This window comes from Carex rostrata, chromosome 15 (assembly GCF_964058835.1).
Source record: "Carex rostrata chromosome 15, lpCarRost1.2, whole genome shotgun sequence".
Lineage (NCBI taxonomy): Eukaryota > Viridiplantae > Streptophyta > Magnoliopsida > Poales > Cyperaceae > Carex > Carex rostrata.
Window position 1 is genome coordinate 4,814,989 of NC_135932.1, and position 56,841 is coordinate 4,871,829.

The 56,841-nt window shown below is 30.7% G+C and overlaps 2 protein-coding genes, 1 long non-coding RNA gene and 1 other non-coding gene across 4 annotated transcripts; 3 read left to right on the forward strand and 1 right to left on the reverse strand.

Annotated features, from left to right (window-relative positions):
* Positions 1–26,375: 26,375 nt before the first annotated feature.
* On the forward strand, positions 26,376–33,598 carry LOC144566897 (MLO-like protein 1). Its single transcript, XM_078316940.1, has 14 exons — positions 26,376–26,648; positions 26,959–27,016; positions 27,265–27,482; positions 27,734–27,850; positions 27,986–28,049; positions 28,130–28,221; positions 28,864–28,938; positions 29,217–29,305; positions 29,600–29,649; positions 31,567–31,607; positions 31,801–32,010; positions 32,358–32,425; positions 32,632–32,692; positions 33,101–33,598. The coding sequence occupies exons 1-14, from the start codon at positions 26,508–26,510 to the stop codon at positions 33,314–33,316; spliced, it is 1,500 nt and encodes a 499-aa protein (XP_078173066.1). The 5' UTR covers positions 26,376–26,507; the 3' UTR covers positions 33,317–33,598.
* Positions 33,599–42,153: 8,555 nt separating this feature from the next.
* On the forward strand, positions 42,154–42,227 carry TRNAV-AAC (transfer RNA valine (anticodon AAC)). Its single transcript has one exon. It is a non-coding gene; the product is annotated as a tRNA-Val (tRNA).
* Positions 42,228–44,114: 1,887 nt separating this feature from the next.
* On the forward strand, positions 44,115–48,463 carry LOC144566300 (ankyrin repeat protein SKIP35-like). Its single transcript, XM_078316297.1, has 4 exons — positions 44,115–45,239; positions 45,696–46,152; positions 47,356–47,546; positions 47,654–48,463. The coding sequence occupies exons 1-4, from the start codon at positions 44,683–44,685 to the stop codon at positions 48,252–48,254; spliced, it is 1,806 nt and encodes a 601-aa protein (XP_078172423.1). The 5' UTR covers positions 44,115–44,682; the 3' UTR covers positions 48,255–48,463.
* A 6,225-nt stretch (positions 48,464–54,688) lies between these two features.
* On the reverse strand, positions 54,689–56,521 carry LOC144566417 (uncharacterized). Its single transcript, XR_013515192.1, has 2 exons — positions 56,347–56,521; positions 54,689–55,662 (listed from the first exon to the last, which is right to left on the reverse strand). It is a non-coding gene; the product is annotated as an uncharacterized LOC144566417 (long non-coding RNA).
* Between the last annotated feature and the right edge of the window lie 320 nt (positions 56,522–56,841).

The window sequence follows — 56,841 nt, forward strand, 5'->3', positions numbered from 1 at the left end:
TAGGGAAGCTTATTCCATGTAATTAGGCGAATAACATAAACTAGGGACACTTTAATACATTGTTTTTGTCGTGGAATTGTAAAAAACGACCTTTGCTGTTTCATGAAATTCTTTATTACCACAGTACCAATTTCATCATCGAAAAATCCTAATTTCTCTCAATTAAATTGTTGTGAATTATGTTGGAACTAATTTCAAAAAACTCAAAATTTGATTTTTAATTGAAAGAAGAAAAGTCAAATCTTCTTATTGTGACTAGTAACCAATTTATAAGACAAGAGAATGAATTGAGTTGTATATTAATTTTGAAGATCATGAAAACTTGTCACATATCTTTATTACATACATATCTTTAATTCAATTATTTCATAGATGACTGTCGACTTCTATGTATAACCGACTTTGTTTCATTTACAACTGGCATATCAAAGTCGGTAATAGAAATTGACTAGAAACTACTTATGATTAATATATGTATTATTTAAAACTTGTCAATCAATATTAGAGAACTATAAATAGAACTTAGAGGCTCATGTATTAGTAAGAGTGAGACTAGCATCAAAGTTTGTACTTGTAAACTTATCTCTTCTAATATTTCACAATTTGATTTTTATATCCAACAATTATATGAATCGATTAAATTCTCATCAACTGCTAGATATTATGGAGTTATCATCAGTCACTTCCAAAGTCGTGTCCCAAGAAGTTGACAACCCTAGATTATCTTGGTTGCGGTTCCATCTTATACAGTAGAGACGGAATTCGCTTAATTAAGGACAACGTTTCATACACGATCCGAGTATTATTGTTTCAGCCTTATTTATTTTAACAAATTTTTAATTATTATCCAATTCATTTTTGTTCTGTAGTTAAATATTCAACAAATTCAAGATCGCGACGCTCCACATTCGACAAAGTCGTAATGCATGTTGAATTGTTGCATCATTATTGATTGGTGAACCCCAAACATGCATCAGGTGGTGTTTAAATTGAAATTTTGTGAGAGACGACGAAATCAGGAGATGAAAAATTGAGAGATCTCAGAAGTTGCGACAATCCCAAGTCATCATTCCAGCAAAAAATCTCAGAAAAAAAAAATGCCCCAACAATGTCATCAACTGTTCTATGAGAGACGACTCCAAAGTCATCAACTGTGCTCTGCGTAAACCTGGGGACGAGCTAGGCTTGAACTGTCGACCTCGCGGTTACCCAAACTACACGGTGGACAACGCCACAACCCTACGTGTGACAAAACATACTCCTTTCATTTATCCAGCTCACACAATTGTTGAAAGGCCTCTGGAAGAGGAGAGCGGGGCATGTCCGATAGAGTGGAAAAAACGTGCCGTGTGGTGCCATGTTGTAACTAACAAACTGTGACTTTGGTCTCGTGCTGTGATCAAATTATTTTTTCATGTGCCGTGCTGTGACTAAAATATCAAGGGTGGTCATGGCACACGAATGATCATGCCACGTGAGTCATGCCGCGATCAGACGTGCCATAACCAAACGTGCTTTGTGTGACTACGTGTCGTGCCAAAGTTTCAAAAGATGGTTACGGCACGCGAATGGTCATAACATGAGACACATGAGTGACGACACGTAACTGACACACGTGACGTGCCGTAACCATGTCGTTCCGTGACGGAGCCGACTCTGCCGTGCCATTTTTCCCACTCTAATGTCCGATAAGAATTAGACTCAAATCAGTTCGATGCTAGTTTGAAATCATCTAATTCGTTTCATGATCCAAGTGTGTTTGATCCGCACGAATATTGAAGTGCTGCATGAATCACGAAGCGAATCGGATGGTTTTGAATGAGCATCTGACCAATTTGAATATAATACCCATGGGCACGTCCTGCTCTATGAAAGAGAATGATTAAAATGCCTTGTGTCTTTCATATTTCATTGTCTCAAATTTTTTTTATCTTTATTTTCAAAATTCAAATAGTCTATTTGAACCGCCTAATATAATCTTTATATTAAAATTTATATTAAAATGTACTTGAATGCCTTGTGTCTTTCATATTTCATTGTCTCATTTTTTTTTTATCTTTGTTTTCAAAATTCAAATAGTCTATCTGAACCGCTTAACATAATCTTTATATTAAAATTTATATTAAAATGTACTTGAAAATCAAATTTTATAATTTATTTACTATCTTATTAGATAGTTACAAAATCACTACTTTTGAACCAACCACAATCATTGATTTTATACCTATGTAAAAAATGATAAAAAGATTTCAAAAAATATAAAATTTAATTTACTAACATATTTTAATACACAAATTGTGTTAAGCACTTCGAATCCACTATTTATATTTTAAAAATTAAAATAAAAAAATATATATATATGAGACATTTGAACGCTCATCTATATAGAATACATGACGCGTATTTTTTATTGGACACAGTAAAAGTGAAAACTAGTCATGAAAAGAAAACTACTGTCATTATATTCGAATGGATTGATTATATTATCACTGTTTGCAAAAGAAAACTACTGTCATTATATCTCAAATAATTATTTTTAATTGCTAATAGATCAAATTATCACTGTTTGCAAAAGCATAAAATGAAGACAAAGTAAAAAATAGAAGAAAGAAGGAGGCTGATAATTAACCCCGCACCTCCCACCCCGCAATTAACCCCGCACAAAATGCCAAAAAACTCCAGCTGTCATTTTTTTTTCATAAGGTATTAATACTTACGTACAGAAGTATTTATCTCTAAGAACGAAAGTATTTATCTCTAAGTACGAAAGTATTTAAGGGACCATGCACATTTTTTTCATGGAGGGTGGGGGGAATCTCAAATCACATGGGGGGACCATGCACGTTTTAGAGGTGGGTTTTTTTATCTCATTTCAATCTCGTCCACATTTCTCACAATCTATGAAAAATTTTGCGAATCTAAAACCACGAACGTTTTCTACGTAATTTTCTCTTTCAAATGAGATCCATGATGACATACTTTCGAGCAAGTCGTTATAGAAGTATTTATCCCTCATCGTGTAAGTATTTATATCTATACTTGAAAGTATTTTTTTGCATATAATACTTATAATACATGATATTAATACTTTCATATTTCAGTATAAAAACTTATAAGACATGATATTAATACTTTCATATGTCAGTATAAATACTTATAATAATTGATATTAATACTTTCATATATGTCAGTATAAATACTTATAATAATTGATAGTAATACTTTCATATGTCAGTATAAATACTTATAATACATGATAGTAATACTTTCATATGTCAGTATAAATACTTATAATACATGATATTAATACTTTCATATGTCAGTATAAATACTTATAATAATTGATAGTAATATTTTCATATGTCTGTATAGATATAAATACTTGCATGATGAGGGATAAATACTTCTGTAACGAGTTGTCCGAAAGTATGTCATCATGGATCTCATTTGAAAGAGAAAATTACGTAGAAAACGTTTGTGATTTTAGATTCGCAAAATTTTTCATAAATCGTGAGAAATACGAACGAGATCGAAATGAGATCAAACTAATTTGGAGAGAGATAGAGTGGGGGGATGGTGGGGGGATGGAATGGGGGGGAGTAATATAATTGTTCAAGAAAGAATAGCGTCTCCTTTGTGGGAAAAAAATTAACTCCTAACTTAATATTTTCTCTCATAATTTACACTAGAATGAAAAAGTAAAATAGAAAGGAAAAAAAAAAAAACCATCCCATTTCATACAAAATTCCATCTGAACAAATCATAGGAATTCTATTCCAATTAACCCAAAATCAAATTAATTCCCATAGAAATTAGATCATCCGAACGGGCCTTAATTAATTACACCAATGACTACAAGTCCTAATATACAAGTCTCAAAAAATTTAAATTTGTACAGGTCCATCCTAGTCAAAATAAAATGGGACTTTATCTGTGAGTACAATAGTACAAAAAATTCAGCAAAAAGTTCGTAGACTAATCAACATCAAAATATGGAATTTTTTTAGAAACCATAAATAAAAAAAATAAAATTTACTAAATCAACTTGATTACTTTGTTTTTTACAAAAACTATAAGAACCGAGATGTCATTTCAATCTCTGTTTTTTTTTAGGAACCTAATTGTCATTTCGGTTCAGGAAAAAAAAAATTCGAATCGAAATAGCATTTCAGTTCTTATGATTTTTGTAAAAAAAAAAAAAGTAATTATGTTGATTTCATAATTTTTTTTTAATTAGGGTTTATAAAAAAAAAATTCCAAAATATGGATATAATAATGATGGTCTCAATCGTCGGCAGAGGAAAAGATATTTTGGTTCATTTCGTGTGGATTACGGATTACCTTTGCAAGAAATAAAAAATGAGTGAGTCTATGGTACTATGCATACCAGCGGATTGAGAAAACTATAAAGGAAAAATAATTCATTATGGTGGACTTTTCTGATGCGAATTGATTTTCTATTTAATAATGCGAAGAAAGCTTGAATGCGAAACTTCAGATTACTAAAAGTTAGACTACGATTTGGCCCGTGCTACGGTTCAATATTTGAGTTTTCAAAATCCTAATAGTCGATCCGAACCGTTCATCTTGTTATCCATATTAATATGTGTTTGGAGACCAAATTTTACATTTTTTGAAATTTTTTTACTATTTTTTTAGATTTATCGAAAATCACTGTTTTTGGATGGTCCAGAATTTTCAGATCAAGTAATTTTCTAAATATCTAAAAAATTAGTAAAAAAAATTTCAAAAATTGTAAAATTTGGTCTCCAAACATATATTAATATGGAGAACAAGATGAACGGTTCGGATCGACCATTAGAATTTTGAAAACTCAAATATTGAGCCGTAGCACGGACCAACCCGTAATATGCATAGTACCATAGACTCACTCATAAAAAATTATATTGTAAGATAACATTTTTATTATGGGATGAAAATTTAGTTCAGATCAAATTGGGCCCATTATCATTACCAGAAGTCCATAACTATAGTGGAAATAAATCTGCTACGATCCTAAAAGGGATTGCAGGGTCCTACGATTCCAAATCCAACCTTTTATTGGTTTTGAGATTCGTGCATAAAAAACAACTTTTTGAAATCGTAGGACCCTACAATCCCTTAGGATCATAGCAGATTTATTTCAAACTATAGTTAGTCAATCCTAGGTTGATGTCTAAATGGATTGAATTGAGCTTAAGGTCAAGTCTATCTGGCCTAACCTGACCTTAGCTAATACATTATCTCCTCGTTTTCTTTTATTTGACTTGTCTTTTTCCCCTACTACATGTTTCAAGCTGTTTTGAGAAGCTTTCTTTATTTTGAGTTTTTGTTACAACACTGATACACTGATGTAACTTCATATCAATATAAATCAAATAAGAGCATGACCCTTATTTTTTTTTCAAAAAAAAAAAAAATCTACAACAAAATGTTCAGCTATTCACTTGATTGTTTGGTCAATTGCATATTGACTGCAGTTCTCTGAAAATTTTGCATTATAAGAAATAAAGTTATAAGTCTTCTAACTTACAAACTCCTTGTAACCGCAATTATCAATCAAATACGGACTAGATCCATATTTTTCCTAAAAAAAAAAGTCTTCTGACTTACTAATAATATCTTTTGAAGGGATAAAAAACACCAGTGTTGTAAAAAACGTCTGTTTAAGCTGATTAATTGGTTGATTAATCGTTGGCAGTGACCAAATCATTATGAATTTTTTTGACTAATCAGATGATTATTTTCGAATATAGCCGATTATTCCCTATCAATCTCTTTGCGGTATCTTGTCCATCCGACGACCGCATACCATTATTTGAAAAATACTAATTTGAAAGGAAAATATTTTATAAGCAAAAGTGAAGTTTGATCGACATTATTGGAAAAATTGTACTATATAGTATATACTTTTCTTCTTCTTGTAAGATAGGGGTCAAGCCTCTAATTTATATTTTATTCATAAATTAAAAATACAATACAATCAAAAGAGCACAGAAAATCTTGTCGGCTCAATATCTACTGATAAGAGCACAGAAAATTTTGGTTCTGCTTTTTTTTCTGATTTTTTTTGTCTACTATTGTAAAGGGGTTTCAGTTGTAATATTTAATTTATTGGTATAGATGTTATATGTACTGATACAAAACTATATGTAATTAGTTTGTCCTGATTAATGAAAATACCTACGGGTTTTAAATAAATAAAAAAGAACATGAAATTGCTCAATTTGAATGTAATTATGAGAAATTAATTTAGGGAATTTGATTCACTAAATTTTGGCATGCATTCACAATATAAGCACTTGATTTTTTTTTTTATTGGCATAATCATTTATGAAAAATTTGAGGATGTTGTAACTTCTCTCTCTCATAAAATCTCTCTGCTTAAAATATATTTTCCATACCCAATTATTATCAAACTGGATTGTTCAGTTGAGAACCACATGCCACAAAGACTTACTATTGCCTGATTGTTGTGGCATAAAATTCTACATTGGAAAAGTCAATCATAAACCAAACAGATTCCAAGTATAAAATGCAACATATATAAGATCATATAAAAACAGTTCAGACTAGCAAAAGGGCCCAACAAATGAAATTTCTGAATTGGTCAATCATAACCTAATCAACTTCCTAATAAAAAGAGAGAAATTTTCAAATAGAAAATGTCTTTTTAGGGTTTTACTTGATCCACTCTCAAGTATAATGTTCTTTGTTGAATAACTATTATAAAATTTCTTATTCAATTTGAATGTGAACAAGCGGCCGGTAGGGTCGCCTAATGTACCTCCCCTGCTTAGCAACCTCTGACAAATTTAAAAAAAAAAAAAAAATGGACAGTTGATTTGATCAAATCCTCACCATTACAAACAGCTAGATAAATTCTCTATTCATATAATAATTCATTTATACTAATTAGCACTTTTAATAAAATTCTGCCATTAAAAGTTCTTAGTAGAATAAATATGACCCAATAACAACTATATGTTGTAAACTTCTAATTATGACACTATTATAGGAGCAGGTATAAATTCCTGTAGCTAATTATCAACATGTATCTAGATAAAAACAGTTTAAAAACTAATTTGCTCCAGTTTGATTTGTTGAACCGCACAAATAGTCCTGGGTGCTTGAGCAAGCACACGCCGCCAGCACAAGCTGTAGTTTTAAAAGAAGTATTCAATGTTAATATAGCCGATTTTTTTATTTATATCCAAAATAAAATATAAATTTAAAAAACTAACCAACTAGCTAATGAAATTGCAAAACTATCCAAACCGGTTAACCATTAACCGGACTCAAATCAAATTTCCGGTTATTGGTTTCCCGGATCCATTGAAATAGTCCGGTTAACCATTAACCGGAAATTTGATTTGAGTCCGGTTAATGGTTAACCGGAATTGTGAATTTTCCTTTTCCTTTTCCTTTTCCTTTTTTTTTTTTTTTTTTGAAAACAGAAATTTTTTATTTTATTTTATTTTTGTATTAAAATATTAGAAATGTTGAATATATTTCTTTGAAAATAAATGGAATACAATATAATTTGATTTATTAGAAAGACTGCAACTAATAACCCGGATCAATATTTTTCAGGCCGGATTTTTCGCGGCTGTACGAAAAATTAATATATTTCTTTATGTTCTATTGGAAAAAAATAAAAATGCTTAGATTCTGAGTTATTGATCCCGGTTCAAAAGTCACTTCTATGCAATCTAGAAAATATTGTGATCCTTCTAGGACATTTAATTTATGAAAAGTTGTTTCTATTTTTGAAAAAAAAACAAAAAACTTTAATTTATTTAATAATTGTTTTTAAAAAGAATTCTCAAAATAGATACAACTTTTTATAAATTAAATGTCCTAGAAGGATCACAATATTTTCTAAATTGCATAGAAGTGACTTTTGAACCGGGATCAATAACTCAGAATCTAAGCATTTTTATTTTTTTCCAATAGAACATAAAGATATATATTAATTTTTCGTACAGCCGCGAAAAATCCGGCCTGAAAAATATTGATCCGGGTTATTAGTTGCAGTCTTTCTAATAAATCAAATTATATTGTATTCCATTTATTTTCAAAGAAATATATTCAACATTTCTAATATTTTAATACAAAAATAAAATAAAATAAAAAATTTCTGTTTTCAAAAAAAAAAAAAAAAAAGGAAAATTCACAAATCCGGTTAACCATTAACCGGACTCAAATCAAATTTCCGGTTAATGGTTAACCGGACTATTTCAATGGATCCGGGAAACCAATAACCGGAAATTTGATTTGAGTCTGGTTAATGGTTAACCGGTTTGGATAGTTTTGCAATTTCATTAGCTAGTTGGTTAGTTTTTTAAATTTATATTTTATTTTGGATATAAATAAAAAAATCGGTTAATATAGTATACAGAATGTCCCAATAATATAACACCAATTAATTAAATTTGAGGATAACACTAATTAATTCTGAGGATAATTTTAGCTGGTATTTTAATTTTTATGTATGTCATTCTTTGATGTATTAGAATAATAATTGTTGACCCATAGAAGGCAGATATTTAATTTTCAATAATATTATCAATTGACCTATTTTATTGTGCAATCAGTTATATCTCATTATAAGTTGATGGACAAAAATATCCTTTTCAGAATAGATAAAAAAAGATTAAATTTCTGAAGTTTTGATTTAAATAAATATACATAAGAATTTAGATGCAATTTAGAAATATTATTTTGAATAAGATCTTAAGGCCCATAAAATGAACAAACCTAGTTAATTTATATAAATTACTTTTGAGTGCAATAATTTCTTTGTCTCTTAATCAGATATAAAATGAACTACAAAAATTATAAAATTGTATATAAATGGATCCCTTTTTTTGGTCAACCTGGTACAAATCACTTATTTGTTAAATGTTCTTATATGAACAAATTTGAGATTGGATCTATGCTTATAATGGCTTTACGTTTTCATCTACTATTAGTGACTTATGGTTTTTAGATTGTGCTATTTCTTTTAAAAATAAATTATTGGTGGAACTTATTAGAGGGGCAGTTATTTGGACTGTCTAGCTCGAACATAATCAGGTGTGTTTCTGTTTCAAAGGGACTAATCATGCATCTGCTAAGTCATTAGGAACCAAAATAATTTCTCTTACTACATTTTGGTGTTGAGCATCATATTAATTAACATGCAGTCAGTGCCAACTTAATAGTAAAGAAAGTTTGAAGACTAATACTCCCCACTAATAACTTGATATATTTCATTAATTTTAGTAAAAAAAAAAAAAGAATAAGTTGACTCGTTCCTTGGAACGACATTTTAGAGTTGATATTAAATTCCACTGGCAATTATATATGAATATCAACTTGCCTAAATTGAATAGAAAGTTTAGCGTGTCACTTAATTGGAAATAAATCTGAGCAGGAATCTGATATTCCGATCCTAAAAGTTGATCTTTGCTGAGATTCGTGCATATAAAAGTTTCTCCGTTGAGATCCGACAATAGAGAAAATTGAATAGTTAGAGATCGGAATAACAGCAGATTTATTTCCCTCTCAATTCACTCTATTGATTGCGTAAATTATGGAAATCCATGTGCAGATCCAAGTACCTATTGCCAACGTCCAATCATATATGTTTTTTACTTCTTCTTTTTTACCATTTGTGACATATTTAATAAATTTCTTAAATAATATATTAAATAGTATATATATGTTTTTTTTTAGGACAGTGATAACAATCTCCGCAGGTTTATTCCCGCATTTATCCCCGCAGATACTGCCAAAAAAAACATGGGGGACCGCTCAATCATTAATGAGCGTTTAAAAAACTGCGGGTATTTAACTTGAAGCATTAAAGTATTTACCTTGAATTTGTCAGGTATTAAACCCTATGCAGTGATCTCTATTTATGAAAGAATAAATCAATCCATTAATTGTCCCCGCACAAAATTTCCTTTTTTTTTAATCGTCTCCGCACAACTGGGGACCATTAAACATGGGGGGACCGCTCAATCATTAATGAGCGTTTAAAAAACTGTTAGTATTTAACTTGAAACATCAAAGTATTTAACTTGAATTTATCAGGTATTAAACCCTATGCAATGATCTCTATTTATGAAAGAATAAATCAATCCATTAATTGTTCCCGCACAAAATTTTTTTTTTTTTTTAATCGTCCCCGCACAACTGGAGACCATTAAATAAACAATCCTCTCACCCAATGATAAATACTCTGAGACATAATGATAAATACTTTATGTTACATGGGTAAATACTTGACATTATATGGATAAATACTTTATGTTACATGGATAAATATTTCTCAGGCATACTTGCAACTTTCAGTAAAACATTAATGATAAACACTCTCATGCATAATGATAAATACTTTATGTTACATGGATAAATACTTTGTATTGCATAGATAAATACTTCTCAGACATAATTGCAACTTACAGTAAAACATCAATGATAAATACTCTATGTTACATGGATAAATATTCTATGTTACAAGGGTAAATACTTCTCATAAATAATGATAAATATTTTTTTGAACATCAATTAACAGATAACCATTTATTAACAGTGATTGTTATTAGATAACAGTATAATTAATGCGCAGATTGTTTTTAAAGCAATAATTAACGCGGGAATTGTTATTAGATGAATGCATAATTAATGCGGGGATGGGAGTGGGGGGGGGGGGTCTTATAATTAGTGGGGGATAAAAGAAAACTTTTAGAAAAATTAGTGGGGGGATATATGGCAGTTAAGGAAGAGAGAGAGTGCGGGGAAAATGGGGGGATGAGAGTGGGGGGTTTGTTATAATTATTCTTTTTTTTATATCTTTTTGACATATTTTTATAAAAAAATTCATACGAAATGTATTGATTGAGAAATAACATTCTATAAATGATATATAAATAAAAGAAATGAAGACATGACTAATCAATTATCAATTAATTCAAAATTTTCTCAAATTACATTTAAAAATAGAAAAAGATCAAAATTAATCAGAAAGATGATACAATTTTTATGTAACGAGTATGTGTCTAAATAAATTTAGACTTCTACATGTAGAAAGACGTAAAAAGATGCATTAAATTAAAAAAAAAAAGACAGATTGTTTAATTAGAGAGTTGATATTCAATCCAAAATTTCATTTTTGAATCACAATCATTGACGGATCAGAACATCTACGTGCTTATTATAAGAATTAAAATATGTCATCACGATTTTCTATTCATATTATTAAGAAAAGGAAAAATTTCCAGTGTACCCAAAGTTTGCTGAGTTGTACTATATAAACCAATTTTTATGATTGGCCCGAGTCACTCTATATTATATACATAAAATACTTTTATTAAAATATAAATTTTACATTTTAGTTAATTTATTATTATTTCAAATGGAAGAAAAAATATTATTTTTAACAATTTGCAACAACCCAATTACAATTTTTTTTTTTACCTATCAAAGATAAAATAATTGTAAATGTAATATTATAACAATCAAGACTGTCAAAGGTAATAACAAAATGGAAATCCGGATATCTACATGATTTACAGGGACTCAAGTAGGACTGTAAAAAAATTTCATACTCGTAATTCGCTCGTTAACTATTTGTTTTAACTTGCTTAGTTACAATTTGAGTTAGTTCTAACTCGAGTTGACTAACTCATTTAATAAATAAGCTGAGTTTGAGCATACCCAACTCACTCATTTAAAAATTTGAGTTACACAAAATTCATCACAATAATTTCACGCCCTTCTAAATGACTCCTATCTGTTTGGATTGTTTGTTTTGTTAGTTGTCTTGTTAATTATGTTAGAATTATTTGTGTTTAGATATTACTAGGTCATTTGAATTGTTTGTATTTAGATAAACTCTTACTAGTATATAACTATAACTAAGAAAATTGACTGATCAAACGAGTTATAAGCGAGTTGTGAGCTAACTCGAGTTGATAATGAACTGAATTTGAATTGATTTTACAACTTGTTATTATTATCTCAAATCGAATTGATTCGCTCATTAACTAAATAAGCTGAGTAAGAGTTGGAGGTAACTCATTCAAATTCAGTTCATTTAAAGCCCTAGACTGAAAGAGATGTATAGCTAAATGTTTTTCTTGGTTGGTGGGTCCGTGGACCATATCTTGTTAGGAAAAAAAGAAATATCAAAGAAACTAGAAAAATGTACAAATCAGGATAGACTTGTTGGGGGAAATAATAAAAATGAACGGAAACCAAAGTGCTGAGCCCAACAGAATTTTTATTTATAGAAATATTGGGTATTAGAAAGAATAGCTAAGGATTTACATGTGGTAGACATAACCGTAATATTTTTTGGATCTATTCTTTAGAGCCGACTTTATTTTTGGATCCATTAAATTTATCACATACATTGAATATTGTATGTACTTGACCACATAGGATCTGAAAAATTTTATAAATCCGAATTTGTTTGGCTCCCAAGATTTTTTCATCAGTCAACAGTCAATTATATAAAAATGCTTATATTAGATGTTAATTATTCAAAAATTGAATATAAAATTTGGCTTGTCAACTCTCCATTCACTATGTAATTATTGTGTTTAAATTATATATGGTTTTGCATAATCCCAATAAGGACCAAGTTGTATCAATGTATTTTCAATAACCAAGCCATGTGCAGATCCAAGAACCCATGAATTCATATCACCGTAAGTGACATAATATTTATATCCAGATCTGAACTTTCTGATCATAATTTGCACGTACAGGATTATGTGTATTTCAATTCAAACCGGATCAATGAGTCTGGATTCTAATCAGACGATCCAAATTTAAATTTAAATATATTGTTACCTCTGAAGATATGGACTCAGCAGAGTGCGTATCCTCTGAGATATCTCAACTTTTGCGTGACCGACATGTCCGGTGCCTATTCGGGAGTGATGTAGGGGATCAGTATTATGTGTACTTTGAGATTCGTGCAGAACATATTTAACGGTTGGGATTTTCTATAAAGTCGAGCAAAGTTTGAGATATCTCAGAGGATACGAATTTGACTCAGCACCCATATCGAACGGAGTCCGGATCCTCTGCATTAACTCACCGTTAGAGTTTGAATGGACCGTCAGATCAAAATTCAAGTCAATCTAACGCCAACTTATAATGCAAAGATATCTTTAAAATTTGTGTCAATATATAATGAATGGACCGAATTTTAAAAACCAACACTAAAACTATATTTTTGAATTTCAGTCCTTTCATTAGAAGGAGAGGAGGTGGAACCTCTACCCCCTCTTTCTTTCACTTTTCATGTCCTTCCTCTTCTTTTGTACCACTCTGAATTTGCAGCTAAAAATCATTTACATCATGTATCATGTAGTGATAAAGAAAGTAAAGATAATTTTTGATGCTACAACTCTTGACATTTTCCCCTTCAAGTATTTTAAAGCGCATAGAGTTCCTTTCTAACTATACAATTAAAGGAAAAGAAACATCATAATTTATCATTTCTAAGAACTTGTCTTTAATCTAGTACTAAAGGCACATGACTCTCATGTGAGAGGTCATGGATTCGAAACACATAAAGTGAAAAAATCTTCTATAATATACATAAGAGTTTGAATGTGTTTTGAGTGGCTTGACTTCAAATCATGATTTAAAAAAAAAAAATCCATAATTTCTCAATTGTGGAACAATTGAAACTGAAATGATTAAATCTTATTATCCATCATCAAATTTGAGAGATAAAAGTGCATGAAACAAAAAAAGTGATGAAATCTTGTTATTCATCATCAAATTTGAGAGATAAGTGCATGAAACAAAAAAAATGATCAGTTGATTTAGAGAGGCCACAAAAGAGGCATGCTACATCTCCTAACCACCCTTTTTTGCTAAATTAACATTAGTTAGGATTCTATTTTTTCTAACTAATAAAAGAAAATTTAATTTTGAGGGGAATTTTGGTTTCCGAAATTGTAATGTAATTGTGGTTAGGGCTCCCCCAAAATCAAGCCATGTATAAAGGGACTTTACTGTAAAAATGCCATTTGAATTTTAAAGCCCATCTCCAAACAAGCTGGTCCTGCTTAGAAGGGTCTAAAACAAAATTAGAAGATTTAGATTGCAAATCTCTCCATTCACATAAATATAAGCCAGCTAATTGTGAATTAAAAGTCAAGATTATACCATTACAGAAAGCATGTGCCACTATAATTTTAGGGTTAGTTGCAATAAGGAACAAATGGGGAAATGTGCTATGCATCCAAAAAATGTGCCACTAACATTAATTAACCCATCTATCCATCCAAAAAAGTGTAGTACCATTGCCTACTATTTTATTTATGCCAAGTTGAATTAAGGAACTCCCTTTGGTAATTGCGTTTCAAAAAAGAGGAATTTTTTTTTTAATTTGTTATGAGTATGATCATAATGAGCCATTAAGGTTTTGAAATCTAATGAGCCATTTAGCTAGAAGGACAAATGTTCATATTGTCTAAATTAACTAAAGGGTCTTGGTACAAATATTAAAGGAATCTTGTGCATTTCATCTCGGATTGATTTAACCCTGATCGGATGGTCTGGATCTAAACTTAAAATATTAGGGTTTTTTTTTATTGATTCCAACTTAAAATTTCAGTTAGTTCAGAGGATGTGAACTCGTGAAATGTTAGTACCCTCTCCCGGTACGGATGTGGTATGATTTTCCGGTTGTGTTTTATTTTTATTTATCTTTATGGCCTTTTTAACCTTCTAATTAATAATCTAATCGCACCACATTATAATAAAGGAAGCTGATAATTGTAGCCCAAACAAAGTACTCGTGCGCGTCCCCCAACCTTCTAGAATATCGGCGACAAAAAGATCAGGTTTTACTTCATACAGCGCAATAACAGTACCAATCTTTCTTTATTATATAGAATTTCGCTGCATAAAGAAAAAAACGCTCTGTTAAACAAATTTAACAAAAGCACCGCCAAATACAGTGAAACAATCGTATAATTTAAACATATAAAGGAAATCGTTTAATCTACTGCGTTCAAGTGTTTAACTTTCATTGTAAATGAGTTAAATTTTCATTTTTAAAAATAAAAACGAATCCCCGAATTCGTCCCCGAGAAAAATTTACAGATCTAAACTGGAACCAATCCCCAAGCGCGTCCCCGAGCACGAAATTTACACCTCTAAATTTGTACTAATCCCCGAGGGCGTCACGCAGCACAAATTTTCTTCATTTGTGCAGAATGTGCCATGAATAGTACATGTGAACAAGTAAAGCATGTAAACCAATATGTACTGGCAAGCAAACAACATAAACAAAGCATTGAAAATTTGTGCATATAAACCTGTGTTTACAAACACATTTTAAAGCATATAAACCTGTGTTTACAAACACATTTTAAAGCTTATTCTTCAAACACATTTTAAAGCATATAAACCTGTGTGTCAATCATGTAAACCAATATGTACTGGCAAGCAAACAACATAAACAAAGCATTGAAAATTTGTGCATATAAACCTGTGTTTACAAACATTGAAAAATCTGTGTTGACAAACATATAAACTTGTGTTTACAAACATTGAAAACTCTGTGTTTACAAACATTGAAAACTCTGTGTTTACAAACATATAAACCTGTGTAAAACAAGTAAACCAATATATACTGCCAAGAAAATAACATAAACAAAGCAATGAAAATTTGTGCATATAAACCTGTGTTTATAAACACATTTTAAAGCATATAAACCTGTGTTTACAAACATTGAAAAATTTGTTACAAACATATAAACCTGTGTTTACAAACACATTTTAAAGCATATAAACATGTGTTTATAAACATTGAAAAATTTGTTACAAACATATAAACATGTGTTTACAAACACATTTTAAAGCATATAAACCTGTGTTTACAAAAATTAAAAAATCTGTGTTACAAACCTATAAACCTGTGTTTACAAACACATTTTAAAGTTTATTCTTCAAACACATTTTAAAGCATATAAACCTGTGTGTAAAGCATGTAAACCAATATGTACTGGCAAGCAAACAACATAAACAAAGCATTGAAAATTTGTGCATATAAACCTGTGTTTACAAACACATTTTAAAGCATTTAAACCTGTGTTTACAAACATTGAAAAATCTGTTTTACAAACATATAAACCTGTGTTTACAAATACATTTTAAAGCTTATTCTTCAAACACATTTTAAAGCATATAAACATGTGTGTAAAGCAAGTAAACCAATATATACTGGCAAGAAAACAACATAAACAAAGCAATGAAAATTTGTGCATATAAACCTGTGTTTACAAACACATTTTAAAGCATATAAACCTGTGTTTATAAACATTGAAAAATTTGTTACAAACATATAAACATATGTTTACAAACACATTTTTAAAACATATAAACCTGTGTTTACAAAAAATAAAAAATCTGTGTTACAAACATATAAACTTGTGTTTACAAACACATTTTAAAGCTTATTCTTCAAACACATTTTAAAGCATATAAACCTGTGTTTACAAATATTGAAAAATCTTCATTTGATGGATTACTTGTTCAAAATGGAGAATGTATTTTTAGTTATTAAATATCAAAAGCTGTTAATTTGCATAATTAAAATTAGAACCAATCCCCCATCGCGTCCCCGAGCTAACTGGGTTTAAATTGTACTTTAAAGTACGTTCAAGTTAGTAGTTAATTAATGATTACATGACTATTAATAAGCTGGGAGACTAGCTCGGGGATTAGTGATTACAACTCCTCCTAACAGACTGTCCACGAAATTAAAGCGCAAGACAAAACCGTGTAAAGCTAACATTTAAAGCAATCAATGTAAAATAGCAATGTGTTAAAACATCAATGCGTTAATTAATGGCAAATTAATAAATTACCGTTATTAGCGGACGGTTAAACCCAGTTAAACCAATTCAGGGACGGGCTCGGGTTTGGTGGCTGGGGTACAGGAACATTTATCTATAATAAATTTGGAATTTAAAAATAATTCGATATATAGGGTCTAAAATTTATGATTCAGATATAAAATGGCACAACTCAAAAGATTTTTTTTTCTTTTTAAAATACAGATAATATTTCAAAATATTAATTTTTTTAAAAGAACATAAAAAAATCATGAATTCCGTAGATAATACATGTATAATTATGCATGATTTGTATAATTCATGAGATTTACGAATATCACACGTGAACAATGGATGAATTATTCATGAACAATCGTTTAATTCACCATATCCTCCTAACTTTGCCACTTTGTGATAAGTACCTCCCTCCCTCCTCCCTCTCTCCTCAATTTTTGTTTTTGTTTTTTTAAATGGAGGTCAAGTTCTCAAATTCCATAATTTTTATTATTAAAAATGATTTTTTCAATCCGAATTTCGAACCCGTAACTACTCGCATCAGATACCACATACTTTTGCCACTAGACCAAGTCAAATTTCCACCTCCAACCATTAATTTCACTTAACACTGTTAATTTTAAAATAACAAATGATGAAAATACCCTCAAGATACATAATTTTACTATCAATAATTTAGATTTCTAAATTTGAAGAAGGCAAAATGACAAAATATATACAATATTTTTTTATAAACGAATACACAATACATGTATAACTAGTAATAAACCACCGACTTAATACAGTGGCATGAGTTCTATCTTTCTACAAAGAAGTCGCATACTTAATTCTCGAAAATATTATCTAAAAGATGCTAGGGTGTACCGGATCCTTTAATAAAAAAAATATATATAACTAGTAATCTTTTATCTTGTATTCTACGCTATTTTTTACTCTTTCACAAAATTTTATTTCAGAATAATATCTTATTTTGTATAATTTATATGAAACTAGTGAAAAATTATAAACGAGCATTTCTACTTTCAAATTGGAAAAAAAATATTCAGTTATTTATTTGCTAAGTAACCATAAATTATGTATAATTATGATCTACGAGGTTCGCTATGTCCATTAAATTTTCCATTCCACCTGACATGCAGAAATTAGTATAATTATGTTGAGTTTTATTAATTATCTTTAGTTGTGCCTGTTGTTATTTATTATTTGTCTATCTGAATTTAATGATATATAAATTTGGTCCACTACAGCAGATTGGAGTATCAGCGACCAGTTTGCTGATACTCGCATCGCCGGTCGTTGATGCCAAAACCGGTCGCTGATGCTCGCCCGATGATGTCATCAGTTGCTGAATGACGTCATCTTGGTCGCTGCTGACTTTTCAGCGACCGATTTTTTTTGTTGTTGTTAGTTTTTGCTGACGTCATGTAAACCGGTCGTTGATAACTAGATATTAGTGAAGCTAATTTTAACCAAAAATTCAATATCAGAAGCTACTTTTTGGTAAGTGCAATTATGTACCTTTCCAAAGGTCTTTATTTAGAAATTTCAACATGAACAATTTAAAAGATGTATACAGTATTGGAACGCCATTCACAATAATAACATTCCAACAAAGTTAGAATTCGACAAAGCCCCTACTAGTACTATATTCTCTGAACTATAGTTGGTAACTACTGGGATTAAAAATCTGATGCTAACTTTAACGAAATTGCCACATTTTGAAAACAGAACTGTACTGATCAAATACCCTGCATATAGAAAAGCCCGTCACAAGACCCCAACCATGCGCCTGAACTTTGATTTTGATTGAGCTGATGTCCGGCATAGCCTGCAACAAAAAAATAAGGTGCACACTTCTGAAAACTTCTATTAACTTTTTAATGCAAATCCAACGACTACCATATTATCTTGTACATGAAACCAAACAGCAACATGCTAAGCTGGTACATTATCAATGTTTCTTGCAGGGGCGGAATTCAACGAATTCGTATCCTCTGAGATATCTCAAACTTTGCGTGACTTTATGGTAAATCCGAACCGTTTAAATACGTTCTGCACAAATCTCAAAGCACACATAATTCTGACCCCCTACATCACCCCGAATAGACACCGGACACGTCGGTCACGCAAAAGTTGAGATATCTCAGAGGATACGCACCCGAATTCAACATGGAGTATAAGGGAGCTACCGACTAAACATCATATACTAAAAAAATATTATAATAAAAAAATTTAAACCTAGAAATTAAAAAATCAAAATGCTAAAAGAAGAAAACACCCTACATTGAAAAATTGAACTAATCTCCTACCGTTGTCGCTCTATCAAACTCTGGCCAAACCGTCGCTTCATATGTAACCTAGAAATTACAGGGGGTTATCGGTAAAAAGAGGAGATATTTTTATTTAGTTAGCCACAGGTCACGTTAGGGCTGTAAACGAATCGAACCGAATCAAACTTACCCCAGTTTGAGTTTGAGTTTGAATAAGATTCAAACTGAATTGGTTTGATTTGTTTCAGAACAAACTAATTTAAAATCGAATTAATTGTGAACTACAAATTTTTCGAATAGAAGTCAATCGAATTACGAACTAAATTTTTTTTTTGGCAATCCTAGTTATACCGGTAGTTTATGCATTAGTTTTCTTCGTGCAGAACAAAATTCACACTAATAGATTATGGGCCAACTTAAGATTCACTTACATTTTACGCTGCTGGATTGATTAAAATCACAGCATAGACCTAGTCAAATAAAATTTATTCCATTGTTAATTTGTTACGCTGCTATATTTACCGTTATTTTAACTGATATAAGTTTGGTTCCTGCATTATTAAAGATTGATGGTTGAATCCATTAGTTGCATTATTTGAGATTCGGACCTAATTGCGAATCAATTTCGAATGAATTATATCTAGTTTGAGTTTGATTTAAATAAGATTCGAATTTGTTTTAGAATGAACTAATTTCGAATCGAATTAATTGCGAACTTTTTGTGAAACCATACCAAAACAAATGAAAGTTAATGTTACTCTTGTATATAAACCCTCTAAATTTTCTGTATTATCACAAGGGGCTGAAACATACAAAATATAAATTTTAGTAAATTTTCTAGGTACTTGTTAAAAAAATTTGAAAATGTTGGAGTTTACTCAACCACCTTTAATCACTACCACCTTCCGCCCCTGTTTCCTTGCAATACTTGGGGGTGTAAACAGATTGGACATTATCCGTCCGTCTCCGCATCCATATTTGAATTTTTGTGGATTCGGATCTTTGGATAAGGATAGTTTACATATATGGATACGTATATAATTTATGCGAATATGGATATGGTTTCGATTTTAGAAGCGGAACCAGATAATTATCTGTATCTGTATTTTTTTTTAGTTTTTCGGATATCCGTTTGTGTAGATTCAGATATCTGTCTTTTTTTTAATAACATGTTAATTTTATCACAATATTTAAAATACGAGTAAGTTAAGCACGTATTCCAAAAGATGAAAATTTAATAAAATAAGTACAATTACCAAAATTGTAGGTTAACCACTGATTTATCTATCTCCAGAAGTAAACAATCATGTAGTAAATTTGGATTTCATCGCTAGGAATTGTTGCTTCAGGGCGCTGCAGAACAATAAAAAATTAGAACTGAAGAGCACAAAGAAAATTATTAAACACAGAGGAAATTTCATATGCAACAGAAATTGCTGTATATCAAAACAGAGTCTAATATTAGTTATATATGTTCAGGTCAAGCATCCTCCTTTTTTCTTATTCCCAGCAATTGAGGCATACCAGCTGTCAGAAAAGTGTAGTACAATCAACAAGTATAAAAGCAAAATTACATATAAGAATGGCAATGAACAAATAAGAAATCATCTCATGAATTACCGAAATTTTTAAATATACCGTACCCAAAAAAAAGATAAATCAAACAACCACGATTTCTGAAAAATTCAAATTTTGACACGGCCGCATTCCCTAGGTGTGGCCACTTTTTTCGGGCCGCATCCCCTAGATGTTGTCACCCTTTTTTTTTGTTCAGATTGAATTGCCGCACGAGAAGGGAAAAAAAAAAAAAAAAGGTGGCCGCATCCCCTAGATGCGGCCCGCAGAAAAGTGGCCGCATCTAGGGGATACGGCCGTATCAAAATTCGAAATTTTCGAAAAACGTGGTGGTTTGGTTTATCTTTTTTGGGGTTATGGTATATTTAAAATTTTTGGCATGAATTAAGGAAAGAAACTATGTGCAGGCAAGAAAAGTAGGCAACACACTGATACAGAGTGTGAGCCTTGGCTCCAGGAGAGCTTGTAATTAATTCATTTAGGAAAAAAAAGTTTGTAATTAAATATTTTTTAATCAATATATCTGTTGACATGCAGTCAACCGTCAAAAAATAAAAATAAAAACATACTGGTACAGATGACAAGTTACATCAAACTGGAATGTTGCAATACTGTTACAATGTGTCTATCTCAATATGAATCAGCAAGTATGAAATGAAAGAATGATATTGTTAGTCAAATTTCATATACAAGTTTAATCGATATCCACTACATTCATTATATCAAAATTACATGTGGAGAGAGAACTCACCTGGAATGGAAGGGAAAGTTAGCGAACAGATTTCAACGACCGGTGTCGACGCCGGTCGCTGATACAATTGGTCACCAATGATCTTTTTAATTTAAATATTTTTTTTAGAAAAAAAATGCTTCAGCGACCGACGAAAACACTGGTCACTGATACTGGTCACAGATACTATAGTGTTAGGAACCAAACCGAATTGATCCAGCCAAAATATCAAATCTACATAATAACTGGGAAAAATGAAAAACTTGGCCATTTTTTTTTAAAATAAATCAGTGAATCAACTTCTATAAAACTGGATTTTTTTTTTTCTTTATAGTTGTAAGATATGGAGAATTAATGCATGTAATTTTTGTACTTGGGTTTTTACCTTTTTTTCATGTTGTTCAAAATTGTATTAAAATGGACCACTCATTAACATAATAGTAGTAGACAAGTTATAATGCATTAAATATATTATTTCATTTCATAATTTGAAAGCATGTCATAACATCGTTAAATTATCTCATTTAAAAAATATATTTTTATTATACATGATTACAAATCCGATTATTTTAAAAAAATCAACAATTAAACCGATTAATTTAAAGTTCAATAAATAAACTTAATCGACGTTTGATGCAGTTTTGATAACATTACTTTCAAGTTCACACAATCTCACTAGTTAATATGGAGTGTGGCTAGTATAACATCAAAGACATTTCAACCTATATAACACTAACTCCAAAATCTATCGAATCGAGTTCAAACAGTAAATCTAAACCATTTAAACCGATCTACTTCATTAGTTGTGTGTTTACATCAAAATTTATAATTTTTCGAATTTATTTAGTACCAAGTCAAGCAGTCAAAAGTGTGAGTTTTTAAGTTAATTTTAATACATTCATTTTTTAACATTTTTACCGCTTAATTTGTTATTAAAATAACTCGAAAATATAAAAAATATATATATCTAAACGCATCACTCATAAGCTAAATTGGTTTGAACGGTTTGAATTAGTCGTTTAAAATCTATTCAATTAATTTTAAAATTAATATCATATGATACTGATGTTATACTCGCTGGACTCGTTAATATGGCAAAAACTTCTCAAGATGTAATAAACTAATAATCTAAGGTCGTAATGAAACAAGCGTTATTGTCCCTTATTGACTGGGACAATGAAGTCTTTGAAATCATCCACACGCGTCATCCACTCCGGGGTCCGAGTCTTGACCGTGACTGCTCCAGTACAAATTAGAACATGGTTTCTTTTTCTCAATATGGGTTTTCTTTATTCTAAAAGAAATCAACATGGTTTTTTTTATTATTTGATGGAGAACTTTCAGTGCGTCATATCAAAATTTTAAAATAGCTATCTTCAGTATCACCCTATCTAATATTCCCAAAAAAATTTAACAGTATCTTGTTTTCCTCTCTTTTATTTTTTATTTAGTTATTTTAAAAATTGAATTGGCGAATATACCCTTTTAAAATGGAGATATCTCATTTATTGTTAGTTGTATAAGCTCAGTTTTTTATTTCTTTATTCATAAATATTTTGTCCCGCGTTTCTTTAAAAAAAAGATATATATTTGTCAATACAATTTTTAAAATAACTAAATTAAAAATTAGATAATATATGGTTTCTTTTTCTCAATATGGGTTTTCTTTATTCTAAAAAAAATCAACATGGTTTTTTTTATTTATTATTTGATGGAGAACTTTCAGTGCGTCATATCAAAATTTTAAAATAGCTATCTTCTTCATAGAAGTATCACCCTATCTAATATTCTAAAAAAATATTAACATTATCTTTTTTTATCTCTTTTATTTTTTATTTAGTTATTTTAAAAATTGAATTGGCGAATATACTCTTTTAAAATGGAGATGTCTCATTTATTGTTAGTTGTATAAGCTCAGTTTTTTATTTCTTTATTCATAAATATTTTGTCCCGCGTTTCTTAAAAAAAAAGATATATATTTGTCAAGACAATTTTTAAAATAACTAAATTAAAAATTAAATAATATATGGGGATAAAAAAAATGTTAATTTTTTTAGAATATTTAATATTACGATGTTTTCCTGAAATTTGACTATTTTTAAAGTTTATATGAGCACAGAAATTCTTCCTTTAAAAAAAAAATCAAACTGACAAGAAGTTCTCCAGTAAATTTGAAATGGAGGTGAAATTCAATCATTGTTCTAGACCAGAACCTGGAACGAAGTTTGTTTAAAACCTACCATACACGGCGCATCCAGTAAAGAACTAACCGTGTCATTTGAGCCAAAAAAAAAAGAGACTAGGCCATGCTCCCTCTGTTTGTGTCTACAAGACTACAACTGTTATCTCTTTTTTCTTTTTGTTCTTAATAAAAATTAGATATATTTTGTTTCATTTGAAGAAAAATATCACATCACATAAGAATCTGTCTTTGATGAAGTGACAAAAATACATACTCACTAATGTATAAGGTTATGAGTTCGAAATTCGAATAAAAGAAAGAGGAGGATTCAAATGCACTCTATCTTCCAAATTCTTTTTAGATGAAATATTTGAGTGCATTTGAACCCTCCTCTAAAAGAAATTATTTATTGTTGTAATATAAGTTTTAAAATGTATTGGTTGACTTGATCCCAACCTTCTAACTAAAAAAAGAAAATTGCATAAAATTCCTATTCATATTTTAACGAAGACGTAAAGTGTCATATATATATACTTTTTTAAATCTTCTGATGACATTATAATAGAGCAGAGTTAAAAGTGAAGCAAAATTTTAAGATGGGGCATAAATTTATAATTATTTTAACAAAATAGATATTTTTTAATATCTTTTAGAAAAAAATATAATAATATAAACATATTTTTATAATTTCTTGGAACTAAGACAACGAACCATGTGGCTTCCATCCTGATGCTCAAAATTCTTCTTGAAAGCACAACTTTATTCTCTCAATTTTCTTTTATTTCTTCCATCAAAAGCATTTTCTTTTATATCTTTGATATAAAACTTAATAATAGATAGATAATGACCATGAGCTCTTTGTGGAGAAACTTTACAGATAGAGTTGGTTAAGCAAATGGAGAGAATATATATGGCGGCATCATCTTATAAATAATTGATCAAGCAATTCATGCTCCGATATCTTCAAAGTACCCTCTTCAGTACAAATTAGACCATGCTCGCTAATTTGGTTCTATAACTGTTTTTGCAAATTTTTAACATAAATTAATATTCATTTTATTTCACTTGAACAAAAACATTTCATAACTAAAGTTCCTCTTAGATTTAACTATACATAATACATGTCAAGCCCACTTTGCTATTTTTTTTTTTTATAATTATCAGCTAATACGATCAATCCAATATTGAGGAAATGTTTTAATTAGTTGTCCTCCAAAACCAGAGGCATGTATTAATATATGTAGCTAGTAAACTAATACATTAAGCTACTATTATAATCATGAAAATGCCAAGAAGGTTGTAAAGTTTTTCAATTCCACCTCCACCCTGTATCAATGTCAACTCCAAAAGATCTACTGGAGAAATAAAATCAAAATGGAAAAAAGTCACTAATTTTATTTTATGACAACCTATCCGTTTTTATTATAATATTTCATCCAGAGTAAATAGACCAATTCATCTATTCGAATACTAATGAGAATCACGTCTAGTTTAATGACTTAAATATCAAAACTTTCCATATTTGGACTATTTGATGTCTTGAATTATCAAATTTATGTTTATGCATCTTAAGTGTTAAGGTGGAATTCAATACCAACGATTATCAATATCAAACTTGTTAATTTATTATATTGTGCTTAAATTAACATATTTAAACCGTGGGATGTGTTTCATATCATATTAATTACATGTGTATAAGAAATTATAATTTTTTTTATTTCATTTCGATAGACATCAAGAAAAGAAAAGATTGCTAAATTTTAGTTTATTAATTTTGTCTAACTTTTGTTGCATACTGAAATAAAGTTAAAAGTGATATAATTTATATATATATATATATATATATATACACACACACACATGTATTAGATGGGACTTGGCTACGGTGCTATGGGTAGCTAAGAGGCCTCCCGTGCTACGGCTCAATATTCGACTTTTCAAAATCCTAACGGTCGATCCGAACCATTCATCTTGTTCTCCATATTAATATGTGCTTGGAGACTAAATTTTACATTTTGTGAAAATTTTTTACTATTTTTTTAGATTTATTGAAAATCGTTGTTTTTCAGACAAATCTGGACCATAAAAAACAGCGATATTCAATAAATCTAAAAAAATAGTAAACAATTTCCAAAAAATGTAAAATTTGGTCTCCAAGCACATATTAATATGGAGAACAAGATGAACGGTTCGGATCGACCGTTAGGATTTTGAAAAGTCGAATATTGAGCCGTAGCACGGGAGGCCTCTTAGCTACCCATAGCATATTAGCCAAATCCGTATTAGATGATCTATATTCAATAAATTATTAAATTTTATCTTTTTTTTATATATAGAAATGTGAAAGTCTAGCCAACAATATTCCATTTAATTGTTTATAAATGACAATCCATTCAAATTTCAAATTTATGACTTTTCACATCAGATAATATGACAATCCATTCAAATTTCAAATTTATAACTTTTCACATCAGATAATATGTGCCACTGCATCAATTTTGATAGTCCTTAATTAATTTTATCATTAAATTTTTTAAAATTCAATTTTATTACCATCAATTTGACGGGAAAAATTTAGCATTATATACTACGAACAAACTCATTTCTTAATTGGGAAAAATAAAATTACACGTTCTTGACTAATAAAATGAAAAAGAAAAAAAAAAGGAACCGACGACTTGTTTGCCGTTACATTGGAGCATGTTGTCAACGACTATTTCATCATCTACTTAGAAAAATTATCTCTTCAATATTGCTAATATATATATAATCTTCACCTTCCTCCAATAGCCAACCAAGAAAGAAATAGTGTCACAAAATAAAAGCATAGAGGTCTCAATAACTCGCAAGAATTTGAGAAATACAAAGGGGACATAATAATGGCTGGAGCACAAGGAGAAAAAGGCTCAAGCTCGGAAATTGATCTTCCCTACACGCCTACATGGATTGTTGCAACACTTTGCTCTATCATTGTCTTAATTTCTGTCATCTTTGAGCGACTTCTTCACCTTGGTGGCAAGGTATATTTGTTAGTAATCTTACTTGCATGCAATTCAACTAGAGTTATTCTTGAATTTGGTGATTATATTTTTGATGGGGTGCAATCCAAATGAAATTTCAAAGACTGAGTTTGCACTATTTGGTCGATCAAAATGATCGAAATAGCAATATCAGCATTGTTTTATCCAGCACAACTCTTAACTATATAATTCAAACTACAAATTGGAATAGCACTATTTTTTTAAAGAGCTAATGATTTTGACTTGCATGCAATTTTTGTTGCATGTAAGTGAACTTACATGAAGATGTGCTGTTGTTAATTTCTTGCAGACGTTGAAAAGAAAGAACCAAAAGCCCCTGTTTGATGCTTTGCAAAAACTAAAGGAAGGTTAGCTTTCTTTCTCTTGTTGGTGTCTTCCCTGTTTGAATATTATATAGAAATAGAATTCCAATTTTGCATTTCTAAACGAACTATCCCAGCGATTCAGTTCTTTGAATTTAAGCAAACACTTGCAGTTGGCTCAAAATAAAAGTTCTAGATAACATCCATTTTACTCATACCCAAATTGACAACCATTTTTTTATAAACTAATGTATACTGCAGACTGACATTAATTTGTGTATGAATTATGCTAGAGTTGATGCTTTTGGGTTTCATTTCTCTATTAATGACGGTGTTCCAAGGAAGGTTACAATATATTTGTGTGGACGAAGATATCATGAAGCATTGGCTACCATGCAAACAAAAGACTGCTGCCTCAACCAAGAAATTAGCTGTTGATTTGTTCACTGGAGTTTATGGAGGCGCCAGACGACTTTTGGCAAGTGGTGGTTCTGATTATTGTACAAAGAAGGTATTTTCTCGACCAGTTTGGCATCACATATATTGTAATACATTGTCATGGAAATTTGAGTTTAACTAAAAAAATTAATCCAAAAAATGACAACAGAGGCTTATCCTCGATCTATGTAATAATGTGTGTAAAGGTGCAAACCCGAATCATGTGTGTATGGTATAGTAGGACACATCAGGTGTAGACTAATTATTATTTTTTCACCAAAATAATTCTCTTTTGATAATTTTTTTGTTGGATTTTGTTTTAAGGGAAAAGTTCCGATAATTTCTCTAGAAGCGTTGCATGCACTACACCTCTTTATCTTTGTATTGGCTGTCATACATGTGCTTCTTAGTGCACTAACAGTCGTCTTAGGTATCACACAGGTAATTGTAAATTCCTTTTTATCTTTTATATGAAAACACTTTCCAATGTTGAGACTAAAATCTATTTTATCTTACAGTTTTATCAAATAAAGTTAATTGACTTTTTCTAAATTGATACACTCTCAATGTATTTAGATAAACAACTGGCGGCATTGGGAGCATAAAATTCAACAATCGATAAGTACTGATGATCCCAATGGTATGGTTAGCATATGGTTTGTAAAAAATGTAAACTTTGCACCTTTTACAATTATTTTTTAATTTAGTTATAATTTTCAGCTCAACAGACAGTTAGTGAAATTGAGAAGTTCAGGTTCATTCAGGAACGCTACAAAGGGTTTGGTAAAGCTGGAGGTTTATATGGTTGGTTGGTAAGTATATTTTATTAAAAGTGGAATACTAATGAATTACATATTTATCAAATTGCTTTTAATGGTATATTTAGGAATACAACTGATGTAAACTATAAAATTTTGTATTATATCATCAGCAATATCTATGAAATTAATTTTTTTTTATCAATATGTTTTTTGAGTTATCATAAGGCCAAAAGTGAAGTAGCCAACTAACTTATGCGGAGACAAACTTTCAAGCTATAGGGTCAAATAGGAATGGGGGTCAATCATATAAAATTTTCATGTTACGAATGGGGGTTGATTTTACACTACCATAGCATTTTACTTTAAATTATATAGAAAATAAGATACCAGTACAAAATTATGAAAATAAATTGGGGTCAACTGACTCCCATTCTTTGAAGATGGCTCCGCCACTGTAATGGAAAATTAACTTTTAGTCCAGTACAAAGACAAGGTAGCAAAATGTTTATCACCATTGACTTACATAAGGTTTCAAGGTTCAGTTTTTTATTTGGATTTTGAAAAATTAGTTAGGAAATGAAATTTTGAGGTACCAAAAGACTGGTATTTGAACATTTTTGTTTTTACGCTTCAATATAGAATTAATCCTAACGGTTTGATGATTGTTATTTTATTTATTTTTACTGATTGCAGCATGCTTTCTTTAAGCAATTTTATGGATCACTTACAGAAGAAGATTATATAACAATAAGACGTGGCTTTATAAATGTAAGCATAATTACATATTGTTAAGGAAAACTTTTATTACACCCATACATGAAAATGTGCAACAGCTTGCACTGCACCAGTACAAGCAATGTTGTATTGTCTTGAAAAGCATTGTATATCTCTTAGAGATTTATTCCAATTGACGTTTCAAATTTCTAGAATGTATTATACTATTTAAGGCGTTGGCTTGTGGTTCATCAATTTTGGGTTATTTTAGTTTAATTTTTCTTTTACATGCGCAATTGATTATTTACATTTGTTTTCTTTGTGTTTTGTAGACACATTGTTCATCAAATATGAAGTTTAATTTCTACAAGTATATGATGCGAGCCCTTGAAGCTGATTTTAAGAAAGTCGTCGGTATAAGGTATAGTGTTACTATTAATTCAAGCAATAAAGTTCCCTTTCTTGAAGCATTGATTATCTGTAATTGTTTCATGATTTAAGAGACAGAGGAAAAGTAAGGGGTTAGTAATCACTTGACAAATGGATTAATTTGATTGGCAATATATTCAGTTGACTATAGTTGTCGAGTAGAACTAGGGTGTTCTTAAGTTCATTAAGTCCCTTTGTGAACTTAACTGTAAAACCTCTTTGATTGACTTCAAATGACGAATTCTTTTTATATCATGACTAATATGATCTCAACTATTTAATGTAGTTGGTACCTTTGGACGTTCGTGATGCTATTTTTGTTGTTAAATGTAAATGGTATGCCTCCTATTGAATGTTACTCATTGTTCTTTTTTATATTAATTATTTCTGTTTTCATTGTTTTCCTTCATTTTCGGAAAAAAAAAATAGTAACAATGAGGGTGATGATGATGATGATGATGATCAATCAATAAGTAAATAAATATTGAAATAAGTAAGAAGAAAATCAACAAGTTACTTTTCTCTTCAACAATATGGACCAATTAATAAAGTTTGGACTTTGGAACTATAGGATTTGTTTTTCTTCTTACTCCAAACACCATGTTTGGTTGTGGCCTAAAGGATGGAATAAGGATTTTAGGCCTCGTTATTCCACTAAACGTGTCTTAATTGAGCCGGAATAAGATAGCATCAGCCGATCTTTAGGCCGGCCTAAATTAAACAACCTCAGATGGTGGTTTAATTTTTATTCCACCTTGTGGTCTAACTTGAATTATTATAATAATATTTTATTTGTATATAATTAGTATATTATCATTAATAATTATTATTAGTATATAATTATATAATTAATATCTTATATTGTTAATATATTAAATAATTATTATAATAATATTATATAATTAATATCCTTTTATTAATAATTATTATTAATAAATAATTATTATATCATATTGTAATATATTATAGTTATTATTAATATATTAATATTGTGTAATTAGTATCTTATTGACGATATATAACTATATAATTAATATGTTATATTGTTAATATATTATAATATTTTATAGTTATTATTAATATATTAATATTATATAATTAGTATCTTATTATTAATAATTATTAATATATAATTATATAATTAATATCCTATATTGTTAATATATTAAATAATTATTATAATAATATTATAATATATTAATATTATATAATTAATATTTTCTTATTCATAATTATTATTAATATGTAATTATATAATTGATATGTTATATTTTTAATATATTAAATAATTATTATAATAATATTACAATATATTATTGTTGCTATTAATATATTAATATTACATAATTAATATCTTATTATTAATAATTATTATTAATTTATAATTTTATAATTAATAATTAATATTGTTAATATAGTAAATCATTATTATAATAATATTATAATATATTATAGTTGTTATTGATATGTTAATATTATATAATTAGTATCTTATTATTAATAATTATTATTAATATATAATTAATATTTTATATTGTTAATATATTAAATAATTATTTTAATAAGATTATATAATTAGTATTTTATTATTAATATATAACTAATATTTTATATTATTAATATATTAAATAAAATTTATAATAATATATAATATATTACAGTTATTATTAATATATTAATATCAAATAATTATTATCTTATTATAAATAATTAAGTTTAGGCTTTCAAAATTTTAGTCCTCCACCAACTCTAACCAAACAAGGAATAGTTTAAGCTATGATTTAACTTTAGGCCTCAACCAAACATAAATAATTTAGACTGGCCTAAGTTGTAATAACCAATTTAGGCCTCCTTAGCTTTAGACCACAACCAAACATGGGGAAAAAGTTCAAAGAATGTTGAAATAAAAAATTAAATTGATTGCAATGCTATGGGACATAGAGATATTTGATGATGCATCAATAACCGTTAATTTCATATTATTGAAAATTTCAAGTCACTTGACATACGGTGAAACATATATCAAACCCTTATCATATTTCATAGACATGCATGATATGTGGGTAATATTGATCATGCTTATAATGTTAGATTTATAATTTAAGCTTCATTTTTAAAGATCTTCAAAATAAATAATTGTCAAGTAACATCCCCCCCCCCCCCCCCCCCCCCCCGTTTTATTTTTATTATGTTCTGCTTGGCAACAATTTTCAAAATTATATGACGGTCGATCACTTGTTTTAATTATTGTAGGGTGGCACATATACTTTTGGGTGTCATGGATTCCTCTAGTTGTAAGTTATACACTACTCTTAGATCATTTACTAAAATTCATCTCCATATGAGCATGTCTCAGTGGAATCCGCTATTAGTATGAACTTGGGGCCAACAGTAAAAAAAAAAAAAAATAGTTCAAATGGCCACCAACAGTTGCAGATGCTTCCTTGGAAAGAAAAAGTAATTATATCATATTTAAATGCATTTCAGTTGCTGCTAGTAGTAGGTGCAAAGTTGGAGCACATAATCACAGAGTTAGCGCATGAAGTGGCAGAGAAGCATACTATCGTGGAAGGAAATTTAATTGTGACTCCATCTGATGACCTCTTCTGGTTTCACCGACCCAAAATCGTACTCGTCTTGATTCATTTCATCCTTTTTCAGAACGCATTTGAGATCGCCTACTTCTTTTGGATTTGGGTGAGTGTTACAAGTTGCGTTTTATCACATCTTAATTAACACAGTAACAAATAACAGAGTAGGTGGCGTGACATAAATTCAGATCTTAAGAAAACCATTTTTTGTTATAGATTTCCTCCAATTATTTGTTTTTGTCAACACAACAAATAAGAAAAGACAACTTATCAATTGACCTAAAGATTTAGAGTAAAATGGTCGGTTAATTATTAGAAAACCAGCAATCTTCTTATTAATTAACAGTTTGATGTCACCCGACTTTCTTGACTGTTGTGTTAATTCATTGAGATCTATGCACTAGGCAAGTCCTAATTTTTCTAACCCTGATTAATAAATATCACTTTGCACAGACAAGTTTTGGCTTGAAATCATGCATTATGGGGAAGATGGTGTATCTCATCCCTAGACTCATAATCAGGTACAATGCATTCTTACCCTTAAATACTTTCATAATTTCTAAATTTGCAAAACAAAAAGATATGTATATGTAAATATATTATTTTTTTTAAGGTTGGTGGCGAAGTGCCGCCAACATTTGTAAATATATAATTACATGGAAGCAAAAGCATTTTACTGACATTGTGCTCCAGTGTAACTAATTCATCTCTTTTCATTGTGTGCCAGTGTAATAACACAAGTCCTTTGCAGCTACAGTACACTACCACTTTATGCTATTGTTTCTCATGTAAGTCTAATCAATTGCTTCTTCCTTTAATCAACAAGTAATTCATTGATTTCCATACCAATCTGCTTCAAAGTGCTATTTCATACTCAAGGCTCAAACTAAACAGTAATCAGGTTACCAGAAAATAAACCCAAAACAAAACAAAGAAAATCAATTAAAAAATAAAAGGATTGTACCTGAGACACCTGAGAGAAGTGGTTCAAACTTGCTTTGGTAATTGAACATGGGATTTTTAATGTCATATACTTTAATCCAAGACTGGCCTTTCCAAGTACAAATGTTGCAATCTTAATTAATTATTTTCTAAGCCGTTCAATACAAAAAAATTCAACCAACAAAAGCACACAAACACCAATGAAAGAATCCTAAAGAATATGAAACATAACAAAACTTACTTTTATTGTCTAGATGGGGAGTTCATTTAAGAGAGCAATATTTGAGGAACATGTGCAAGCGGGCCTTTTGGGCTGGGCCAAAGGTGCGAAGCGACGCAAGGGCAGAGGGGCTGTAACCGTTGAGACCGGAACTGGTAATAGAGGGGTTCAAATGATCAATGTGCCCAGGGAAGGGGTCTCTATAGAACAAGGCACTGCTACACTTATTTCGCCTCGACCTCAAATATAACCTTGTGAAACATTTTTACGCAATTTTCATGATGCTTTTTTATTTTTCCTTTTGAAGCCCAGGGCCAATGTGTTATGAGAATATGTGAGAATTTTGATGGGATAAGATTTATATTTCAAAGTATGTTCAGTTGTGCATGTCAGCATGTGTATTGTACTGTATTGGGATCAAAGACGGAGAAATGGGGCCCACCGAGAACCTGGCTTCAACTCTGGCTAAAATTTGTGGATGTATATGTATTTATCTACCACAATTTCAATAGATTTATAATTTATCTTTGTATCTACTTTAAAGTTTTCTTATTAGAGTACTTTATTAATTAGGATGATAACTTGCGTCATTTTTGAAATATTGAAACTTGTAACAATTTCGAGTTCCATTTTGAGTGCATCTACTAATTTCTCTAATATTTTGAGTGCATCTACTAATTCCGAAGTTGTAGTGCAACCAATTTGTTTTTCGTTTTCCAAAGTTCAAACGGTCGATCCAAACCGTTAGATGTGGTCTCTATATTAAAATGTAATTAGAGACTAAATTTTATATTTTTTGGAATTTATTTACTATTTATTAAGCTAGTTTTAAACTTGCTTATTTTAATAAACAGTGAAAAAAATTTAGATCATTGAAAATAGCGATTTTAAAACTGACTTAATAAATAGTAAAAAAAAAATTCAAAAAATGTAAAATTTGGTCTTCAATCGCATTTTATTATAGATTGAATGCTAAACGGTTTGAATCGACTCTTTGAACTTTCAAAATGTAAAAAACAAAAACGTTTGATTAATATATGTATTTCCTAAATTTTAATGAGATCAATTGTCTTCATTTTCTTCCAATTTTCATCCACCCTTGATTAATAACTGTTCATTTAAATCAGATATCTGAGTATAAATATCAAATATATATATGTGTGCGTGTGTGAATTAAATATGTGATTAGTAAAATTACGGATTTAAATAGTTAACATAACAATGAACCAATGTCAATCCATGTTGAGTGTTAATAAAGTGTATATAGTGTCGACCTACGTTTAATGTAGAATTAAATTATTAATAAGATAATAAGAAGTGTTAATTTGAAGATATGAACTAATCCGTTTGATATTATATTCTGTTAATCTTAAACTATTCAAGTATTAACCTTGTAAATTATAATTTGAGATTATACAAAGTGTCAGTTCATATATTAGTCACTTGTTTAAAATTTTCTCTGAACTTTGTCCCCTCTTACAAATTGATTAATGAACTTTAATTTGTCCTTCCCAAACTATTGGATATTTATTTAATTTTTTTCTAATTAATTAGGTCATTCCATTATTTGTTTCCTCTATAAACCAGTGTGAGTACAGATATTGCCGTTTACATTACCAAAAGTCATGTTTGCCTCTTAAAGGAAAAAAATATCTACATCAGCACCATATGTTCATGTCATATGTCGTTATTTTATTTGGAAAAATCATGATAAAAAATAAAAATATTGATGTATGTTTTCTGAAATAAAAAAAAAAATGTTCTATGTTCTTCTAGACATGATGAGTAATTAATTGTGGCGGATACATCCTTCAGGAAATATATATTTTTTTTAATATAAATCACCACTTGAACTGGTACCAAAAGTGAAATATGAAAACAGAAAATTGCATTTTTAAAAGAAAAAAAAGTACAAGAAAAATTTAATTGAAAGCTGCACTTATAAAAAAATGATTTACGGAGAACATCTTCTAGAAGTAAATTAAAAAAAAAAACAAAATCCTACCCTACTATACAAATAAATGTCTAATAATAAATGAACTAATTATGACACTCACAAGGAGCTGATGACTTATTCAAGTGAGTACAGAAGGGTGCCACTAGCTTTTATTGAGGTATATAATTGGTATAGGAAATATGTGTGTTAACAATAATTGACAATCATAGACTGGGACAAACCATTTTAATAGTCCGGTGTCGAACTCAAGAGATTTCAATGCTATTATCTAATATAAATTGTATATGATATATGAAGAGGGTTCACTTACAAAATATTTATAAGTTACAATATTTTATAACAATATAATTTTGTAATTTTAAAAGTTCAACAGTCAATCTAAATCGTTCAATATGATCTCTATATTAAAATGTACTTAGAGATCAAATTTTACATTTTTTTTTATTAAGTATTTTACAATGTTGATTTTTTTAGTGGTAAAAAATTGTTTAAAAATAACAGTTTTTTTTAAATACTTAATAAATAGTAAAAATAATTCAAAAAATATAAAATTTGATCTCCAAGCACATTTTAATACATAGATTATTTTAAACGGTTTGGATCAACGGTTTAAACTTTGAAAATAATAACACCAAATTGTTGTAAAATGTTGTAAAATGTTGTAAGTCGATCCTTCGTCATGATATATATGTCGGACAATTTTATAATTGTGATAGAATTTTCTGACTTATAATTTCGATAAAGATTATTCATATCAAGTAAAAAGGTTTATAGAACTTTTTTAGGTGCTTTATGGAAAAGGATAGATATATGGAGAGAATTTTTTATTCATAATAATTATAAAAAAAAGATGTACAGAAACAGATAGAGTACCTCATTTTCAATCAATATAATAAGATCGTCAGCACGGATCACGATTCACATTTTATGGATCTAAGGCAATGCCCACAATCCATCTTTTTTTTCGTAAAATGGTTTAAAACTACAACCTAATTTTTTTTTTTTTTTTTTTTTAAAAAGATGGATTGTGGACATTGCATGCCTCAGATCCATAAAATGTGGATCGTGATCCATACTGACGATCTTACTATATTAGTTGAAAATGAGGTACTCTATCTATTTCCGTACGTCTCTTTTTTTATAATTACTATGAATAAAAAATTCCCTATATATGGATATCGTATCTTCTAAAGTTTCTATGATTTGATATTCTTTTGCTAGTGCAGAAAAAGTTTCTTTCATGGCCAACAAAACATAGGCCAAGTTTTAATATTCAATTTTCTATATGTGAGATATAAGTACGATACAGATCATGCATATAATGTTGTCTCAAATTTAAATTATATAAAGGTTGGACCCAGGCTTAACCGTAGACATAGTAATAAGATATCCAAATAATATTCCTACTATTCCATTTACAACCTACGTTATTTATTCCATATTATTCATGAAATTACAAAAAAAAAAAAAAACTGTCTTTAATAATTACAACGGTTATTTTTCGGATTTCATTTCCGAAAAAAAAAACATATATGCTGAAGAAAATATTAATTTTTAAAAGATGAGGGTTCAAATGCCTCCATCATGCTTCCATCTCTCTCCATCATTTTCAAAGTTCAAACAGTCGATCCGAACCGCTCAACCTAACCTCCATACTAAAATATGTTTGGAGACCAAATTTTATATTTTTAGGAATTTTTTTACTATTTTCTTAGATAGGTACAAAATCAGTAAATCTGAACCATCTAAAAACAGTATTTTTTTACCTATCTAAAAAAATAGTAAAAAAATTCCTAAAAATATAAAATTTGGTCTCCAAACATATTTTAGTATGGAGGTTAGTTTGAGCGGTTCGGATCGACTGTTTAAACTTTGAAAATGATGGAGAGAGATGGAGGCATGATGGAGGCACAAAAACATGGAGGCATTTGAACCCTCCTCTTTTTAAAATAAGATAATTAATATAGAAAACATTTTTCATTCAAAAATTTTTGGTAGCAAATAAATACTATATTTCAAAACATTGAAACCTATACCGATAAACAACATGATTAGCGCGTAGTAATTCAACAAAGGAACATAAAAAACTAATATTTAAAAAAAAAAAAACATTATACAAGACAAGAGCCATCCATTTGAAAAAAAAATATGACGAAAGAGAACCTAAGCGGACAAACAAAAATGTCAATGATGCGGTACAACTAATTACATTTTCCATCCATTTGCACGCATTTCTTTTTGCAACTTAAGGATTTATTTCTTCTATTTTAAAATTTATTTAATGTGCATATCACAATGTCATACATAAAATATTTCCTTTTCTGACAACAAATAGCCGTTGACAACTTGTTTTAAAATCTGGAAGTAACCCAATTTTCTGCGAAAATAATATTTTCTTATACTAATGATCAAAATCAGGCGGTTTGTAATGAGGAGTGTTCAAATGCCTCCATTTTTTGTGCCTCCATCATGGCTCCATTTTTAAAAACTTCAATAACTAAAAATTTAAATTATAAATGTCAAAATAGAACTGTTAGATGTGATCTATGTTATTTTCTCAATATACTCATAAAATATTATCACATTTCAATTTTGCTTCCATGTGAATTAATAAGTTAAAAAATCAACATCTAAAAATTATCCACATTAGTACATTTTTTACAATCTCTTGATAACAATCAAAATAAAATTGAAATGTTGTAATATTTTACATAGATAAAATGATATGGATCATATCCAATGGTTTTATTTTGACTTTTAAGTTTCAAATTTTTAGTTATTAAAGTTTTTAAAAATAGAGGCATGATGGAATGACAAAAAAATGGAGGCATTTAAACCCGTTTGTAATTACTACAAAATTCAGACCTTGGCGCATACAACCACAGAAGAACAAGCCAATAAACACGGAGCGCTCTTTTTCTTGAGTACCTATCCTCTGAGATATCTCATTTTTTGCCTGACCGACGTGTCCGGTGTCTATTCGGGGATACCCCAGAGCCAGTATTTGAGGGTTGAGATTCGTGCAGAACGTATTTGAACGGCTGAGATTTTCCAAAAGGTCATGCAAAATATGAGTTACCTCAGAGGATGTGAATTCCTTTTTCTTTCATAAAAGTCATTGGGCCGAAGGAATTCGTATCCTCTGCATTAACTCAAAAGGAATCTTTTGTTTTAATGAATCTTGACCATCCCAACCATTTCAAGATTCGTGCAACTAGATCTGCATTAATATTAAAGATCCCCTCATATCATAAGCAGAGTTCGGATTGGCTCCGTTTACAATCAGACGGTACAGATTCATTTAACTCAAAAGATTCCTTTTTGAGTTAATGCAGAGGATACGCATTCGGGCCGAAGCCGACTAGACAGACAGAGGAGAATATTTTACTCATATAAAATATTATAAAATAATACACAGTGAGACAGAGAAAGAGCAACTTAGATACTTTTGCATAATATATGGGACCGATAGAATATTTTTTGAATCAAATTTGGACCAGAAAAAATACTTTCAATCTAAATTAATTTTTTATCCGGTTATTTTGATTCATCTGTAAATCGGTCAAACTTTAGGGAAAAAAATTTGCCTTCAACCTTACTGTAGTTTGTATTGAATTTCTTCAACCAGCCTTTAGAGTACATATTTTTAAAAATTATGAAATTAACAGTTGCTAACAAATTATAATTTTTTTAATATTCATTATCTTCAGTGCTGCTAGTATTTTTATTTGACTCTATGTTTGGAGAGAATTGATATTTATTTGGATTGAATTATTTTCAACGTGAAATGCTTTTGTGTTTAAAAATGCCTAACAGTTTCTTGAGCAATTTTCTTTCATAATCGTGTGTACTAATAATCCAATAAAATAGATATTGAAAGTATTTATAAGACAAGTACGGTTATTTCAATAAAATAGATTTATTGGTTTTGTATTTCAATCATGCTCCATATTCTTATTTCAATTTCCAAAGTTTGAACAGTCGATCTGAAATCGCTCAACATGATCTTCATATTACAATGCTTGGAGACTAAATTTTAAATTGTTTGATTTTTTTTTTTTTACTATTTTTTACGTAGGTACAAAATCACTGTTTTGGATGGTTCATAATTATCTGAAAACTGTGATTTTGTACTTGTAAAAAAGATAGCTAAAAAGTTAAAAAAATATATAAAATTTGGTCTCCAAGCACATTTTATATGAAGAATCAGGGAGGCTTAGGGGTTTTAGACCTTCAGCATATGAATAAGGCCCTTCTGGCTAAATGGTGGTATCGGTTTCTGGATAATTCTGTTTCTGGTAGATGGAAAAATATTTTGCTTAGTAAATATGGAATTAGAACTACTCCTTCTCTTTGTTCACCATTTTGGCGATCAATCCTAAAAGATCACGTGGTTATCAATTTAGAGCTAAATAAAGAAATAGGTAACGGTAAAACAACTTCATTTTGGTTAGATAGATGGTGCAGTGAAAAAACCTTAAAAAATCAATTTCCAAACCTTTATTCTATTGTTACTGATAGATTTATTTCTGTAGCTGAGGCATTCTCTACTTCTCATTTAAATTTGTCTTTTCAAAGGCAAATAACTGGTATTTATAGAGAAGAATTACTTACCTTGCACCATAAATTTCAACATTTTACTTTGTCTTCTCATTTGGAAGATAGATTGATATGGCGATGGTCACAAGATGATCATTTTACTGTTCATTCTTTTTATAAATTGTTAGAATATGGTGGTATTCCAAATTCTGAGTATGATACCATTTGGAAATCTCGCATCCCTTTAAAAATCAAAATATTTCTTTGGCTTGTCCGACGCGATAAAATTCTCACTAAGGTTAACTTGGCAAAAAAAGGATGGCTAGGAGATCTTACTTGTGCATTTTGTGACCAACATGAGAACGCTGACCATTTATTTATACATTGTTCATATATACGCATGATATGGAATTGGATTGCAACATACAATTCATTCCCTTTTACATGTAATTCTTTAGATGATTTATGGTTACTTGGTGCTTCTATCCCCTTAAAAGATATACTACTTGTAGAATTGTTAAGAGGAACTATCTTATGGAATGTATGGTTAGAACGAAATCGAGTTATTTTTAATGATAGTACTACTCCTATCTCAGCTAAATCATTAGGATTTAAGATAATCTCTTTAGCTACTTTTTGGGGTAAGTCCAATTCAAATAATTCATACTTAAAATTAAGCCTAATGCTTCCATGTGATGTTAAGGACCTTCCAGATCAGCTCCTGGAGGCGGAAGAGGACCCCTCTCAAGCTCCTGGAGCCGACAACCCCCCAGATCATATGTCTGGAGAAGAGATGTCGGATGAGAATTTATTGGATTACTAGTCTCCTATGATATGATTGCTTTTTGAGACTTGTTCTTTTGCTTAGTATTCATTTTATTTCCAACTTCGGCTTTGCTCTATACTATCTCTATGTGTATGCTTTTATGTTTCATGATGGTGACTTGATGTATGACTTTTCATATTTGATTTTAGTATCTATTTTAGGTATCATATCAGATATGCTTGATTTCTATAAAATCGGTAGTAATACCACTATTTTTCAAAAGAATACCACAATTTGAATATATTTAATCTAAAAGCATTAGCCATAAAAATATTAAAAAAAAAATATCAGAACGTACTTTATTACAAGAATCAACAAAGAAATACAATTTTTTTTATAAATCTTCGTTAATTAAACTAACAACTAAAAAATCCACCTGAATTTTCTAGAGACTCTAGACGGACCGAATTCAATTTTTTTTTTTTTTTCTTAACTTCACTATTGCAAGGACGTCACGCAGATTTTTAATATCTGACTTGCCATACTTTGCCGAAAGAAAGTGACACAAAGGAACAGAAGAACTTTATTGAGACTTGAGATAAGCAGATTTGTTTTATATTAAATGTTTTGTCGGTAAAGAGAAATATTTTTTTATTTTTTTAATACATTAGAAAGAACTAATTAATCATTAATTCAGAGCTTTAGATATTTCTTAAGGCATCAAATCAATTTAATCCTTAGTCAGAGAAAATATCTAATTTGTGTAAGGACTCACTTAGAAAATGTCTAAATGAATCGAATCAATAATTCTGTTTTTTTGGTGTATAGAAATTTTATCCCATCTTTCCAATACAAGAAGGGATTCACTTACATTGTTTTTGGTGATATCCGATCACCCCTTACATTTTAAAGTTTTTAAAGTTCAAACAGTCAATTCAAATAGTTTAACATTATAGATATATTAAAATGTACTTGCAGACCATTGAATTTTTGTACTCATCTTAATAAGTAGTAAAAAAAATACAAAAAAATACAAAATTTGATATGTAAGCACATTTTACTATATCTATCATATTCAACAATTCATATCGACTGTTTGAACTTTAAAAATGTATGGTGTAATTCGCTGTCACCATTTTTAATGTAAGTGGATCACTCCTCTTCCAATATTTAGAATGTATATAATAGATTTCTAATTATAAATATTGCTGATAGGTTAGGCAGTCTGCCGTTTCAATTTCTAACAATTTAGGGGGCTGGGCAGTGGACCCCACGGACCAAAGATGCGGTCAGGTTCTTTTGTTTTGTAATACTTCATAGGCATTTTTTGTCGCTATCCTAACCTTTCTGTGACCGTCCAATTAAAATCGGACAGTCCACATGTAAAATATAGCGCAATATTGGCGTAGGCGCGTAGCCTATGAAAATAAACATAATTCGAATCTTTATGACTATGATATTAGATTAGGCATCAAAATGAAAGTGATCCTAACTATTTGATCAAATCAACAGGTACTATGAATGGATAGCGGGGCCTACAATATAGGCATGAAAAGGATTACCAAAAAAAAAAAGGAAAAAACGTATCTTCCCAAAGGTCGAATTAAAATAAAAATAATGATCACATACAAGAATTAACTTCTCGCCAAAATTTGTGTCGTGTAAAGGAAGAATGTAAAACAAATTTTAGCAAAGCACTTCCTAGTCGGTCCCACTTCAGGTTATTTCCATATGTAAAGCGTCAAAAAAATACTCCAGATTCACATCTGATGCGTTAGCTCATATAAATATTCTATATTAAATGGTAAAAAGTTGGAACATCAAAGGTGTCGTGGTGTAGTTGGTTATCACGTCAGTCTAACACACTGAAGGTCTCCGGTTCGAACCCGGGCGACGCCAGTTTTTCTTTTTCCTCTGGTGTGTAATTAGCTCATTTATACTCTGACAGGATCATGATTAGATGATGTTATTTTGAGGTGCCGATCTAGACGGTTCGATTTTGATCAAACGGTATCGTATAGAATAAGATCTCCGTCATTTACACCGGCACGTAGCGGATAAGTGCTAACAATCTAACTTATTATCTGACATATTCTATTGCGCGTCTTCTCCATTCAACACAAGAAATGAGGCTTCCGTGACCAAGTACTAAATAGTAATTTTTCTAGAATAGTAATGCTATTCTAAATCAAGTCTATCCAAATATTTTCACTTTGTATTCAGAAACGTCAAAATAGTATTGTTCCGCTAACACAGTTAAAAATTGAAATAGCTCGTAGTACCTCTCAGCAATTTTTTTTTATTTCTTCATTTTGTAATTATCTCACCTACTCTACTGTTAGAGGAGAGAAAAAAACGAACATGGAGGCGAGGAGAAAAACTCAGATCACCGTTGATATAGCCGATGATTGAGAGAAAAGCCACTGATTTTGACCTCCATGTCACGACGAACAATTAAACATCTCAAAACCCCTCTCCTCTCTCTCTAACCGCTTCTCCTCCTCACATTGTTCATCATTTTTGGTGACGTTGTGCGATTTTGTGGGGGGCTTATATCCAATTATTTTCTTCCTCTCATGTTTCTTTAATTCGATCATACGCTTTTTTCTCCCTTACCATCCCCGTTAACTCTGCCTGTAAGCTTCAAAGTCGATCGATAGGTGAGGCTGGGAGGAGACAAGCAAGCAAAGCCCAACCATTGTTTTGGATGTGTCAAGAATAGAGGCTATTCAAGATAGCTAGAACAACTGCTATTCTCTATTTCGTAAATGTTGGAATAACTATTATTCAGAAGTGCAAAGAGAGAGAAAATGTTTCGTTCTCATATTTCTATCAACACAGTTCTGAAATGATAAAATTAATGTCAGTTCTGACATTTCCACGTCATAACAATTCATTTGAGGCCCCACTTGCCTATCTTTTCACTTAATTAGCACATTATTAAAACTATTATTTATCAATTATGGCTATTCACTATTCTAAATGTACAATTCAAACAACATTTTTACACTAACACCTATCTATATATTTTTTTTTAGATAAAATATAAAAATCTAGTCTTCCAACTTCAATTTAATATTTATAAAAAGATTCAAATTTTCAGATTTAAAACTCACAATCTCTTACACATAACACATAAGATGTTACCTTTTGCCACTAACTTAATGTTAGTTATTCCTAATTATATATTATGAAATATATATATGAGCCGTGATCAGAGATATTTAAGTTATATATACAAAATAAAAATTTATTATTCGATGACAATTTTTTATTTTTTTACGTTAGAGAGGGAGTATATAATTTATGTAAGAGGAATGTTTCAATATTACAAGTCTTTAGTGTCATGAAACATCACAACTTCACCTTTTTGTTTATTTATATTCTTTTTTTTTTTTGAGAGCTTGACAGGGGCTGTCAAGGTGTTGTTTATTTATATTCAAAATATGAAGTGCAAATATTGAAGTTAACGTGTAAATCTTATTTTTTTTCACTAAAGATGGATTCACGCACAAAAATTCTACCGTTTGACTTCATTTTATACTATAAAAAAATAAATACATTAAGTAGATTAATTTATTTTATATCACTTGATTTAGTGTTAAATGAGCCATAAAAATTATAAAATTTTATGTGAAAGTACTCTTTTATAATGCCCAAGAAAAACAATTTGAATTTATACTTATAATTTTCTAAATTTAACTATTTTCAGTTAGTCCAGCGCACCAGACCAAAAATTTCCACCATAAAAGAACCTCTCCTTTAAATAATTTCAAAAGATTTACCACGAGAAAGGAAACAAGAAATTGAGACTTGAGAGGGTTTCTACGAGAGACTAGAGAGTTGAGGGGTCTCTCTCTCCTCTCTTTCTCTCTCTAGGTCTCTTTCCCTTTGTTTCCTACATTTTTTTTTTGTTTTTGTTTTTCTTTTTAGTTTCTCCCCTAGAATCCCTCACCACTCCGGCCTGTCTCTTCTCTGTGGTTTCAAACCTCTCTTTCTCCAATTTTTGTGTCTAAAAAACTCATCAAATCATGACGAGACTTCATCGCTGAGATTTCCCTTCGAAAAGGAAAAAAAAACCCAACAAAATTACATCGAAGATTGGTGTGAGGTCTAATCGCTTCATTTCTGATCCTCTTCTCATAATTTTGTGAGTTTTTTCTGAGGGGTCAAATCGTCGATTTTGATCGGATAGGCCACCGAATAAGCTCCAATTTGTTTGCCCCTTTTAAAGAATTTTATGCGGTGAGTTACTCGATAACCAAAAAATCAAGCTCAGAAATCTCCTTAAATCACAATTTGGAGGGATTTTTAATTTGGGTGTCTCAATTTGAAAGTGCTTGAGCTGAATTTGATGATGAATTTAGCATCGGAAATGCAATTTGAGGTCGAGAATCCATCCTGCTCAAACATGGAAATTGATGAATTCGAGGACAAAATCGGGCCAGACTCGTCAGACAAAGGAGATGAGAGCAAAACAAGCAATGTCATATTCTCGCGAGAAAACCCTCTAATCTCCAAAAAGGCAGATGATTTGATCCAACCCCAATCATCTTACTCTCTATCTGAATCTCCAGAAAAGAAAATGTACCGATACGGTCGGAATCAATTGGGTCGACAATACCACCTTGCAATCATTTCTCACAACTGGGACATGGCTGAAAGTCTCGTGACCATGGCAGATGTGCAAACCCTAAATCACATGCTGTGCATGACGCTTGATTTTGTGTGGTTTTTGAACACAAGGCAGGATCTTTGTAGAATTACTGGCTTGATAAAAGGGATTGTCAAAGGTGGTGCGAGCGATTATATGAGGGCTATGCTTCGCACGGCATTCCTTGCCTCATGTGTGTCGGCTTATCAGAGCAATTTGATTGGCTCAGGAGAGGGTGGCAATGCCTTGTCTCAGAAGTATAATCTCATACCATTCAATTTGATTTTACACAAATTGATAGCATGTCTTAATTATTTCAAACTAAACACATGTCTTCTTTATTTTAATTTTAATTTTTTTTGGTCTATCTGATTTTACTTCCTTTCTAATGTACGGATATGGTACCATCATAACAGCCTGGTACCAGACATACCTTTATAATAGCGAGCCAGGTTGCTTAAAAATGTCTCAGGTCAATTGTAATTGACTGACACTTTACATGTTTTACTCTTCAGTACCCATCTGTACCAATAAAACTGATGCATTACAAGATTATTTAGTATTTGATACAAATAATATTGCATCCAATTCAAGCATATAAACATTGCATCCATTTCAAGTGTCACTTAGACATCAGAATCTCTAATCCTCCCTGCATTTGCATGCAGATTATCTCACAATAATATCTAACGAAATTATTTGGTATCTCTTAGGTTGAAAGATCGCCTGAAAGAGTATCATGGGGATGATTTTTTAAAAGCCGAGGCAAGTCAAAAAGTGCAAAAATTTATGGAATGGGCTTTAGCATGCATTTCCTTCCACTACCGCCGATCCAGCACGCGACCCGCTCTGGTCAGCTGGGTCGGTTCCAGGTTGGCACCTAGTGGGGCCGGTGAGGTCCAGCTCAGGCTCTCGGCCTTCAAATTCTTTCTGGACCTTGCTGGTGACAGCTTGTCTGGAAAGGATTTCACTGAGGCATTTGACGCGGCTTGTTTCCCATTGACCTTATTTTCAAGTTTGTTCGACCCAGGCTGGTCAAGTGGGGCCCCTGCCGCAATGATACAAGGCCTCTTGGGGCTGTTGGTTGAGTGGGGGGCTGACAACGTGAACCAGTGCTTTTTAGAGGCTGCGAGGTTTGGTAGTACTGAGCTTGTGAGGATCTTGTTGCAGGTAAATTTTACTTTTGGAGGGTTTCTTCGTTAAAGTATTTTATATTACTATTTAAGGAGGAAAAGACTGAAAAATAATATTCGATGTGCAAGGATCAAACCAGAAAAATTATATACTATGCCAATAATTGGAGGCCGTAGTACCTTTTCTTTCCTACACATTCTCTTCTTTGTTTTTAGTTTGTGCCTTTGGATCTGCAGTTCTCTACAAGTCTGTGACAACTTTGTTTGTTTTGGTTCTTTTCAATTTTGGGGGGCTTTTTTATTATTTGAGTACTGATTTTCAAAGGGCAACCAAGAAAAAGCTGGATTTTTTAATGTGCTTTAAAAAATATGTTCTTCTACAATTTGCTTATTTAATTTTTTTTGTAGAACTGTTGGTATCACATGAGGTACTAGTGCTCAAAGCGTACTTCTCTTTTGTTTTTTTTTTTATTAACTTTCTTATTTTTTTATTAATTCTTGTCAAATAACTTTTCATATCGCACTCTTTAAGCGTGTATAATATATATAGTTTGACCCTCCAGACTTCTTAGAGCCAAAACAGTGCATTGCAAGATACAAATTTTGAACATATATTTATCTTGATTCTGGAGTAACCTTTTGAAATACCTCAAGTATAAGCCAGTTGTACTTGCTTTTGCTCCAAAATATATTTTTCTATTGATAATCTTGGGCATCAATGGTTACTACTAGCATGTTTTTATCCTCTCTCTCTCTCCTTCCCTCCCCCAACCTGCACCCCCCACCAAAAAAAAAAAAAAAAATCCAAATCAATGTCTTGGTTTGACTTATTATTATGAAACATATGTATCTATTAAACATCCCAAGTATCTAGTGAACATTCTTTTATAAGAACTTGTGTTATTGTACTCATAATAATAGCTGGATAAGAAATTATATGTTTATTATAACTATTGTTGTTAAGAACCATCAACAGCTGGTGCACAGCTATCATACTTGCTATGATTGGATGTGTTACATTTTCTTTTTGTTTAAATTATCCAATTTGAATTTCTTTTACATGCTTTTCTTGGAGAGTAACTTCCCTTCTTTTTTTTTCTGCCTTTTGTTTTCTTCAACTACTTTGTGTTGTGCCAGTACAAATAGGTGGATAGAATAATGCCATGCGCGTACATGTAATCAGTCCGGTCCAAACTTGTTGTATGCTAAATACCATGAGAAATTAATTTTTTTTTCACAGATTGCCAGAGATAATAGTCTAGATGTGGATGTCGACCTGGCACTTGGTTTTGCTTCACACTATTGCAGAATTGGTACGATGGAATGCCTAGTAAAAGAGGGGAATGCCACATCATTCCTGGGCCCACTGATGCGAGCAGCAGAGCGTGGTTGCATGACTGTTGTCCGTTGGTTTGTCTCTCGGGACTGCAGGTTGTTTTTCAAGTACCATTTAGTTAATGCTGAGTAACAACTATTAAAAAAAAATGGGGGAAAAATGGAAACAACTGTTAGTTATTCATTTGTGCTTCTTATAACAGGGATATGGAGCTCTGTCTAGCATTGACAGGAGCAGCATCAGCTGGGAAGCTTGAGGTTGTTTCATATCTCCTACCACATGTCCCACAAAGCGTGCTTACCACACTCTCTGTCGAAATTCTAAAGTCGGCCGGCGAGAGAACCAATGGTAGCAGTTCCTTTGAGGGAGTAGACTTCTTACTGAAGTCTGACTTTCTGCGGGACGCAGCTGCAACCTATGCTGTGGCGAACTCAATTGCATGTTCTGACGACAAGTCGGTGGTCCCTGCTCTCAGAGAATTTTTAAGGGAGAACTGGTCAGAGGCTGCATTTAAAGAGGCTCTGAGGTCAGGTGAAGAGCATTTTCTAAATTTGGTTAGGGTTTATGCCAGGGGTGGATCGGAGATTTTACTTAGAGATCTTCCTGCTGAACTCGTGGCTGCGATAGGTTACTTGCCATTGTACAGAGAGTGTGCGTGCGAGGAAGGTGAGCTATTGCCACAGAAGACCCGGGGGCATCTTGTATCTGCTGTGAGAAAGCTCGGAAATGTGGAAGTAGATTCGTGGACAAAGGGAGAACTGATGGCGTTTTTGGTGCGTTATTTACCGCATTTCTTTATATGAGGGGTAGAGTGAGTATATGTAGTTGTTTGTTTCAGTTTTCTTTTTCCTACAAGGGTTTCTGCAATGAAGAGGGGGCTGGAGAGTATTATAAAATATGAGAGGTACTTGTATCAATATACCCCTGCTGTGCATTATTATATGAGATATGGAGTTTGTTTTCTCACTGAAGATTATGGTTAAAAGGAGCAAAGATGAAGAAAGTTTTGTTCTCTGGTTGTCTTTTATATTGTTTCTTTGTTTGATTGGAAAACGATAGCTGTACACCTGTACCTTTCTCGTGCTTAATTCAGATATGTCATCAGAGAGGCTGATTATTTTAGGCCTTATTTTGTTTACTTGACAGGCCAATGGGCCATTATTTTGGGCCTTTTTATATTATTGGGCTTGTTAAGGTTTCGGTAAATATCTTAATGATGTTTATTACAATAGGGGGACAGTTCATGTTTTCTCAAACAAGAAATTTAAAATGATACTTCCCCTGTGAATTGAGATGTCTAACAAGTCAATGTAAAGCACATTTCGTCCCTCTCATTTGTAGGTATGTATGTCATATTTTGAGACGTGCATGAGTAAAGGGGGGGGTATATATCAACCATTTTTGACGGGGGAACACATGGAATGATGGAATTGTCCCTAGATAATGTAGTCTCTACTTGGTGTTAGCTTCAAGAAGTTCAAGCCGTTAGGTGTCAAATTGGCAGGTTTGGTGGAACGCGTGTGAACTTTTAGGTCTTTTAATTTGGACCGTATTCGAATTCGGATTATTTTGGATTTAGATTGTTTTGGGTCTGAGTTGTTTGAATTGGATAATATCTTGACCATCTCACGATTTGTGCTAAGTCTGGTTGAAGTGAGGGGTTTCATAGGGCTACATTTAGAGTGGGAAAAATGGCACGTCGGAGTCAGTTCTATCATAGAACGGCATGGCACGTGTGACTGTCCCGTGCTGTGACTCGCGTGTTGCGTGCTGTGATCAGCTTTTGAAAATTTGTCACAGCGCGGCACGTAATCACACGAGTCAAGTGTAATTAGAACCGTTAGGTCTTAATCAAATGGTGAATCTTGAATAAACTAACAAAAAATATGAAAAAAATAGTTAAACGTGAGAAACATAACCAGTTACGTTTGGACATGACATGCGAATGGTCACGGCACGACACGTGTCACTGTTCACTTGGTCACGGAACGGCACAACACGAGACTAAAGTCACGGTGTGTTAGTCATGGAATAGCACGACACGACACTTTTTTTCCACTCTAGCTACATTCTCGTGCTAAAGTTGCATTTTACTGTTAAGATGGGAGATTACTTAAAAATTATTTGTTTGATCATTTTGACGATTGTTAAAATAAAATTTAAATTTGAAATATAATATTATAGACTTGATTATGATTTGTATTATCCCTATTACATATTATGTCTATAAAATAAATATGATAACGAGTTCACACCGATTATATAAATCTAAGACAATCAGAGTTGTGCTCTATCTGAAATACATATTACTATTCAAAGACAATAATTAAATCCAGACATTATACATATCGCATATTGATACTTTATAAAGAGCTTTAAATTTTCATAATATATATATATATATAGAGTTAGGCTAGGGTGCTATGGATAGCATAGTGGCCTCTATGCTACAGCTCAATATTCGAGTTTTCAAAATCCAAACGGTCGATCCGAACCGTTCATCTTATTCTCCATATTAATATCTGCTTGGAGACAAAATTTTACATTTTTCTGAATTTTTTTACTATTTATTAAGTATTTTACAAAATTGTTGATCCAACAGTGGTTGCACAAAACAGTAAAACCGTTGCATTAGCGATTTTCAAAGTGACTTAATAAATAGTAAAAAAATTCAGAAAATTATAAAATTTGGTCTCCAAGAAGATATTAATATGGAGAATATGATGAACGGTTCGGATCGACCGTTTGGATTTTGAAAACTCGAATATTGAGCCGTAGCATAGAGGCCCCTATGCTATCCATAGCACCCCAGCCTAACTCTATATATATATATTAATTATGCCACATCATCTCTACTTCTATTCAATCTGATTTTATTTCTCTCTTTATTTTAAGTTATAATATAACTCTTAAAAATAGAACTCTATCATATTCATTCGGCTCTATGCTATGCATAGCATGCTAGCATATTCCTATATATATATTTCTCTTGAGTAAAAGTTGGAAGTCAATCCATCAAATGATTGCTCTTTTCTGGTTCAAAAGAATTACTCTTTTTGATTTTGAATTTGCGACCTCCTATACGGAGAGCATTGTCTTTACAACTAGATCAAAGACTGATTCTTCTATTCATAAAATTTTAAAACTATTTATTTAATTGATAATTCTTTTACGAGAACAAGTCCAGAAAATAAACCTAGCGCCCTATAAAAGTGACTAAGCATTCGAGCTTCTAATCTCCTCAACGATTGTCTACCATTTATTTTTCGTAAAGTACGATAATTTTTTTTTCCTTCGCTAGATTAAAAGATGTTTAACAATAATAGCCATAGGTATTCTATTGTCTTGGCCAATTAATGGAAAGAAATGGATTATTGTGAAAAAGATTTATTTCATTTTTTTGTCACACAATTATCAAGCAAAACACATATATACATGTGCCTATAAAAATCTGTGAGTATCCGCGATGATAAAAATGGCTATTGTCAAGAGTAATTAAGTTCATAGAAATTTTTATTCTTGATATATCACTATTACCGACAATAGTATACCAACGTTGTTAAGTACTTTTAGAGCCTGTTCGGCCTCCAATTGAGAATGGATATGGACACAGAAATTGAACTGAAAAATACTGTTTTCATGAAAAAAAAATTCAGTTGAACTGATTTTTTTTTTTCACAGAAACAATAACGCGTCCGAACAGGACCTTACCCTCATAAATATTCACAGATTCTTATAGTATACCTCATGCATGTCTGATATTCAGACTCGATCTCATTCCTTCCATCCATCAGTACATTATAGAATTCCATTGCTGGCTTTTCAATAATGTTTTTTTACGGAAATTAATCACCTAGCTAGCTAGGCTTGTCCAATGAGATGACATATAATTTTGACGCAAAAAAATAATATTTATTTAATTATTTAATTGTACTTTACAAATGCTGCTGCTTAAGAAATAAAACAAAATATGTCTTTCCACCGTTCTTAATTATTTGTAAAAAAAATTTACACTTTCATATGGTTCAGGTCTCTCTTCTTTCATAAATTTCACAAGCAAAACTTTTCATTTTTTTATAATTTATAAATTTCAATTTTTAAGTTAATATGCACAAATAAAATCTCGGAAGAATTTGTCCATGTCATAATGCTACAGTGATATCTGATTATTTGTTTTGCCTATATGAATAATCATGGACAAAAACCAGCGATGACAGATAACTTTTTTGTTAAAAAATAATATAGGAGTATTAGTACAAAAAAAAAACTTAAAAATAAACCATACTTCCTAATTTAATAAGTTTATGTCTTATATATTTACTCTTTTCTTATATGTATCCTTAATCATTTCGTACCAAACTATCTGCTTTAATATTGACAATGCTGTATTGGTTTCTTACAGAGTACGGTTTATATGATTTTTCATTTTGACTCTATTGTCCGTATATTACAAAAAGTTAAAACAGCACGGGCAACACTACAACAAAGTAGACATTTTTTGCGAAGAAAAAAATGTATTTATGACAATCGTCCGTTGCAAAAAGTACCGTTGTAATATCTTTACCATCTTTGACCAACACTTTCTTTCACTTCTGCCTCGTCCAATTTTTTTTTCCCGAAGTCACCTCAGAAGTTTTTATAATCCTTAATTAAATCATGCCAAGTTTTTCTTCAGAGAAATAGAATCTAGTGATCTGATTTAAGGTCAGAGCTTGTTGTCGGATAACTTATAATATGACAACATTTTATTTAGGTTAACTTCACAAATAAGTAACATACAAATATAATTATATAATGATCATAGACTTGATGGTTTGCTATATTATTATGTTCAATATATGTTAGTAACAATTTGAGCGTTATAATATTATGAAAATTTTATTTTAGCAAAGGCATTGGTATTATGTACCAGTCGCAGTATCATACTAAAATGTTCAACCCATGCAACACTAAATGACCTTCTGCTTGCTGGTAAATGCCGCTTTACACTATATTTAGAACCACTGTTCCTTTCTGGCTAATAATGGGATATAAAGAAAAGAGGAGGATATATATACAAATGTCTTTATTTTTTAGGTTTCTATCATGCTTCTATTTTTTAAAAATATTAATATTAGCTTAAAACTTATATATTAAAATAAAACTATTAGATCCTTAATTTCTTGCTAATAATATGGGATATAAAGAAAAGGGGAGGATACACGTCTTTATTTTTTGTGTTTCTATCTTGTCTCTATTTTTTTTACAATATTTATATTAATTTAAAATTTATATACTAAAATAAAACCGTTAGACCTCTATATATTCTTTTGTCTACATGCACAATTTTTTTTTTCACTTTTTGATTTTATTTTTATATGAATTAATAAGTTGAAAATCAACATTCAAAATTTATCAATATTATCAATGTTTTTGCAAACTCTTGATACTGATCAAAACAAAGTCGAAATGTCATAATATTTTATGTGTATAAAGAAGGTAATACACACACACTCACATACATAGAGAGAGAATGAATTAATTAGTGATAAATTCTCTCTCTATATATATAATGTAATGATGAATTATTATAAGTTGAAGAACAATATTTCATATTTACCAAGATTTAACAAATAAATACCATGCCATGGCATGGTCCGTAAGTAAATGAATTAGTTAGTTAAATTAACCACTAAGTAACTGTGAGTAATCAGTAATCGCGAGGATAAAAATACTTAATAGCATCAGTATTCTCGTGAATACTCTCGTTAGTAATAACAATCGATACTCTAAAAAATAACAATTTTCGTCAATTTATCCTCAACAATAGTCATTTTTTATCCTTTAAAATACTCACACATGCTTGTTACAAGAAGAAACGAAAATAATGCAAAACAAAAGGACTTCCCTGAAAAATTAATTACTTTTTTATATTATCAGTGGAGGAAGATATGGATAAAGATATTGACAGTGTACGTTGCTTTTTTTTTTTTGATAAATTGACGATGTTATTTTGATTTTGTAGGTGCGCTGTATGAAAACAGAAAACAACACCGACAATATCTACTGATTTTTTATTAATAGAAAATGGGAAAAAAAATGATACAAAATAAATAGATTTCTATAAAATCTCATCTCACAGAAAGAATGAGAATGTCTATCTCGTTTGCTACAGTGTCAACTATAGTGACGAACGGAAATATTTATTCCGTTCGTTATAGAAATCTCGTTTCTTTATAAATCAACATCTTCTAGAAATAAAACGAGATTTCTGTGGTGAACACTGTAGCGACCAGTGGCGGAGCCACCTATATCCACGGGTAGGCGACTGCCTACTCCTGGATTTTGAAATACGGTACCAAGTTTGTATATAGTTGGTTTGGATTTGAGTTTTGTCTACTCCTGATTGAGTCGAAGCTCTCGATTAGTGAAATTGGCCGAGTCATTACAAATTTGGTAGTCTTTCATCAATCTATTTTGAAATATTCCGACAAGAAAAAGGTTAATAAGAATGGTATGATAGTGAGACTACAATAAATTTGTTATATTTTTGTGAAAGGAATAGACTAAAATATTTTATAAAGTAATATACTGAAATTTAATGTAATGCATTTTTAATTATGTTTAACTATTCAAAATGAGCTGAATTTTAATAGAAGAGTCTTGTGAACTATGCTTCAAAGTAAACTTTCAAAAAAATTGAGTTTTCGATCTAATTCGGTTGTTTTCTACCGATTTTCTCGATTTTAATTCATGGTTAATTACCGATTCTGCTTCCAATGAAAATTATTTAATAATATTTTATAATTTAATAATATAAATAAAATAAAATAATAATAATTAATATATTAATAATTTATTTTGTCTACCCTGATGAAAATCCTAGCTACGCCACTAGTAGCAACGGGATAGACATTTCCGTCTACTATTGTAGCTGATACTGTAGTAGATATGATAGACATTCTCGTCTTTTTCACAGAAATGTACTCCTTTTTCGATATTCTTTTCTATTAATAAAAAATCGGCAATAACTATAACCAAAATATTGCCCAACAAATAATGATATAGAAAGAATTTGATTAGGAAATTATAAAGATGACAATTTAAATTTTCCTTAATGGTAGATGATATCTTTAGTTAAGTCTATATATATAACTATAAGACATGTTTAAACTCGTGTTTTCTAAATTGTTTTCAACAAATGTACATATAAATAGTCCCTTCATTTCACATAATAAATGCAAAAATAAAACAAAAATACACATATAACAAACATATTAATTAAAAGAAATAGATCCTTGAGTCTTCTCTGCCACTCAAATAAGAAATAAACGATCCTCTTAACATCTTGCACATTTGGATTTTTTAAGCAGTGAAAAACAAATATAAGCACCAAATACCAAACTTCAAACTTCAAAGTTCAAAATCCAAACAAAAAGTCTCAATATATAGAATCCAAAGAAAAAAAAATCTACAATTTACAGAGACCAACTAAAAAAGTAAAAAATTTCATGTATTTATTCTTTTTGCAAAACTTTTAGACATGGTAAGATTCACAAAAGATAACAAAATCTTCCTTCAGTTCTACTGGGGAAAAAAAAACTTGAACATGCAATTCGAACATACAAGGAAAAATAAAAAAGGAAAACATGCATCGCATATTTGGACTATACCTACATATGTAATTCTCCAATATGTGGTGCACTGGAATACTTGAGAGCCAAGATAAGTAGCACTACGAGTATAGCAATCGGTACAAGGAGGAGCAACAACGGAGGCGGGGCCAATGGGGGCAGGACAAGTGGAAGTATCAGTAGAGAAACAGTAATGCAAACAAGCACTGCCAACGATTTGAAAGAGAAGTATTTTGAAAAGTAACTGTTTCTATCTTCAGCTCCGATTTGTTGATTTGTACTGCTGGATGTGCTTTCGAAATAACGCATTGAGATACCAGTGCCGGATGTGCTTTCGACATTACGCATTGTGCTAGGGTTTCTAGATTTAGGGATAATAAGGTTTCTTCTCAGAGACCCTTTTGGAGACTCAAATTTTGAGTAATTAACCGGCTCAAAGAACATGTATTTGTGAGAAGAAAAGCCTTTATATGGAGGTTTTGCTATTGCATCCAAACTAATAGGAATAATTTTTGTTGCTTGTAAAATCACTGGAGGTGGAGTTGCATGTAGGGATTTTGCAGAATAATTATGCTGTATTTACGGAGTGTCTGTGAACCTGCAAATTTGAAGGGGAAAAAAAATCAAATATGACACAAATCATGATATATAGTTGTAGATATAAGCTATATATACACAGAGAAGGGAATAAATATTCAAAGAAATGACATTTCAACTACCTTTACTTTTATGCTTAATAACAGTACAAATTTCTTATTTTAAAATATCGATGTACGCCTACGGGCATCAAAGTTCAAACACGCCAAAAATATATATATATATATATCGATGTGTACGTACCTTCTATTTCATCTACAATTCTACATCTAATTCCAAATTTTATTTTTGAGGAAATAGTTAACTTTCCTATGAATTGCTTTATACTTTGTTCTTATATTCGACTTATATTATATGGCAAGCTATTGAACTGAAATCTTAAAGCTAGAGCTTACATTACATGAACGGAAAAGAGAGAATAATTGAGAAAAAAAAAATACATGCCGGTAGGTTGGAAGTGGGTTAGGTTGGTTGCGAGAGAGAGAGAGAGAGAGCAAAATTATACAATATATATGGACTCCAGAACTTTCTAAAAACCCATAAAATTAAGAAAAAAAACAGGTGGCCAATGTATTATTACATAATAACCGGAGCTTCTACTAATACTGTTACCACGTGTATATAGAAAGTAATAAATCTTTATTGAGAGACAGATGCATGCATGTAACAAAGATGAAACGCTTACATGTGATGTGACATAAGAATCAATGTCTTTTTCCTCGGTTGCTATTGATATGCTTGAATTTGGGAAGAAGGAGATCGTAGCTATTGATATCCTTGAATCGGTAGGGAGAAAGGAGAGAGAGAGAACACAGAGAACGATGAGAGAGAGAGAAGAGAAGAGGGATGAATACACTGCACCCATCTCTGAATTCTTGCAAGTGGAGGTGGTGGACAATATTGTATTCTTCTTTTGGAGAAAAGCATGCAACCCTAGTACAACCTCTTCTCCAGTTTTCTAGATGGATGGACAGGTCACAGGTGTATATTTTTTATTTTATTTTGAGGGTTGTTTTGTTCAGATATAAAGTTTGTGTAAGCATTTATCTTCTTTTCACATACATTGTAGGAACTTGAACTTAACAAAGAAGCAAAATAAAATCCCCCATCGTTAAGTGTTTCAGTGAAATAAAATTTAGAACTCCCTAAATGTAATTATCTCTAATAATTTATTGACAAA

Coding starts and splice junctions, on each gene's coding strand:
- LOC144566897 (XM_078316940.1), top strand. CDS start 26,508: ATGGCTGGAGCACAAGGAGAAAAAGGCTCAAGCTCGGAAATTGATCTT. Junction 28,050..28,129: donor AAGTACTGATGATCCCAATG/GTATGGTTAGCA, acceptor TATAATTTTCAG/CTCAACAGACAGTTAGTGAA. Junction 28,939..29,216: donor TAAGACGTGGCTTTATAAAT/GTAAGCATAATT, acceptor TGTGTTTTGTAG/ACACATTGTTCATCAAATAT.
- LOC144566300 (XM_078316297.1), top strand. CDS start 44,683: ATGATGAATTTAGCATCGGAAATGCAATTTGAGGTCGAGAATCCATCC. Junction 45,240..45,695: donor GGCAATGCCTTGTCTCAGAA/GTATAATCTCAT, acceptor GGTATCTCTTAG/GTTGAAAGATCGCCTGAAAG. Junction 47,547..47,653: donor TTTGTCTCTCGGGACTGCAG/GTTGTTTTTCAA, acceptor TTCTTATAACAG/GGATATGGAGCTCTGTCTAG.